This window comes from Carya illinoinensis, chromosome 3, assembly GCF_018687715.1.
Source record: "Carya illinoinensis cultivar Pawnee chromosome 3, C.illinoinensisPawnee_v1, whole genome shotgun sequence".
In the NCBI taxonomy this organism is placed as follows: domain Eukaryota; kingdom Viridiplantae; phylum Streptophyta; class Magnoliopsida; order Fagales; family Juglandaceae; genus Carya; species Carya illinoinensis.
In genome coordinates, this window is record NC_056754.1 from 22,602,525 (window position 1) to 22,674,613 (window position 72,089).

At 38.7% G+C, this 72,089-nt stretch overlaps 2 protein-coding genes and 1 non-coding gene across 4 annotated transcripts; 1 reads left to right on the top strand and 2 right to left on the bottom strand.

Annotated features, from left to right (window-relative positions):
* Positions 1-238: 238 nt before the first annotated feature.
* On the bottom strand, positions 239-9,748 carry LOC122303831 (traB domain-containing protein-like). Of its 2 annotated transcripts, none has more exons than XM_043115804.1 (9): positions 9,131-9,748; positions 6,829-6,876; positions 6,613-6,672; positions 5,772-5,855; positions 5,472-5,576; positions 4,310-4,426; positions 4,036-4,136; positions 1,043-1,154; positions 239-826 (listed from the first exon to the last, which is right to left on the bottom strand). In XM_043115804.1, exons 1-9 carry the CDS (start codon positions 9,632-9,634, stop codon positions 698-700), a joined length of 1,260 nt encoding a protein of 419 aa, XP_042971738.1. In that variant the 5' UTR covers positions 9,635-9,748; the 3' UTR covers positions 239-697. The 2 variants fall into 2 exon arrangements, with proteins under 2 accessions (XP_042971738.1, XP_042971739.1); XM_043115805.1 differs by having other exon boundaries at positions 4,310-4,423; positions 9,131-9,745.
* A 33,005-nt stretch (positions 9,749-42,753) lies between these two features.
* Positions 42,754-55,801, bottom strand: LOC122304624. Its single transcript, XM_043116884.1, has 7 exons — positions 55,699-55,801; positions 54,028-55,590; positions 52,981-53,777; positions 51,841-52,111; positions 51,229-51,307; positions 50,566-50,686; positions 42,754-42,891 (listed from the first exon to the last, which is right to left on the bottom strand). Exons 1-7 carry the CDS (start codon positions 55,799-55,801, stop codon positions 42,754-42,756), a joined length of 3,072 nt encoding a protein of 1,023 aa, XP_042972818.1.
* Positions 55,802-64,362: 8,561 nt separating this feature from the next.
* On the top strand, positions 64,363-64,469 carry LOC122305994. Its single transcript, XR_006241417.1, has one exon. It is a non-coding gene; the product is annotated as a small nucleolar RNA R71 (small nucleolar RNA).
* The last annotated feature ends 7,620 nt before the right edge of the window (positions 64,470-72,089 follow it).

The window sequence follows — 72,089 nt, forward strand, 5'->3', positions numbered from 1 at the left end:
ATTATAAACACTTTCAACTAGAATTATTCTTCGAGAGAATGATTTAATTGATTGGATTAGAAAATAATCAAGAGTAGGGCTTTGGAGAATTCACTGGCTGAGCCTGAGATTACCTTTGGTCCTGAAACGAAACCGAGTTGACTGCCTTACAAAAAGTTCTCGGAAATGGATTCCAACTTACTTACCTTGGATTAATTGATTTAGGTCGATAGAATACAACTGTAACAAAGAATACGACTGTAACAATCGAAGGCCATAACTCTTCTATGTTTGCATAACAAGCGAAGCAACAAGAATATCAATGTTCTAATATTGACCAGAGACCAAAATGGAATCAATGAACTAAAACCATTTGGGTATGTAAAAGCAACCAAAACTGAGCACCTTGAATCAATTACGTGTACAGAGACCCCTCGTTGAGGCATATGCATATTATGTTTCTTATTCGTCACGTTGCAATAGAATGAATTTCAGAGATTTTAAGAATTTCCTCGCTTTCCCGTCGACATGATTTTCCTTCCAAAGTTTCACATGAAGAAAGTGAGATCAGCTCAACGAAGTACAGGGGACTTTGATCATGTAGTTGTGTTTCATTATGATTTCTCAGCAATTAAGAATCGTTAGCTTCAAACTAGCCTTCCACACCTCGCCCCGGTAATTTCCCACTTCCAACCACGTCTCGTCAAGAAACAAACTCCTATTTCTTGTTAGCAAGATAGATGCCAGATAATATGGCCACACCAGCAACTGCAACACTAAGTGATGTGAGGATATTCACAGCTGAAATAGCTGGTTTTTCTGGTGGCATTGACAAAAGTTCTTTCACCTGCCAAAAATAAAAAAAGTGGATACTCTCAAAGCCTTGAGGTTAGATAATGGAAAAGCTACTCCAATGCAACGAAGCACTATTTCCCATTTAAAATAAGACACGGCATGCCAAAATGACTGGTCTCTCTAAAAAATACCCGATATGAAACGCTAATGGACTGGTTTTAAAGGCATATCATAAGAAAGAAATTCATGGGGGGAAAAAAAGACCAACCCCAACAGGCTGCTTCCAATTCTTTTTGATTCCTTGCAGATGTCCCTTCCCAACAACTGCTACGACTAAGCTGCTCTCACTAGCAATTTTTAGTAGTCTGGACGACATGTACCTAGAAACACAACGAAAGAAAAGAAAAAAAAAAAGTTGCCCTTAGAGAAATGGTTAAATATTAATTACCATAAAAAAAACAAATGCAGAACCATGAATTTCTTCAAGCAAGCATGATTTTTGCTACTTTTGAGTGGAAACTCTCTCAACTGCCAATATAAATGTTCACAACCTAGAGTTTTTTATGATCGGTTAAACTGAAACCACAAATCACAGTTTCATTAGTGTATGAAATAAATTGAGAATATGTCCAAGGTAGCAACTAGCAAGACTCTGGTTTGGTTTCACAAACCTTTGAAACCATCTCATCCCATCTTAACATCAAAACACCATTCAAATACAAATATTTTTCAATTTCAAATTTCTAACTAATCATTACAACTTTTTCAAACTTTCAAATAAAAATAAAGCAATTCAACTTTTTCAAATTCCAAAACAAAAATAATATTAAAAATCATATTCTAACCCTCTTTTAATTTTAGAATTTTTTTATTCAATTTTTTCTATCTCATTTCCCAAAATCTCATAAAAATCTTAACTCAAACCATTTCACTACTACTCACAAATTATCTCCCTATCATTCACAGATTGTTTATCTCAATTTATCTTATCTCATCTGTGGAACCAAACGAGGCCGTTTCTTTGTTAAAAAGAATCTCCCAAAACAAAAAGTTGGGAGACTACAACCTTTTCTTTATTATGAAAGAATTAAAGTACCGGGCTACAAGCACAAGTGTGCGGTTTCAATCTTGAGAGCAGCCACTTCATGAAGAAAATTATAGCATAAAAAATAAAAAGTCTGAAGTATCAGGCATATCGAAGCCACCCATTCACAATGCCTTAAATGGACCATCACTGGAAGGAAAAAAAAAAAGTAATTAAGAGTATTAATAGGAGGAGAATTTTGACATTGAGATTTGAACATTTTATTAGAAATGCAATCCTAGAACGTGTTTTTTTTTCCTTAGTAAGGTTCCTGCCACCCAATCCCCCTATAACTCTTGCCACTTGATCCAAGACCAACAAGCGACTTTCAACTACTGAACATAATAATGGTTGTCTAGGATAAATCCTTCCTATTATCTTTTATTCTATTTTTGTAATTTCATATCTCTTTCCAGTATATGTAACAATAACAAAGACTGAATGAATGATAAAACGATGGCCCCCTAAAGAAAAGGGAAAAAGAAAAGAAAGATATAATCCTATAGATTCTGAGTCAGTGCAAACTGTAAATTTGCCAAGTAATAGTTGTGTACAACAAAATTTAGGATAGGGTTTGATACTAAAATAGTCCCTGTGATTTGCTTTTGAAAAGTCCCCAGGGCTGTAAATAAACAATACTACTCAACAAGCCACTTGAGATCGGCTCGTCGAACACAAACTCAGCTCAATTTGTTTATTAAATAAGTTATTCATGAACACAAAGTTATGATCAATTATTAAATGACACAACTAATATAAAACTCAACTCGACTCGACTTGTATAAGCTCGTGTAAACTTGAATAACTTTGTATCTATTATTTTTCATAGTCTTATCTCTACATTTATAATGAGAATATTTTAAATATTGAAAAAGGTCAGAGGAAATCATGTTCATAATACTAAACGCATTACTTGAACTTTATGAATATAATTATTTATATACATATATATAAACATCATAAAGATATTAGCAAAAAGTTAAAGTTTGTTCATCAAAATTTGTAGATAAAGTTACTTGTACAAATAAAAAAATTGTAGATAAAGTTGCAAGATACAATATAAATAATCTATTTATCTAAATGAAGCAGCTCGTGAACAAGCTCGAGCTCACTCGAATTTTAAATGATTTGATCACAAACATAAAATCCAACTCGATGAAAATGAAACAAATGAGGCTTGACCACCCACTACTCGCTCAAACTCGACTTATTTACACCCTTATCAGTCCCTATACTTTGAACTTTTTACTCTTGTACTTTGAACTTTAATCAAACCAGTCTTTCCATTAGTAATCCATTAATAATCTGTTAAAATGCCGTATTAGCACCAATCACTGACTGCCGCGTGTCATTTAAAAAATAGATATGAAAAATAAAAACCTAGACAGACCCAAGAACGCTTGGGTTGTCTAGTGCGACGCTGGTTGACGCCTAGATTGGCACCCAAGTGTCCTAGGCAGTGCCTAGATGCATCCAAGCAGTCACACCTAGATCAAGCCAGGCTATCTAGGTTTTTTTCTCATATATTTTTTAAATTTTCTTAAATGGTACATGACATCTAGCGATTGGTGCTGACGTGGCATTTCAACAAAGTATTAACGTATTACTAATGAAAGAACTTATTTGATCAAAGTTTAAAGCACAATGAGTAAAGATTTCAAAAATAGAGCATATAGGAACTAATGTCTAGAAAGCAGATGGAAGAGACTATTTTTTTTTTTTATAAATGTACGTCTTATCATAATTTAATGATTTAGACTGAAATAGGACATGATTGCAACAGACTATTTTAAAAGTTCCCTTTACGATATCTCAAAATTATTTCACCATAGATTTAAGTTAGGTTTGGCTATCAAGACAAAACACAAAATTCTCACATCATCTCATCTCATCATTACAACTTTTTAAAATTTCCACACAAAATATAATAAACAATTCAACTTTTTCAAATCCCAATTTAATTTTTTCAAACCCAAAATAATAATAATATTAAAAATTAATATTTTAAACTTTCATCTAAAATTAAAATTCTCATCTCACTTACCGAACCTAACCTAAATTCTTTATTCCATCTCACTTATAATGTTTAACTAGGACAAAGCAATTTTTATAATGATATCATCTTTTAACATAAACAACTATTTTTTATAGCATATATGAAGGTAAAAGATACTAACTTATCTCGCTCATGTACAAGGGTCTCCATTAAAGTGGGGAAGTCCTTGCTCATTTCTTGAATAACAAGAGTCAGCATGTCAACATCATCCATTTCCTTTAGCTGAAGATAAGAAAAAACAAATTACAATTAACTAAACTTAAAAACATAAAATGAATGCCCCTTTTCTAGATGCATATGGGTAGATATCATTTGCAACTTCTGTGAATTACGATAAATATGAATATATGAAAACTACTAATGTCAATAAAAAATGAAGATAGGGGAGATCTCACCATTCTATTTAGATCTTCAGAGCTTGGTAAAAATACTGCTTGAAAAAACAAGCAGTAGAGTAGTTTTATCTTATGCCACAATGGCATTTTTGCCCAAGTCCTTCGCATTGTAATCTGCTTCAGCCAGATTCACAGTAATACAAAATTAGTCCTTAACTTAAGAGAAAAAAAAAGAGGGCGGGGGTTCCCCATCAAGCTTTGACATGAAAGTGCATTAGATTAAAAATAGACAAGTCTTATACTGCTGAATATTCAAATACCTGTGGCAAAAGAATCAATAAAATAGATAATCAATTCAAATTTTGATTTCAAAACAGCCAGCATATATGCAAAGAAACTAATCCCCAACCCCGCCCCCCCCCCCCCCCCCCCCCCCCAAAAAAAAAAGAACACTCAATGCACAACCAAACTCATCCACACAATAAGGTTGATTCTAAAGAGGATGAATAAAAGATTTAGGTAGCTAACGGCAGAACATTGAAGAACTAACAAAAAAACTGGGGAGTGTACAAGTTGTAAATAACTTCAATATTCATTCGAAAATAAAATTATAGAAGTGCCATAAATTTTGCAAAAGCAAGAATAGAAGTAATCCACCAACAATTTTTGACTTCTTAATAAATTTCTTGACTAGACATTTATGGACGAGACATTTCTGGAGACAGAGATACTTGATATGGCCCTTGGTCAGGCCTGCAACAAGCTACTCAAACAGAAAGCAAAGCATGTAGTAACCAGAAAGCGCACCAGATTCTTTTAAAAAGGATTAAATCTCATGCCCTAGCTTTCAGGGATTTTATCCCGTATTTCTTTTTCACAAAGAATTGTTACATTCTTGGAAATAAAAAATGACTAGCAAGGTACTCAGAAACAAAATCAGGTATTCATCCATGGAAACAGTTGTAAGGAATATATAAATATTCGCCTTAAGGGTGAAATGTACAACGGTAGAACTCGACAGTAGTGAGGGGTAGAATGGGTTGGGGTTGGGTGGGTTTTGGACCCTAGGGTTGATATGATAAACACCAAAACAAAAGAGAGAGAAAGAGGAAGAAGAAAACAAAAGGAATAGCGGCAGGTGTGGTAATAGGGTGGGCTGAAGCAGAATGATGATCCATGGACCAATTCCATCTAACAAACAGTCCAAGCAAAAATACCTTACCTGAACTGGAAGGTCCCCCAGAAACACCCTGCCCCCATATTTCATTGCTTCTTCATACGCCACACGAAACTCTGAACCAGGAAAAACCTCAAGCTTACTAGCAACCTAGGAAAAAAATGAAAACAGGTTAGAGCATAGAATGTAAAACATCCTATTTAAGAAATTATGAAATGTTTAATGAGGAAGTGAGCAGAACACAGTGTGACTGAGATGCAAGCGAGCAGAACACTGTGACTGAGATGCATTCTCTTTTATTATTATTGTGATGATCGAGATGCAAATTAAGAAATAGAAGCATGCCTTGGCAAGAAACCAGCTGTAAAGTATTCCAAAGATGTTATGCTTTTTCTTCAACATGTCTAACATTTCTCCCATGGTCGGTACCTGTAGAACTAACAATGAGCATACAAACATGTAGAATCTTGGATGCTAAAACTGAAGCCAAAAATTAAAACCTGGATAGCCAGAAAAGCATGTACAACAAATTATAACCAGCCATCAGAGAAATACGGGGTTGTCTCTTTGAGTTTTTTTTTAATAAGCAAGTTGCCTCAAGCCAAACAAAAATAGTCTAAAAATTTAATGGTTTAATAATTACACAAGCCAAAGAGATGTAACAAAGGCAAAGAGCCCAAATACAATAATTTCCTAGCAAGCACACGTGAGAATGTGTACACGTGTGTCCATATAAAAAAGACAAACACACCCCACTAGAGTGTGCTGAAAAAAGAACTACAAAAGCAATATAAAGACTGTTACAGAGATACTTTTATGTTACAAAGTTATTTTTAGTAACTTTCTATACCTAGATAGTATAGCAGATAAATAGGTTGGATGTAAATAGACTTAACATGTAAATATGTCTGTGTACAGTAACCAGCAGCAATTAGGCGCTGGAATCACGCTGAACATTGAGCGCCCTCTGTAACTCTCTTTATATAAATGAAGGAAACAAAAGGAAAGAGGTAGTCAGACCAAAAACTGACAAAGACCATTACTCAGAGCTCAGCGGTGGATTGGCGCATGAAAAAAAGGAGAGAGGGGGAGGGGGGGGGGAGCAGTGAGTGCAGAGCAAGTCTATAATTAGGAAAAAAATTTAAAAAACCAAGCCAGAAATCTACAGAGAATCCATTACACTGACCTTTATATTCTGAGAGGAAAGCAATGCAACACGGCTTGAGCATAGTTCTAAGAAAACAACCTGTAGTCAAGAAACACATATTTGTTAATGTACACAAGCTTCAAACCAAATATGCAAGATGTTTACGTCTAAAAAACAATACTAATGCAGAAAGTCGACCTGCAAAATGAACCATCCATCAATCAAATGATTTTAATGAGTTCTGATAGAGAGAACCTGTGGTTTCAAAAAACTGATTACAGCTTGTACTTCTCTGCATGATTCCTGCAACGCACATGGAAAACTCAGCATAGCTATTGATTCTTTATATTCATAGACTATTCTTTATTTCAGTCTTCTGGTAGTGTGGGTATCAATTCACCATAGACTATTCATAGATACCCACACTACCAGAAGACTGAAATAAAGAATATTGTCCAAGATTTGTTAAAATTTGTAGTGAGGTCCAGTCAAAGCCCTTTCTCTTCACCAGTGCTTCTTGTAAAAAAATCAAATGGTTCGTGGAAAATATGCATAGACTATTGTGCATTAAATCAACCATCAAGGACAAGTTTCTCATACCTAGCATTGGTGAATTGCTTGATTAATTATTTGGGGCCAAGGTTTATTCCAAGCTGGATTTGAGGTCTGGTTATCACCAGATTCGAGTCAATAAAGGGGACAATGAGAAAACAGTTTTTAGAACTCATGAGGGCCACTATGAGTTCCTAGTAATGCCTTTTAGCCTTACTAATGCCCCTGCTACTTTCCAGGGGTTGATGAACATTGTGTTCAGAACTTTTTTGAGAAGCTTTGTGTTGATTTTTTTATGACATTCTGATTTATAGATGAAATTTGGTGGAGCATTTGGGACATTTCAGATCAGTTTTGGGGGTATTAAAGCAGTACAACATGTATGCAAAGATGTCAAAATGTAAATTTGCAATGGAAGAAGTTGATTATTTGGGTCATGTCATTTTTGGTTGTGGTGTCTCAAGGCTGACCCTTAAGATTGTTTCCATGAAAGAGTGACCCATTCCCACTTCCTTGAAAGCACTGAGAGGTTTCTTAGGCCTCACAGGCTATTACAGGAAGTTCATAAGAATTTATGGAACAATTGCTGCTCCATTGACAGTGTTGCTAAAGAAAAATTCTTTCAATTGGACTGCAGAAGCATCTCGGGCCTCCCAACAACTTAAGAATGCTATTACTGCACCTCCTGTTCTCAAATTACCTGACTTCTCCAAGAGCTTCACAATTGAGTGTGATGCTTCTAGAGTGGGATTGCGAGTTCTTCTCATACAAGAGGGCCAGCCTATTGCCTTCTACAGCAAGGCTTTGAAGGGGAACACATTGTTGTTATCTAGTTATGAGAAAGAGTTACTAGCTCTTGTTTCTGCAGTGAGCAAATGGAGACCTTATTAGCTAGGAGGAGTTTTTAAAGTGAAGACTAATCAACAGGCCCTTAAGTATTTGTTAGAGTAGAGGGTTGGCACAGAAACTCAACAAAAGTGGCTGTCCAAATTAATGGGGTATTATTTCACTATTGATTATAAAAGAGGGAAGTAAAATAAAGAGGTAGAAGCAGCTACTTTGGCCTTAATCACTTTTCCAACTCCTGTTTGGATTGAAGAGTTGAAGCAAAGTTATCAACTTTCTCCTACAATCAGTAACATTTATTCTAAGCTTTAAGAGGGCCTGGAAGGTCCAAAACATTATGCATTACAGCAGGGTTTGTCATTGAGAAAGAGAAAGCTTGTAGTGGTTCAGAATTCACCATTCAAGACTAGGGTGTTGCATCATGTACATGATAGTCCACAAGCTGGGCATGTGGGTTATCACAAAACACTGCCCAGAGCCAAGATGGACTTTTATTGAGAAGGGATGCACAAAGACAAAAAGAAGGCAGAGAGTGTGACGTGTGTCAGACATGTAAGCATGACACTGTCCATCCAGCTGGACTTTTGCAGCCACTGCCTATTCCAACCTCTCCATGGTTAGATATTCATGGATTTTATTGAAGGTCTTACTCCTTCTAGTGGTTTTACTGTGGTCCTTACAGAAGTGGATAGACTCACCAAGTTTCGCCATTTCTTTCCTCTTGCACATCCCTATACAGCAAGTAAGGTAGCCCAAATGAAGCGGTGCGTTTCGAGCTTAGTAGGAGCTGTGAGGAAGAGGTTTATGCGATGCGTTTGTATGCGTTTTTTGTAATAAAACGACTGTGTTTTACTTTGAAGCCTAGAAAGCATAGAAGCTGAAACAATTGTAGAGGACTAGAGGTCCTAGAGGACTCTTGTTCAGACTTGTTGATAATCGAAGTTTTCTTTTCTGGAGGTTTGAAGGTTCCTCCAAAGCCTCTTCCAAGAATCAAGATTTGGATTCTTGGGTTTTTTTCTCAATTCTTGCTCTGTGTTTCTGAGTTTCTGCGTGTTGTTCTTGTTACTTGTGTTCTGTGGCTCTCTGTTGTGAATTGAAGGACCCGTAACAAAGTGACAGAGGCAAAATCCAGCTCAGTAAGAAGCAAGAAAAGAATTACCTGAGACACGTGTGCAGTGCCAACCAAGTACACGTCGCAGACACCACCCTTGGCGACGGAATCGCACGTGAGGGCCACCACGCTTCTCGAGAGCTCCTCGGGAAGCACCGCCTTCGTCTGCTCCCAGGACTCATCCTCGTAACTCGTCGAATCGTCGTCGTCTCCCGGTGGCGGCTCCTCCTCGATATTAACGATGATTTCACTCAAGCTCTCATCGGCGCCAGGGTTCTCGATGTGGACAAAGTCCTCGCCTTCGGCGTTGGCGGACGCGGCGTGGGGGTCCATCGCTGGATGGGACGAGTCGGGTTTCCGGCGGTCGAGGGATGAGGCAGAGAAGGTAATTTTGGATTGTCGCGTGGCTGAGAAGTGTACGAGGCTTGCAAGAGTGAGGGCGTTTTGGGCACGACGGACAGAGAGTCTAGCACGGCCAGAGGCGAAGCCGAAGAATAAGCGGAGTGACCCGACCGAGTTGGGTAGAGTGACCAGGTGAGTCGGACGAATCATAAAATCGGGAGCAAATTTGTTTAAACGTGCCTTTTGCTAGGGGAAGAGTGGAGGCTCGAATAAGTACTATTGAGAGAGAGATCCGACGAAGGGTAAAGCCTACGCCTATGTGATATTATTACGGAAAATGATAGAAATATAATTTTTTATATAATTATTTATGTACAATAAATATATTAATAAAATGCATAAAATATGTAAAATTAATTATACGGATATAATTCTTCTTTTTATTGAATGATACTTTTGTTAATGCCTAAATTCGTGCAATAGGTCGAAATAGAAGCAAGAATTATCATCGATGTGTGATGATGATTTGAGTGTTGATATGGTGCTCTTTGTATTTATTCATAAAATAAATAGTAAATAAGTAAATAAAAATAAATAAAGAGACATAAAAATTTACGTAGCTCGACATAGAAGCTTACGTCTACAGATTGTTTGGAAGCAAAATTTACTATTATTGATGATTTTATAATTTCTTATGGCCTCACATATCGCTCAATACAATGAAAAAGTTTTGAGTTTCAAGAGGTTGAAAGAAGATCTCTCTTAGTGGAGTCACTGTACATGGTGGATTATATGCGTCAAGAAATCATAGAGAGCCCCCTTCATTTGTACATATATCCTCCTTTTATAGAGATATATTTTATTTATTGTAATGATCAAATTCAACTTGCTTTGTAAAGTTTTTTCCTTTTAGGAGTCTGGGGAATGTTTGAAACCTCAGATGAGTTATAAAATTTTTATTTTATCTCATTTTATATTATTCTCAAATATAATTCAAATACAAAATTTTCAAATTAATTATTACAACTTTTTCAAACTTTTAAATAAAAAATAAAAAATAATTCCAACTTTTTCAAATCTCTAAATAAAAATTATATTATAAAATTATATTCTAACAATATTTTAACTTTATAATATTTTTTATTCAACTTTTTTCTCTCTCTTTTTTCAAAATTTTAAAAAATACTAAACTCAAACTATTTCACTATTATTCACAAACTATTTTATAATTATTCACAAAATTTACATTTCATCTTACTCCCCAAACCAGCCCTATCAACTTCTTTTTATTTATTTCTTTATTATCTTGTCTCTTTTCTTATTATTAGTGATAAATTTTCAATGAATTGAAATAAATTAATTTTATACCTGACAACTTTGATTTATTATTATATTTTTTTATGAGCAGTACTTCATTAAATTGAATAAAGAAATACAAAATAAGAGGATCGGGACCTAACAATAGGTAGTGGTGCATTGTAATTTGCTGATTAGGTTGTATTTGGTTATTGAATTCAACTCATTTCAAATTAATTAATTATAGGATTCACTATTTTTTAATTTTTCATAAAAAAAAATTAAATTCATCTAAACCTACTTAATATATTTCAATCTAAAAAGTTAAAGTCATCTCAATTTAAAAAAAATAAACATATTTTAATGAGACATTCAAAATATTACTATTCACAATTCAAATCATTTTTTTTAAATGTAGTCTTAGAGAGTTCAATACAGTTTTTGGAGCCTTGACCCTCTATATCCTAAAAAAAAAAAACAATGATAGACTAGATGACCACAGGCTGGTACCCCCTACTAGTTTTAACCTCTCCACTCATAGGCTTCTTTGACTCTAGTCTTACTTCCTCTGGTTTTTTCTCAACTTCATTTGTCTCTGTTAGATCTTCAGGTTTAGAACCAGCTACCTGTCTGTCCATGGTCATCTCAGGTTGAGGAACTTCCTTCCCACTTCTCAAAGTAAGAATGGCTTTCGTTGTCTCAATAACGTCCCCTGAGATATCATGCACTTGCTGTTACTGTTGCCTGTATACTTGAGGATTAGGCTGAGACTGTGCTAGAAATTTCCCTTTCTCTCGAGTGCTCAATGTCGTGCTTATCTAATTAATAGTGCCATGCAACTCATTTTATGGCCTGAGTGTTTTAATTGTTTGTGGTGGCCTGAATCTGCATAAATTGCTGAAGTGTATTGGCCATTTGTGTCATACTGTCATTTAGAGATTTCTTCGCAGATGATTGAGGTTGAGAACTATGTGCAGCTACATGAGACTGAAATCTAGGAGGTGCTACAAAAGGATAGCTCTAAGAACTCTGATATGACTGATACTGGTGCTAAGGAGCAGCCTAATGAAATGGCTGATGTTGAGATGGTGGAAACTGGCCAGGCTAAGCATTTCTCCATGAGAAATTTGGGTGATTCCTTCATCCCGGATTATATGTGTTGGAAAAATGCTGATTCTGTTAACTCAGTTAGCTGATTGCATCTGCTCAAACCCACTTTCTTGAAATACTGGCATAATCAGGCAGTTTTGGGTCTTATGATTCAAATTAGCACATATAGAACATGCATATACTACTTTCATAACCTTCATTTTTTTCATTTCCATAACCTCCAGTCTTCTAGTTAAAGCAACTATTCGGGCTTGAACATCAGTGTCTTCCTTAAGCTCATATCTGCCCCTCCAGAAAAAGCCCTTAGTGGCTGTGCTGTTAACGGCACTTAATCAGTACGAGTGTTCCACTGTTGTGCGCTCTCGACAAGATAGTCAAAAAATAATAATGTTTCATCTGGTTCCTTGCTAAAGAATTCTCCATTGCACATCATTTGAACAAATTGCTTGCATTCTGGAGTGAGGCCAGTGTAAAAATAGTTCACCAACCTCCAAGATTAAAAACCATGATGTGGACAGATATTTACCAAATCTTTAAATTTTTCCCAACTAGCCTGAAAAGTCTCATCAGTTTTCTGATTGAATTGCCTAATTTGCTCTTGCAAAAATTGAATTTTCTGAAAAGGAAAATTTTTTTGTAAGAATTCACACTGCATATCAGACCAACTAGAGATAGAATTAGACCTCAAAAAATTAAACCAAATCTTCGCTTTATCCTTTAAAGAGAAAGGAAATAAACTAAATTTAATAAATTCATTAGTAATGGCCCTAATAATAAAAGTAGTGTAAGCCAATTCAAAATCTGTCAAGTGCTAGTAAGGACTCTCAGAATTCATACCGTGGAGTTGAGGTATAACTGACATCATATCATACTTAATAGAAAAATTAGGTGCATCTTTGGGTAAAACAATACATGAAGGTGTAGTGGTGTAAGTGAGTTGCAAACAAATCCTTAAGAGTGCGTGGTGCAGGTGCAACCATATTTTATTCAATTTCAATATCTTTGCCCATAGAAGAGATATAAGAGCTATCTATTTCTGAGCTATATATACTACTATCAACACTCGATATGACTCTAAGCAACCTATTTGAATTGTCACTCACCAATGACATGAAACATCAGTCTAAATAGCATAAATAAGATTCAAGTGACTGAGTGATAGATGACAAATGAAATATGTAATCAGAGATAAGATAGTGAAAAGGAAAAAAAATGAAAATAAAAAAAAACAAGTTTAAATTTAAATTAGACAACTTTCCTAGACAATGAGCCAAAAACTTGACTCACTCAAAAATGAGTAGCACAAAAGCTATCCTAAATGCAGGAGAATATCGCATAATAATTAGGAATAAATTTCTAAATTATCTCCTCAAGAAAAGTTACTTAAAATCAAACTTATTGAAAATTGTGAAAATATTTACAAAGAGAAAATAAAAATGATTATATGTACAATAGATGGAAGAGTGCAACAAAAATGAAAAAGGGCACTAATCATGGACTAGATTCATATTTTTAGATTTTTGAGTGTCGAAATGAAATGTAAAAGACTAACAAATTGAAATTAACAATCAAAAAATCAACTAAACTGAATAATCTTAATTAATCTAAAAATTAAACAATAAAACTAAAATTATTTAAGTCCTAATTAAACTTTAACCAATATAATATGCAATGGAACTAAGAGATTAATAAAACTAAGTTAAAAATTAAACTAGATTAGAAAGTAATTGATAAAATACGAACTGAAAATTGAAAAATCCCAAAATCAAGATTCTAGAGTTCATCCTTGTATTCAAATCACAAATTCTCAAAATTAATCCATAACAATTATAATCACTATTAAATGAAAGTTTAAAAAAGCGAGCAAAATAAATAATACGAAATAAATAAATAGCAAATAAATTGCCCAAACTTCTAAGTAAAAAATCTCAAAAATATTTCAAAAAATTTAAACTAAAATTAAATAAAAAGTAGGGAATGAAAAGAACAAGCCAATTGAATAGAGATGGAGATTGAAAGTAGTGGAAGAGGCTGGAGTGTAGCAGCAATTAGACCCTTCAATGAGTTCTTTAACGACGCTGAAAAATACCTAGAGAAATAAAAATGCATCCAGTGCTGGATTGCTTGATTGAAAATATAGAAGCATGAAGCATATGCCCACAGCATTGAAATGAATAAAAATGCCCCAAAGAAGAATACTTCGTGCGGCTTGAATTGAAAAAATGAAAAGAAAAATTTTTCTTCTGCGGCGTGAATTGGCTTTCTATCATAAAAGATGTTGCCCTATCTTTTTAGCCCCAGGTCAAAGATTAATATGAGTTCCGTGCACGTGAGTTGAAGTCCTAATGCAATTGACGTGCGGCCTCTAGGAAAAGAATTATTATACTTCTGTGCCTCAATTAAAGTCCATATGTGATTTGAATTCCTCCTACCATTACCAATTGATGTGTGGCACTCAATGAATCTCTTTCCAACTCTATGAAGACCAAGTCAAACTAAAAGAACTACTAGCATGTGTCTCTCACATCCAACTCCATGAAAACCAAAGTCTAATTTTCATTTATTAGCCTATTTAAAAAAATTAAAAATAAGAATTAAAAATAAGAATTAAAAATAAAATAAAAATAAAGAATAGAATATCAAAAATATGTTATGCATGTAAAGAAATATTTTTCAATTAAATTACAAGTTATAAAATTAAGTATAAATTCATGATATTAATCAATTTAAATCACAACTCGGATTTAAGCATCTTAATCATTTTTTCATCTAAAACCAATAATAATTTAATGAAAGAATTAAAATATATTGGTTCTAAATCTATAAAAATATGTAATAACTCAGTTCAATCAATGATCATTGGCCGCAAATCAGTCCACACGATGCCATGCTTTATACTATATTTTCGCTTTCCTAACCAGTGATCTCGAAGATAGGACTGCAGATCTCTCCAAAAATCACTTCGAGACAACAAATAACAATGCACACGCCACTCTCACCTCTTCTAGCAGAGCTATTTGTAACTTTTTGCGAACGTCTTATTACCATTTTTTAAGACGGCGTCCTCTTAATAGGACTTGGGTGAAAACCAGAACCATAACAATAGTACAAAGAGGTAGATTAAAAAATAAAAAATAAAAAGCTGATTTTAGTGATGGAACTATGTGGACGTTTGTGAATTAGACACATCATATTTATACATAAAAAATGAAAAAAATTTGAAAATGCATGATCTTATTCATTTGAAGCCTAGGGGTGTGCAAAATTCCGAAACTTCCAATTCCGGTCAATTTCTGCTCCGATTCCAACTCCGAGGGTTTGGAAGTCGGAGTCGGAATCAGAGCAGTTCCGACTCCGTAACGAAAGTCGGAGTCAGAATCGGTAAACCACTGGTTTCGAATTCCAACTCTGAGTTCTGACTTTTTTTTTTTTAAAAAAAAAAAAAAACTAGTTTTGCATCTGGATTTTGTCAACCTATTAACTGGAACGGCGTCGTTCCATTTAAATGGGAACGACACTGTTTGAATCATGGCTAAATGGCCTCTGCGAATGCCAGTCTTCCTCACTCAATCATCTCTCTCCTCATGGCTCACTGTCCTCAGCACTTAGCCTCTCAGACTCATCTCGCCGCACGACCCCACAGCCCCCCACCGACCATAGTCCGCCGTAGATTGGTAAAGGTTGTCGTCGCTGCAGTGCCAAATTACAACCAAAATTTCCCAATCGGTAAATTTAAATTTTTGCATTGTGTATTTACTCCAAATTTTTTATATTATTTATTTGATAATTGGAAATTAGATTGTCTATTATTAGTCATTTTTTATTGTTTTGTTTTCTACGTTGGCCGTGAATGTATTGAGGAACCATTTGTGATTTTCAACCGTTGTTTGTTTGTGATTTTGGACTTTGAAGGCTACGTATTTGTGAAAATGTCACAAAGAAAAAACAGTTTGTGTTGGCTTAATTATTGCTGTTGGCTCACCAGCTTGTGGTCTCGATAGTTAAATCCCTCATTCTGGTGGTTGGAATGTGTGAAGACTTAAGAGGATTATTGCTCCTTCCAAGCTTCATTTGGTTAATCCATAGATATATTTAGTGGAATGTTAAAAAAAAATTCTATGTTTAACAATTGTGAGTTTTTTTTTTTTAGTGTGTGTTTAAAACAGCTTTTAATTTATATATTAATTGCTTACTCTGAGTAAGACATTATGAAATAATGGGCATGAGGTGGCATGGGCATTGGCATTCATATACATTGGATGGTTCATGGTTATGATGTTTTAAAGGTCTCAAATTTTTGAGAATTGTCACTGCTCTTGGGGTAAGGCATTTTATCTCTTCTTTTTTCCCTTCTGAATTGTTTTTTCTAAGTATTTTTTCCCTTCAATAGGAGTTAGAAGCTTTACAATATCTACTTCTTCCTATGCATTATTCATAGTGGCATGAATAAGCTGCTGCTTTGATATAAACTACAACTAGGGAGATGAACTCAAACATAAAAGCATGAATCGAGTACATAGAACTTGGTCCTACATACAAATTAATAGTAGCATGAGGCTACATTCGTCTGTTAAAAAAGAAACGTTATCTACAAATAAGAGGGTGTCAGTAATAAGGTTGATTTGAATCCAAGGATGTTTATAAGTTTATAGTTGACAGTCCGACGATTCCCCTAAATTAAATTAAAGTAATTGTAAGGCCGTAATATAAGGAAATCTATCCAAAATAAATGCACCCAAAAAGAAAAAAGAGTAGAAGTTGAATAAATCTCTCTCTCTCTCTCTTTCTCTATATATACGGTAGCCAGGAGCAGTCTCAAAGCTCCATCTTGTTCCTCTGGATTTATGTCCCTCTCTATTCATTAGTATTGTTTAGAGATCTAGTTGTTGTTCCTTCTTTGTATTCAATGATAGAAGGCCAACATCTCCTTCCCAAAAAAAAAAAAACATGAATTAAAAAGTAGCATTTAGCACATAAGTGCTAGACCAAATTGCAAAACTATGCTTGAAATGTAGACTGCAGTAAATCAAAGCCAGCAAAAACTGAGTCCAAAATAACTACAAGGAAGAAAATTGGCCACAGGTAACATTTAATCCTATGCTAAAGCATGATAAGGTGCTATTCAGCCCATATAAATTTATCAACCAATCATCCAAAAGCTAGAAATTATCCATTGATGTTTGGTTAATTACCTATATCTCCAGCTTGCAATTGCATGGCCTGTATGCAAGGAGTAACCCCCTCCAAAACATACATTCTGCTATTATTGTTGGGCTAGAAACAGAACTGAAATATCTACTCCTTGCCCTTTGCATCCTGGACTTTAAGAGGTAATCTTGTCTCAAGGTGAGTAAATATGGTTATAAAAGGATCATCTGCATAAAAACGTTTACAAATATAACAAATACACCCACTTAGAATAGTTTATTTTGTATTTCTCTTATGAGAACTCCATATTTAACCATTTAGTTTGTCTTGAAATCCTTAAACCCTTCACAAATAAGGTGTCAAAAGATAACAAAAGAATAAAATAAAAGTAGAAAATAATAACTGAGTATTTGTTATGATAAGTACCCCTTGATTTTAATGAATTCATTATACATGTCTATAGTTGATTGTTTTACTCTTTCAAAGATGTAGTCTTGCATCACCTAGTATATATGTCAGATTTTTTTATTATTTTTTTAATAAACTTCTTAATTTTTTTATATATATGTGCCAGATTTCAAGCTATGGAGGAAGAACCATATGAGACCCCATAACAGGATCAGGATGCCACGATTCCATCCCCAGCACCAAGATCCAGACCCACTTCTAGAACACAAACTTTATGTGCAAGTAGTCGATTCTCACTCCCGATAAACATAGAAGATGAAGATACATTTAATGAGGAGGATGAGATGTGTATTGGGGATGAGCTGGATGTAGCACCTCCATCAGCGAAGGCCAGGCCACCACGTCCACGATCAAATAACAAAAGGTCGTGGACGTGGGAACATTTCACCAAGGTTAATGGTGATTCCGAGGAACCGCACGTGGCTTGCAACCATTGTGGCCAAGAAGTTGCATGTCATTCAAAGAAACAAGGCACCGCTTGTTTGATATCACATCTAAATGGTTGCCAGATGTATAAGTAGCGAAAGGATTGGCGGCCAAAGATCAGACAACGCTAAGTTATGAAACTTCTACTGCAACTGATGGTACGCAACTTAAGAAAATGGTCATCCCTCAATACAGTAAGAAGATGTTGAGAGATGCGCTTGCCGAGATGATCATTGAAGATGAGATGCCTTTTACTACAGTTGAGAAAAGAGGGTTCTGAAAGTTTATCAAGCTTATTAAGCCACGATTCCCATTGCCGTCATGGTATACAGTGACGCGAGATTATATGAAAATGTATTTAAAAGATAAGGCTGAGATGAGACAAATGTTTGTGACGACTGGCCAGAGAGTCTCATTTACGACTGACACATGGACGTTTATACAGAATGTTTCCTACATGTGTATTACAACACACTACATTGACAGCTCATAGACTTAAAAAAAAAATGGATTATTGGATTCAAAGAAATCAATGATCAGAAGGGTGCATCAATTGCGGCGGCGATGGATGATTGCTTGAAAGATTGGGGAATTCAGAAAGTTTTATGCATTACAGTTGACAATGTCAGTGTCAATGATACTGCAATTGAATGGTTCAAATGGAATATGAGAGTGAGAGATTATGTCATCCGGGATCATGAGTTTATCCATATTCATTGTTGTGCTCACATAATCAACTTGATTGTGACTGAGGGGTTAAAAAAGGTTGCCGATTCCATTACAAAAGTCCGCAACATTGTGCGGTATGTGAGGGCTTCCCCCCAAAGGCTGAAAAAATTCAGGGTAATAGAAGAACAACTTGAGATAAAACATTCACGGACGCTGTACTTGGACGTTCCCCCTTGATGAAACTCTACATACATGATGTTGGATGTGGCACAAAGGTACCAAAAAGTGTCACAAAGGTACCAAAAAGTATTTGAGCGGATGGAGGTAGAGGATGGAAGCCTTAAGTATGCTTTGCTGGAGCCTGCAGGAAAGGGGCTCGGTCTGCCGAACACACATGATTCTTGGTGTAGGATTCTTTGTCACATTTTTACAGATTTTTTATGATATTACAATGAAAATATTTGGATCCGCATACATGACTGCAAACTTGTGGTTCAGTCATATCTCGACACTACACCACCACTTGGAAGATGGTTGTGATGACCCTAGCGGACTGTTATCTAGTATGGCTCAGAGGATGCTGTCCAAATATAATAAATATTGGGGGTAAGTTGAAAAGATAAATAGATTACTCTTTGTGGCTGTGATCCTTCACCCCCAAATTAAGTTGGCTGTGATAGAAAATTGGGCAAATTCCGTCCTCGGGGCAATGAAGGCTGCATCGTTTATTACAGCGCTTAAAACTGATATCGATGACTTGTACAACCACTACAAAAATAGTGGACAACTTTCATCTTCAGCAGGTACCTCACACTTGACTCTGACACCTCCCTCTGATGACCTTAGCCCAGTAGGTGCATTGCCTCGACGCCATTAGAATTACGACATTATGAATGAGTATCATCAGCTCGTTGTATCGAAAAATATTATGGGATGTACTTCAGAGATTGAATGGTATTTTATGGAAGAGGTCGAGGCACCTAATCCTGCATTTGAGATATGCATTTGGTGGAAGGCTAATTCCACCAAGTATCCAATCATTTCCTGTATTGCCCGAGATGTGCTAGCCATTCTTATTACAACAGTTGCATCTGAGTTGGCGTTTAGCATTGGAGGTCGAGTGTTGGATGCTTTCTGGAGTTCTTTGTCACCGTCAACCTTGGAGGCCCTCATTTGCATACAGAACTGGATCAGTGATATACCCCTTGGACTCGATAGCATTGGCATTGATGATGAGAGCTATAGGCTTGAAGATGGTAACCTTATTTTACTTTTTTTTATTATTATTGATTATTTTAATTGTTTTTATGATTTCATAAATCTATTTAATTTATATTTTTTTTATCATTTTACATATATAATTGTGAACCCCAGTATAGTTGCCGATGACTGATGGAGTATGGATAAAAATAAGTTGATATAAGAATTAACTTAATCTTTATTGGTATTAATGGTAATTAAATTTTACTTTTACTATGTTCAATTTTCTGGATCAATATTTGGTTACATTTATTGATTGAATACCTTTTTTATCTTAATTTCAGGTACTTCAAATGATCAAGTACGATGCTGTTAATGATTTTTTTTTTTTGTTGAATCAAAATGTTTATTCTTATGGACTGTTTAATCAAATTTTGAAATAGACTGTTATTTCTATTATTAATTTTTAGGACTTTCTGAATTATGTATAATAATTAATTATGCAGTCTAATGTGTTCAAACGGATTTGATCTTTTGGGATGAAAAATTAAAAATATTGTCCCTGATACTCGTTGTATCAGGAAAATTAATTAATTAATTAATTAATTATACAATTTAACGTGTTCAAGCTTTTATATATTTCAAGAAAATTGAAAATAAGAATGAAATCTATACAAAAATATCTCAAATTAATAAATACTAAAGTTTCACCTTTCAAGTACTAAGCTAACATCACTGTCACATACAAAAACAAAAAAGAGAAATATTAATAGAGTAAAAAATACTTAATACATATTCAAACTCAATTCAATAAAATAATTCCTATTTGCTTAATTGAGAAATACTAAACAAGAATAATTTATATATAAAATGAGTTTTTATTGAGTTTTTATTAATCAAGGATAAAATAAATTTAAAAGAAAATAAAACCTATCAAAATAAAGAAAATGTATATTTTTCAGTCGGAAGTCGGAATTCCGAATTTTGATCGGAATCGAACTCCGATTTCTTTCGGAATCGGAATCGGAGCTCAATTTTGACTCCAACAAAAGTCAGAATCAAAAATCGACATTCCGATTCCGACGAAGTCGGCACACAGCCCTATTGAAGCCCGTACCAATTGTACACCATTTTGCCTAGAAATTTCCTAAGTACTTGCTAGAACGTCTGCAACTCTCGTCCTCCACCATGCTTCGTTCATCTTAGGTGAGCTTCTTTCTCCCTCCCTCTCTCTAATTTCCCAATTTTCCCCACATAGAAGTCTCTCTCTCTCTGTCTCAAATGTCTTTTCGTCCGAAAATTACTTTAGAATTTGTCCTAAACCGCATTATCTTCAGCACCAACATAGCGAAACAAAAACAAGAACTAAAATCCATTGTTTTCAGTATTTTTTTTTTTTGTTCAAGAATTGAGTGGCCTCTCTCTCCCTCAAATAGTTTCACATTTTAAAAACTTTCATGCTCACTTCTCTTTAGATCGCATCTTCCACATCCAGCAACTCTCTCTCCCTCGATATCATGCATTTCGCCAATTAAATGCCCTCATTCTCACAATCGTGTGTTGCCTCCGTGCATAGCCAATACGCCTCCAATGTCAAGTCTCTGAGTAGCATCCATTTTTTTGGTCAAATTTCAAGGAGAGAGAGAGAGAGAGAGAGAGAGAGAGGCTCTCTTAACGTAGGCGGTGCCCCTGGAGGCCCCATTTTGCACTGTAGAAGCTCTGCATACTCTATGGCAAAATTTTGGACAGGATGATATATAGTGGGCATTGGGCTTTAGATTCAAAATTTTCAATTTTTTTTAATAAATAATACGCCACATCATCAACTTCATTTTAAACAGGTTGTTAAGGAAGAATATCATGGCTAGAAACAACACCCCCACGGCTTGGTTGCAGAGTGCGTCAGTAATGGCGTGTTATGCGTAACAGCCATGCTTCAATAATTGAAGCAACTGATGGCTAGAGCCTAGAGGTGGTGAGAGACAGCCATCAATTTGATTGGACTGAATTATTATATATTTTATATATTTAAAATTATTTTATTTTATTTATTTTATTATATTATTATTAATTTTAGATAAAAAAAATAATTGATATATATAAATTTAAGTTATGATTTAAATTAGTCAATAATATAATTTATATTTAATTTTATAATTTATAATTTAATTAGATAATATTTTTTTATATACATAATATATTTTTGATATTCTATTTTTTTTTTATTATTTATATTTTTTTAAGTCAAGAAATACAAAGATTAGAAACCAGAAAAATAACAAAGACGAAATGGAATGCATGCTTTGCACGGGACCCTTTTGAAAAAACACGTGGACCCAAGAAATTTACTTTTCGGTTTTAGAAGCAAGGGCAACACGTCTCATGGGCCTTCCTAGTTTTTACCGGAAGATAGACACGCACATGGGCCAGCTTCCTCTTTAGAGTTTTCATTTTAGGCGGAAGGGATTTTGGGAGTTTTGACACACGCGGGACCTAAGGAATTTTCATTCCTTTATGGGTTGAAAGCACGCCGCACACATAATATTTTGTTTTTGGGAAAAGAAGACGACAACGGTGGTAGCTTGAAGAACTCCCCAGGGTCCAAACTGCAACCGCTTCATCCATGTCCATCTTCATATCCATATATTTGGTTTATTCTTTTCTTTTCTTAATCTCTATTTAATTTTAATCTGAATTTTATAGTGTATTTTTTAGATTTTTAGTTTAGAATCATTTGATTTTAGATATTTTATTTTCAATATGTTTAAGTCTGCTATCATTATTTTTCTTACTCTTTTAAACTTTCATTTAACAATGATTATAATTGCTATGGATTGATTTTGAGAATTTTTTATTTTTTTTTATTTTTTATTTTATTTTTATAACAAGCAGTAAAGATCATAGAGTATTTTCAAACTCTTACATTCTGGCTATCAAGCCAATATACCTGAGACAAAAAAAGTAGGAATTGATCCCATCCAACGTTCTATATCCGGAATAGACCATGCATGTTTAGCTAGAGTGTGGGAAACCTGGTTTCCACTTCTGCAAACGTGTTGCACTTTCTTTTGTTCAAAACAGTTCAGCATGCTCCTAACTTCCTTCAACATGTTACCTTGCAATGATAGTGAGTCTTGATTGGCCTTCAATGCTTCAACCATCAACAGGCTATCGCTCTCCAATATAATCTTCCTTATCCCCAGCTGTAGGATGAATTGAAGGCCTCTCAGTATCGCAACCAGCTCCACAGATTCTGGGTCATGCAATTCGTGTTCCGCCTTGCTCATTGCTAATATCATCTCACCCTTTTCATCTCTAAGTACTCCACCTACTCCAGCCTTCTTCAGATCAAAAAATAGTGCAGCATCAACATTAAGTTTATGAAAACCAGGAGGGGGTACCTGCCAGCAGCCTGTTTTGTGCATTGTGTAGCTCGATTTCACACTAGCTTGAAGGCATGGCTTGAATGTCTTGATGGCATTATTAGCAACCTGGAAAGGGTCCAGCAGTACCTTCTCAATAGCCCATTTGTTTCTTCTGTGCCATAGTGACCACGCAATTAGGAAGAACCGGCTTAGTAGACCCTTGTCCCCGCTGTGTAGCATGTGTAGAGCAGCATCCAGAATGGTACTAGCAGCATTTAGTTCATTAACATTGGGCATCAAACGCTGCCACACTTCTTTAGTATCCTGACATTTTATTAGAGCATGGGTGCAGTCCTCAATTGGGAAATAACAGAAAGGACAGTTTGCATTCTCAGTGATGTTCCTTTTCAGCAAGTTTTGCTTGGAGGGGAGGCACTCTTGAATAGCTCGCCATGCAAAAACTTTAACTTTATTAGGAGCCTTCATGTGCCAGATTGCCTTCCATAATTTATGCTTGTCACTTGTGTTGGAGCTTTCGGCACCCCCAAGATTGTGTTGGGCTGTGAGAAACCTGTATCCCCTTTTAACACTATAGACCCCATTTTTTTCATGCCTCCACACCAGTGTATCTTCATGTTCACCCGGGCTTAAGAGAATTTTCAGAACATCTGAGGCTAAGTTTGGATTGAAGAGAGCTCTAACTCTCGAGACACTCCACCAACCTGTATCAACATCAATTAGAGAGTCCACCCTTGCTGAAGTATCTCCACTTACTATACCCTGATCCTCCATAATTAAAGACCCGTGGCCCGGTACCCAAATGTCTTGCCATATGCGAATACTAGTGTGACGCCCCCAAATCCCCAATCACGAACACGGGAAAATCGAGACGTCCGGATGGTGACAACCCGGGTCACCACCCTAACAACGGGTGCCAAGTGTGTGCAAAGGCAACATATGTGCGCGAAGAAACACGCAGCGGATAACGAAAGTCATATAACTAAGTACCAAAATTTTTCTTTAACGTAATACAAGCTGTTCAAAACATACATAAATCAAATAAAACACTAACATAGTTTTAAAACCAAAAAAACAAAGCATAACATCAGCAACCCGGCGGAGCCACATCCTCGGACTCAGCCTCTTCCTCCTCATCCTCAAAACCTGCACCAAAAGCTACGGAACCAAAAATGGTACCGCAGGTAAGTAAAACCCAAACACCACCAGATAAAAACACATAGAACTCAAACAATATAAATGAAACATGCCCAATGCACAAAGCCCATAAAACATAATTTTTCCACACATGCCAAAAATCCCATTTGGCCCAAAAACACATATTTTCCAAAAAACACGCCAAAAGTCACATTTGACCTTTATCCAACTCAAACCAAAAACCATTTTATCCGTATGCACCATGACCTCCCCTAGGGGTCATCCGCATACCCTGGCTCCAGTGCCACACCGCAGAGTACCACTACGCATGTGATACCTAACGAGCGATGCCCAGTTCCACGCCCCGCGTGTTCATAGCCAAACATCCTCTAGCCCTCACCAGCGAAGGGCCACGGAGTCGATGCGTAGAGCGATGCCCGGTTCCGCGCCCGGCGCGTTCGTAGCCAAGCAACCCCTAGCCCCCACTCCCGTCGTCGCCTAACAACAACCCAGGGGACATCACTCAGTTTATTCCGCTCCCGAGTGACCAGAGGAGCTCCACCGGGATAATACCCCATCCCGGCTTGGGGTCGTGATACACACGCGCCTGAAAGACCACTTACGCCATACACAGGCTTTTCACACTTAATCACAAACACACGTGCATGCACCATGCAATGCCATATCAATGCATAAAAACAATCCAACAACATAAATCAAATAAACAAGCAACTCCGTCCTCCATCCATCCGACCCCCGAACTCCTCGGACTCAGTCCGGAATCAACCAACCAGCAGATAAAATAATTGAATGAGCAATATATTTTTAAATCTGAAAATAGCGTTTGGAAAATACTTATAGCACTATATGGAAATTTTAGAAAACACCCGGCATTGCAAACGACGGTGAAAAAGCAACGTTACAGTAAAAATTCACTGTGGCCGTGGGTTGTGAAATACCCACTTTTGAACGGGGACAAACCAGGGCTTGGGATTGATAGGGAATGGTCTATGGATGATTGTGAAGCTATTGGAAGTGGTGGTTGGCCGTGGGTGGCGGCGAAAACGCCGGAGAAGGCCAAATTTCCCAAAAAGGAAAGCTAGCTCGTGGGAGCTGTTCCGGTGGTCGTTGGAGGCCGAAAATAGGTGGGTTAGGACGGCAAGGGACCGGTGATGAAGTGATAAATAAATGGTGGTCGGAGGTGGAGCGACGGCGGCGGATCGAGCCAAAAACCGTGCAGGCTTTGAAGGGGTTTTCCGGCCAAACGGCCGACCGGATGGGGGTGAGTTTTGGTGGGGAGGTGGGCCGGAGGGAGAGGAGTCGACCGGTGTGGGCGGTGAGCCGCACGGTGGCCGGACGGCGGTGGGTCGAGGCTGAAAGGGGCTCCGGCGTGAGAGAGAGAGGAGAGAGAGAGGGACGGTCGACGCGGGGAGGAGAGGAAAAAAAAAGAAAAGAAAGAAAAAAAAGAAAAAGAAAGAAGAAAAAAGAGAAAAAGGAAAAAGAAAAAAAAAAAAGGAAAAAGGGAAAAGAGGTGTAGGAAAAGAAGATGAGGTCTAAACCTCATTCCAGGAAAACAACACTAAACCGCCGCAAAGAGATTAAAAATCACAAAACAACTAAAAGAAATAAAGCACATCATCAAACAAATTAAAAACCAATTTTAAAACGCAATAAATTAAAATAAATAAGCTAATATATTAATTAAAATAAAAACAACCATTTCAGCGAAAATACAAGCGAAAGCGGGTTATCACAACCAGCCCCATTACCGATTCTCCATTGGCAGCCCTCCTTCAATAAGGTCCTAGCTTCCCAAATGCCTCTCCATGTAAAAGAAGGGTTCAAACCTCTTTAAGCATCAAAAAATGAAGAGTTTGGGAAGTACTTAGCTTTCAATAGTTTATAGACCAGAGAATCTTCCTGTTTCAGCACCCTCCAGGCCTGTTTTGCTAAGAGGGCCATATTGAAACCTTTCAGGTCTCTAAAACCCATTCCGCCTCTCATTTTTGACACACACAGCTTGTTCCATGCAACCCAATGAATTCTTCGCCCATCATCTCTTTGTCCCCACCAGAACCTTGCCATCATCTTTTCAAGGTCTCGACACAAACTGCCCGAGAGCTTGAAACAACTCATGGCGAAAGAGGGAATAGAGCAGGCTACAGCTTTCACTAGTATTTCCCGTCCCCCTTGAGACAGGAGTTTTTCTTTCCAACTCTATAATCTTCTCCAAACTCGACTCTTTATCTCCCCAAATGCAATTGTTTTTGCCTTACCAACTATAGGGGTAATCCCAGGTATTTCTCATATTGTTGAGTTGTGCTCCCCCCCCTCCCCCCCCCAAACATTGCCATGATGGTTTGTCTCAAGTGGTTAGGCACATTAGAGCTGAAGATCATAGATGTTTTCTGCTTATTAATCATTTGGCCCGATGCTTGTTCATATTTCCTCAATAGTTGCTGTATGTTAGCTGAAGTAGTGGTGCTGGCCTCACAAAACACTATAGAATCATCCGCAAAGAGCATATGGTTCAAAACTGGCGCCCCCTACAGATCCTAACTCCCTTTACAGAACTGTCCACCTCAGCTTTTTTTAGTAAACTGACTAAAGCCTCAGTACAAATGAGAAAAAGATAAGGGGACAGTGGGTCCCCTTGTCTAAGTCCACGGGTAGGGTAGATGGGTTCCGTGGGATTTCCATTCACTAAAATGGAGAAGGAGACTGAGGTGACACATTTCATAATAAGACCCACCACTCCACTGCTGAACCCCAGTTTTAAAAGGATACGCTCAAGAAAATCCCACTCTACCCTGTCGTAGGCCTTAGACATGTCCAATTTTAAGGACATAAAGCCCTTCTTTCCCTTCCTCTTTTGTTTAAGATAATGGACTAGCTCATACGCTACTAAAATATTATCAGTAATGAGGCGTCTAGGTACAAAAGTAGTTTGTGTATCCGAAATGATAGATGGCAGTATGAATTTCATTCTATTGGTAATAACTTTCGCTATTAGCTTGTATATGACATTACACAAACTAATGGGGCGAAAATCAGAAACTAAAGTAGGGGAATCATTTTTTGGTATTAAAATAAGATGAGTTTTATTGAGATCAGAGGGAAAATGACCTGTGTTGAGGACTTCCAGCACCGCTGCAGTGACTTTACCACCAACAATATGCCAATATTTCTGGAAAAAGATCGGTGGCATTCCATCCGATCCAGGCGCTTTGTTGGGATGCATTTGCCTCAAAGCTGTACGTACCTCTTCTGCTTCATAGGTTCTGTTCATGGCAGCATTCATATCAGCCGTAACTCTAGTCTCAATGCCATCTATAATATCCATGTCCCCCATCTCGGCTGAAGCAGTGAAAAGGGAGTTAAAATAGCTTCTGATTAGCATATCCCTGTGGATTCCTTCTCTCCAACAGCCCTCTTCATCTTTCAGCTTCTGTATAAAATTCCTTCTCTTACGATTGGAAGCTTTTTGGTGGAAATATTTGGTATTTTGATCTCCACAGCCCAACCATTGGATTCTTGACCTTTGTTTCCACATGAGCTCCTCTCTTTCTAGCCACAATTGCACCTCCTGTTTAGCATTATTGTGCTCTTCCATTTTCTCACAAGTTGGATCCATAGATTGTAATTCCTTCAGTTTGTCTTGAGATTCCTTAAGCCGCCTATGAACCAGGCCAAATTTTTCCTTATTCCACATGGCCAAACTGCCCCCACATTTTAATATCAATTGCATAGCATCAACCATTCTGTTTCTACTAGCCATTCCTTCCCATGTGTCCTTAATTATTTCTTCACACTCTTCGTGGCCAACCCACATGGCTTCAAACCGAAACAGCTTTTTCCTCCTATGATAGGTGGGAAAACCAGAAATGTTCAGACACACCGGGATATGGTCAGAGTACGAAACCGACCCATGTTGAACTCTAGCTTCCGGGAAGTAATCCACCCAGCTAGAAGTTGCTAAGCACCTGTCTAGTCTTTCACAAATTCTGCCCTCACCCTCTCTTCTATTACACCAGGTAAAAGCTGGCCCCGAGAAGCCCAAATCCAACAAATGGCAATCGGTGAGTACACTTCTAAATGCTTCCAGCTGGCTATGTGGTCTCATTCGGCCACCTCTCTTCTCATTATAGTCAAGAATTTCGTTAAAATCACCATACACCATCCAAGGCTTATTGACTGTTTGGGCTAGTGTTCGAATCAAATCCCAGGTCTGGTTTCGTTTAGTAGCATCCGGGTGACCGTAAAACCCTGTAAGAAACCAGCTTGTTTGACTATCTGTGCCATCCGTAATGAGGGCATGAATATGATTATCCGAATAGCTAAGCACTCTTAAATTCACATCTTTATTCCATAGCAAAACCAGTCCGCCACTCCGACCTCGGCAATCAACAACAAAACAGTTTAAGGGAGCTAACCTGGCTTTATATCTCCCCATCGTATGTGAGTTCATTTTCGTCTCCTGTAAGAAGACTATATCGGGAGCTTCCTTCTTGAGTAAGTCAAGAAGGGTTCAGAACCCCCGTGGGTTCCCAAGCCCACGAGGGTTCCAACTGATCAGCTTCATTTGGTTTGGCGGGGCTGTCTCGCAGCCTCCGCCATACCAATATCAACACCCTCGCCAATCACATCCGCCGGTAAGCTTGTAGAAATCTTTTTCGCAACCCTCAAATCGTCCTGCTCGATAGGGGAGGCCACCCTTTTCCTTGTTCCCAACCCTGTACCTTCTGCTTCTGCCACGGGGGACTTTGCCCGCTTCCTTCCTTTAAACTTCTTCTTACGCTTGGCCTTTTCCATTACTGGACATAGAGCAGGATGCCTAGTTGAGTCATGGTCCAAGATTATGACAGGTTGAAGGTTAGACACCGCATCCTCCTCCATCTCCAAGCTGCCTCCTACCTTGGGGCCAACTCTTTTGTTCAGGTTTTCCCCTTTTGCTAAGTCGGGTTTGATCCTTTGCCCACCCGACAACTCGATATGGATTGGTACATTGAAAAACTGGTTCTTCTCAACCATTTCCTTTCCTCTCCCTCCCGCTGGTTTCTCCCTTTTATCCTCCGATTGAGTCTCCCTACTATCCGGAGGGCCCGGTGACTGTCCTGGGCCGTGGGATTTGGGGTTAGGGGTTCGGGAGTTACCTGCCCTTCCTGTTGGTGCCGCTACCCTCAACCATTGTCCATAGGGTAGGGTTTCATCTACACTATCCCGATTCTTCCACACCTCACAGTCCCTCTGAGAATGCCCCATCCTCCCACATTGATAACAAAAATCCGGTAGTCTCTCATAGGTGAAACTCACCCAGCAGTCCTTCACTATACCTATAGAAACCCTCTTACGCCTCATTGGCGGTTTTGTTACATCCAGTGCTACCCTGACCCTCATAATTCTCCCCACGCTAAATCGTCATAGTCCACATCTACTTCAACAACTCTGCCCAGAGACGCCCCAATCAACTTGCCCACATATTCATTACATGCTATTAACGGCAGGTCATGAATCCGGACCCAGAAAAATGCTTCGGTTAGGGAAATTTCATGGACTTGTAAATGCCCCTCAAATTCCTTAGTCAAAACTAATTGTTTGTCAAAATTCCAAGGGCCATCGGTAAGAACACGTACCTTATCTCGTGGGTCGTCGAACTCAACTAGCAGTAGATTCGGATTGAGGTCTCAGAACCTGATGCTTTTGTTCGGGCGCCAGATTCGTCGCATAGTCTGTTTGAAAGCTTCCCGATTGTAGTGTCTCTCGGTCAGTAGCCTCACAACCAGGCACTTCTCCCCCCGAGCCCTCACATCTTCAATTCGGTCCGCTTCAACAACAACCTCTGCAGACTCAGCTGCAGTGAGAGACAGTCTCTCATATCTGGCCCGGATCTCCTCGTCCATCCCTATGGACCCCCCCGCTACCACCTCTCGCGGCTGAACGGCACTGAAAACGGCCGATTTGAACCTACACTGGGGTAGGGTGAAAACCCCTACTCTGCCTTCGAGAGAGAACAGAGAGGGGACCTAATTGATCGATCCCTGCATGAGAATTTTTTATTTGAATACAAGGATGAATCCCAGAATCTTGATTTTAGGACTTTTCAATTTTCAGCTTGTATTTTGTCAATTACTTTCTAATCTTATTTAATTCTTGACTTAGTTTTATTAATTTCTTAGTTCCATTACATATTAGATTGATTAAAGGTTAATTAGGACTTAATTAATTTTAATTTTATTATTTAATTTTTAGATTAATGAAGATTGTTTAGTTTAGTTAATTCTTTTATTATTAATTTCAATTTGTTAGTCTTCTACATTCTATTTCGATACTAAAAAATTTCAAAAATATGAATCTAGTCCATGAATAGTGCTCTTATTATTTTCATTGCACTCTTCCATTCATTGCACATATCACCACTTTGATTTTCTCTTTTTGAATATTTTTACCTTTTACATGAGTTTCATTTTAAACAACTTTTTCAAAGAATACGATTTAGAAATTTTATTTCTAATTATTATATGACATCATCCTACACTTGGAATAGCTTTTATGCTACTTATTTTTGAGTGGGTCACAATTCATATAGAATGAAGGATGATGTTTTGGCAAGTGAAGAGTTGTGCCTCCAAATGACAGAGAGATAAGATAGAAGTAAGAAAAAAATGAAAACAAAATAGGAGAGGGGCAAGAGGGTCAAATCCAGAACGTGAGTAAGGCTTGTTTGAAAAAGATAAATGTCGTCTATAGCATAATATTTTTAAAAAATTGAGTTAATATGAGATTTATATAAAGGAAATTAATTTTTAATAATAGACTTTACTCTTTTTTAAAGAACAATGATAGTATGACTATTAAATATGTCCATTCACACACACACACACACACACACACACACATATATTTTAATAATTAAGTAAGTAACTATTAGTGGATTTATATTTTTTTTTCTTAATGGTTAAGGATATTTAAAAAAATGATTAAAAAAATAAAAAACTCATTTGTACTAGTGTGCACATTTGGTGGGCAACCTAGCATTGTCATTTTTAAAACAATTTCACTGTATTTGCGCACTCTATGACTGCATGTAACATTACTCTTTAAAACAATCGTCTCATAATTTTTCATAATTTCATTTTCAAATATCCATCGAATATAAATATTTTTTAATTTCAAATTTTTAATTTTTTTTATCTAATTATTACCTAATCATAAGGGTATAAGGAGTTTGGTCAGGACCCAAAAAACCTACAAATTGTGGATCAAGAAAATTCAGTCTTGTCTCAGGGTCTACATATTTTGGACTGGACTTGTGACGCCCCCAAAATCCCCACGCCCGAACACGGGGAAATTGAGACGTCCGGATGGTGACAACCCGGGTCACCATCCCATCGTCGGGTGCCGAGTGTGTGCAAGGCAACAGATGTGTACAGAGAAACTCGCAGCGGATAAAGAAAGTCATAACTAAGTACCAGAATTTTCTTAACGTAATACAAGCTGTTTAAGACATACATAGATAAAATATTACAAAACACAAATGCAGTTTTAAACAAATAAAAAGGATAGCATCAGCAATCCGGCGGAGCCGCATCCTCGGGCTCAGCCTCTTCCTCCTCATCCTCAACTCCTGCACCAAAAGCTACGGAACCACAAATGGTTCCGCAGGTAAGTAAAACCCCAAACACTACCAGATAAAAATACATATAACTCAAACAAGATGCATGAAACATGCCCAATGCACAAACCCATAAAACACAAGTTTTCCACACACGCCAAAAGCCCATTTGACATCTCAAACCATTATCCAATTTTAACCGTATGCACCATGACCTCCCCTAGGGGTCATCCGCACACCCTGGCTCCAGTGTCACACCGCAGAGTACCACCACGCATGCGACACCTAACAAGCGATGCCCAGTTCTGCGCCCCGCGCGTGCGTAGCCAAGCATCCTCTAGCCCTCGCCAGCGAAGGGCCACGGAGTCGGTGAGTAGGCCGATGCCCGGTTCCGCGCCCGGCGCGTTCGTAGCCAAGCACCCCCTAGTCCCGCTCCCATTATCGCTTTCGATAACTCAGGGGACATCACTCAGTTTATTCCGCTCCCGAGTGACCAGAGGAGCTCCACCGAGATAATAACCCATCCCGGCTTGGGCTCGTGATACACACGCACCCGCAACACACTCACGCCAAAACACAGGCTTTTCTCATAAATCCACAACCACACGTGCATGCACCATGTAATGCCATAACAATGCATAAAAAAATAATCCAACAATATAAAACAAATAAACAGGCAACTCCGTCCTCCATCCATCCGACCCCCGAAACTCCTCGGACTCAGTCCGGAATCAACAACCAACAACAGAAAATAAATTGAATGAGCAATATATATTAAAATCTGAAAATAGGGTTTGGAAAATACTTACAGCGCTATACGGCAATTTTAGAAAACAAGCGGCGTTGCAAGCGGCGGAAAAACAGCAACGTCACAGTGAAAATTCACTGTGGCCGTGGGTCTGAAAAACCCACTTTTGAACGGGGACAAACTAGGACACGGGATTGATAGGGAATGGTCTAGAGGTGGTTGTGAAGCTATTGGAAGTGACGGACGGCCGTGGGTGGCGGCGGAATGGCCGGAAATGGCCGAAAATGGCAAATCGGAAAACAAGCTCGTGGGAGCTGCTCCGGTGGTCGTTGGAGGCCGGAAATAGGTGGGTTAGGACGGCAAGGAGTCGGTGATGAAGTGGTGAAGAAATGGTGGCCGGAGGTGGAGCGACGCCGGCGGATCGGAGCAAAATCCGTGCGCCTTTGTTGAGCTTTTTCCGGCCAAATGGCCGGCCGGTTGGGGGTGGGTTTTGGAGGGAAGGTAGACCGGAAGGAGAGGAAGAGAATGGGACCGGTGGGAGGCCGAACGGTGGCCGGACGGCGGCGGTAGGGGCTGGGGAAGGTTGACGCCGGCGTGAGGGAGAGAGAGAAGAGAGAGAGTGCACGGGGGGGGTCCGAGTCGGGGAGAGAGGAGAGAGAAAAGAAAGAGAAAAAAGAAAAAGAAGAAAAAAGAAAAGAAGGGAAAAAGAAAAAAGAAAAAGAGAAAAAGAAAAAAAGATGTGAAAAGAAATGAGGTCCAGTCCTCACTCCGGGAAAAAGAAACAAACCGCCAAAAAGATTAAAACCACAAAAACAACTAAAAGAAATAAACACAACCTCAAATAAATTAAAATAAATTAAAAACCGACTTTAAAAACGCAATTAAAATAAAATAAAATATCTGATATATTAATTAAAATAAAAACAATTATTTCAGCGAAAATACACTTAAAAGCGGGTCATCACATCCTCCCCTCCTTAATAACAATTTCGTCCTCGAAATTGCAAGTCAACCATCAACTTAAAGCAAGCCACACAAACGCACATGAACCAACTGAGACTAAGATTAAATTACATACCTTCATCATTCAAACAAATATGGATATAGCTCCCTCATGTCCGCCACTCGCTCCCAGGAGAAGTCTTGTGCTAACGGATCTCCCCAAGCCACTTTAACCAACGGTATCGTCTTGGACCTCAACTGCTGCTCCTTCCAATCCATAATCCGCGACGGAACAACTTCATAAGTGAGATCCGGCTGCAACTGAATACTTGCTGGGTCAACGAAACGTGGCTCTTGCTGCCCAAAGCTCTTCTTCAGGGATGATACGTGGAAGACGTCATGAACATCTCCAAAATAATCCGGCAAAGCAACTCTATAGGCGACGGACCCTACTCTCTCCAGAATCTGAAAAGGGCCGACGTACCTCGGATCTAGTTTCCTTTTCTTACCAAAACGCTTAACACCTCTCATGGGAGAGACTTTAAGATAAACCCAATCACCAACTTCAAATGACAATTCTCTCCTCCTGGTATCAGCGTAGCTTTTCTGGCGACTCTGAGCTGCCGCCATTATATCTCTAATGATCCGGACTTGGCTTTGCATTTCTTGAATTATTTCGGGTCCAATAATTCTACTCTCCCCAACTTCATCCCAACACAAGGGCGACCTACACTTTCTCCCATAAAGAGCTTCATAGGGAGCCATCTGAATGGTCGCATGGTAGCTGTTATTGTAGGCAAACTCAATGAGAGGCAAATGATTTTCCCAACTCCCTTGGAATTCCAGGGCACAAGCTCGCAACATGTCTTCCAAGGTCTGTATGGTGCGCTCTGACTGGCCGTCTGTCTGCGGGTGATAAGCAGTGCTGAACTTCAACTTAGTACCCAAAGCTGCCTGCAAACTCTTCCAGAACTGCGATGTGAACCTCGGGTCCCGATCCGACACTATACTCTTCGGTACACCGTGTAGTCGCACTATCTCCTTGACATACAAACGAGTCAACTTACCCAAAGAGTCAGTGTTGTTAACAGGCAGAAAATGAGCACTCTTCGTTAACCGGTCCACAACCACCCAAACAGAATTCTTCCCACTAGGCGTTCTCGGCAAACCCACTACGAAGTCCATCGTGATATCATCCCATTTCCACTCAGGAATTGGGAGGGGTTGGAGCACACCTGCAGGTCTCTGATGCTCGGCCTTTACCTGACGGCACGTATGGCATTTCTCCACATATAAGGCAACGTCCTTCTTCATTCCATCCCACCAGTAATTCTTCTTCAAGTCACGATACATCTTTGTACTGCCGGGATGAACTGAATACGGGGCCGCATGAGCTTCCGCCATGATCCGTTCTTTGAAATCTGAGTCCTTCGGGATCACTCTGCGATCTCGGAACCGAAGTACCCCATCACTATCCATGCTATAGTGCAACGGCCCTCGAGATTTTCGGACTCTTTTCCTGATGTTCAGCAGCTTCTGATCCTTTCTTTGGAGAGCTTTCAATTCTTCAAAATCTATTACCCGAATGTCCAGAACCGAAGACAAAATCTCTACTTGCTGCGAACTCTCTATAAGGAGCCTTCTCATCCCATAAAGTAACGAATCCATTTCTGACGGTTCGGCTTCATCCTCCAAATGAGACTTCCGGCTCAAAGCATCAGCAACTATGTTAGCCTTCCCCGGGTGGTACTTGATCTCACACTGATAGTCACTGATTAGCTCTAGCCAACGCCTCTGCCTCATATTCAAATTTTTCTGGGAAAACAAATGCTTCAAGCTCTTATGATCAGTAAATACCTCACAAGCTTCCCCATACAAGAAATGCCGCCAGATCTTGAGTGCAAAAACAATCGCAGCCAACTCTAGATCATGCGTCGGATAATTCTTCTCATGGTCCTTAAGCTGACGAGATGCATAGGCTACAACCCGTCCTTCCTGCATAAGGACACAACCCAAACCGAACTTGGACGCATCACTGAAGACTACAAACGGCTTATGCGGTTCTGGGAGTGCTAACACTGGTGCCGTCGTCAACCTGTTCTTCAATTCCTGGAAGCTTCTCTCACATTTCTCTGACCAAACAAATTCTGTATTCTTCCGAGTCAAAGCTGTGAGAGGTCCGGATAAGCGAGCAAAACCCTCTACAAACCTTCGGTAGTAACCGGCGAGCCCCAAGAAACTCCTGATCTCGCGTACTGTAGTTGGGCGTGGCCATGACAAAATGGCTTCTACCTTACTGGGATCAACTGCCACTCCACCCTGGGAAATTACATGCCCAAGAAATTTAACTTCTTCCAACCAGAACTCACACTTGCTGAGCTTGGCGTACAACTGGTGCTCTCTCAATTTCTCAAGTACCAGACTAAGATGATACACATGCTCTTCAATATCTCGGGAATAAATCAGTATATCATCAATAAATACTACCACGAAGGAATCCAGATAAGGTTGGAACACCCGATTCATTAAATCCATGAAAGCGGCAGGAGCATTAGCTAGCCCAAACGGCATCACCTTAAATTCATAGTGTCCATACCTCGACCTGAAGGCAGTTTTCGGCACATCCTGCTCTCTGATTCTCAGCTGGTAGTATCTCGACCTCAGATCAATCTTAGAGAACACGGCTGCTCCTTGAAGTTGGTCAAATAAATCATCTATCCGCGGGAGAGGATATTTATTTTTGATGGTCACCTTGTTCAACTCCCGATAGTCAATGCACATACGAAGGGTTCCATCTTTCTTTTTAACAAATAAAACTGGAGCACCCCACGGCGACGTACTAGGCTGAATAAACCCCTTCTCTACTAATTCTTGCAACTGAGTCTTCAACTCTTTCAATTCAGCCGGTGCCATGCGGTAAGGAGCCTTATGCACAGGAGCCGCTCCAGGTTCCAAGTCTATAACAAACTCCATCTCTCGCACGGGGGGTAGTCCGGGCAAGTCATCCACAAACACATCGGGGAACTCTTCCACAACTGGAATGTCTGCCAAGGACTTCTTCTCAGACAGCGTGGACACCATCTGAACCAAGAATGCATCCGCTCCCCATGCAATCTCTCTTCTTGCCTGTATCGCCGATATAATCATCGGCTTTTCTTTTAATCTACTCCCCGCAAATTCCAGACAATCACCATCCGGAAGCTGAAAGCTAATTGTCCGACTTCTGCAATTAATAGTCGCAGAATATCAGTATAGCCAATCCATCCCGAGGATGATATCAAAACCCAACAGCTTGAATACCACCAGATCAGCATCCAAAAACTTTCCCTCAAAGTTTAACGGGCATCCCAAAGCAACCTTGGAACACCACACCATCTCGCCGTCGGGTAGCGCCACTACCATAGCCTTCGGCAACGGTTCCGTGACCAAGTTACACACCCGAGCAAATGTGGAAGACACAAACGATCGTGAAGCACCAGAATCAAACAAGGTACAAGCATAAAACTCATACAAACGAACTCTTCCTGAACCAAACACACAACCCATAAAATCCAAAAAAAACAGCGAAGAAACCAAATGCACCAAAAATTAAATCCAACTTAAAAAAAAATTAAATTAATCCATACCTGTGATTACTCCAGCATCATGGGTCGCTGGTGCCTCAACATCCACCTCTCCGGGTGTGACTGCATAAACCCGGGCTTGTACTGCTTGTCTCGGGTTGGTTCTTCCACCGTGTCTACCTCCACGGCTTCCTTGAGCTCTGACGGGGCAATCCCGAACTATATGTCCCACTTGACCGCACCGATAACACTGGGGTCCGCTACTCGTGCGACACTCGCCCTCATGAGCTCTATTACAAACCCCACAAACAGGCATACGTCCTCCCATGCGAACACTGGAGGATGCTTGAGATCGGGTTCCAGTCCGCTGAACAAACTTCTGAGGCGAACCCGAGCTGCTTCCTTCACCAGAAAAACTCCGCCTCTTTTGCCCTGAAGGGGATCCCATACACAGATTATTTTCCCGCTCTATAAGGGTGGCCACATCCACTAACTCCTGAAAAGTGGATATCCGATGGCTGACCACCAAACGGCGTATATCAGGGCGTAGTCCCTCCTGAAAACGCTCAGCTCGCAACTCCTCTGTGGCAACAAGGTGAGGAGCAAATCGCTCAAGTTCTATGAACCTCCGGGCGTATTGTTCCACTGTTGCGCCCCCTTGGACCAGATTGGAGAACTCTCTTGCCTTTTGCTTCCTTACCGATGCGGGAAAGAAGCGGTCATTGAATTCCTTCTTGAAACGCTGCCAGGTCACCGCAGCGAAAGATCCCAGTTCAGCTTCCAACATCACCCTCCTGGTATTCCACCAATCAGAAGCGATACCTTGTAAGAGGTAGCTGGCATAGAGTACTTGTTGTGCTTCAGTACACCCACACACCTCAAAAGTCTTCTCCAGATCTTTGATCCATTTCCCAGCCTGAAGTGGATCCTCATTCCCATTGAAGTGTGGAGTCCTATGCGCCAAGAAGCGCTCATAGGTGCATCCGGCTTGCACCATGCTACTGGACCCTCCTTGATACATCCAAGGCCCTCCCTGATATGGCCAGGGACCTCCTGGTTGTGGCCAATACACTCCCTGTGGCGGACAAGGCTCTCCTGACGGTGGATAGGGCCCTCCTGATGGTGGCCAAGGACCCCCTTGTGGTGACCAAGGTCCTTGTGGTGGCCAAGGCCCTGCCTGTTGTGGCCTAATATTCTGTTGCATGAACTCCGTCATCTGCCGAATTGCTTCGGCTATGGAGTCATCCCTGGATGTATTGTCTTGCGGTTCCTGAGTATTTTTCCTTGGTCTACCTGGTCTCCCCATATTCCTGTCACAACACCACTCTTGACCCTCCTTTAAGAAAACAAATAAAACCATCATAAAACCAACAAAACAAAACAGCACCACGCAGCAAGAAACAAAAGAAACCCGCATGCCAAAACATAACTAAATAAAACAAGCAAACAAACATAAACAAATAAAACAAATAAAACAACTATACTTAACATAATTTTAAAACACAACTTTAAAAACATTTTGATACTACCTACGGGACTTGTGGTTTTACCCAGAGCCAAACCGCTCTGATACCACCTGTGACGCCCCCAAAATCCCCACGCCCGAACACGGGGAAATTGAGACGTCCGGATGGTGACAACCCGGGTCACCATCCCATCGTCGGGTGCCGAGTGTGTGCAAGGCAACAGATGTGTACAGAGAAACTCGCAGCGGATAAAGAAAGTCATAACTAAGTACCAGAATTTTCTTAACGTAATACAAGCTGTTTAAGACATACATAGATAAAATATTACAAAACACAAATGCAGTTTTAAACAAATAAAAAGGATAGCATCAGCAATCCGGCGGAGCCGCATCCTCGGGCTCAGCCTCTTCCTCCTCATCCTCAACTCCTGCACCAAAAGCTACGGAACCACAAATGGTTCCGCAGGTAAGTAAAACCCCAAACACTACCAGATAAAAATACATATAACTCAAACAAGATGCATGAAACATGCCCAATGCACAAACCCATAAAACACAAGTTTTCCACACACGCCAAAAGCCCATTTGACATCTCAAACCATTATCCAATTTTAACCGTATGCACCATGACCTCCCCTAGGGGTCATCCGCACACCCTGGCTCCAGTGTCACACCGCAGAGTACCACCACGCATGCGACACCTAACAAGCGATGCCCAGTTCTGCGCCCCGCGCGTGCGTAGCCAAGCATCCTCTAGCCCTCGCCAGCGAAGGGCCACGGAGTCGGTGAGTAGGCCGATGCCCGGTTCCGCGCCCGGCGCGTTCGTAGCCAAGCACCCCCTAGTCCCGCTCCCATTATCGCTTTCGATAACTCAGGGGACATCACTCAGTTTATTCCGCTCCCGAGTGACCAGAGGAGCTCCACCGAGATAATAACCCATCCCGGCTTGGGCTCGTGATACACACGCACCCGCAACACACTCACGCCAAAACACAGGCTTTTCTCATAAATCCACAACCACACGTGCATGCACCATGTAATGCCATAACAATGCATAAAAAAATAATCCAACAATATAAAACAAATAAACAGGCAACTCCGTCCTCCATCCATCCGACCCCCGAAACTCCTCGGACTCAGTCCGGAATCAACAACCAACAACAGAAAATAAATTGAATGAGCAATATATATTAAAATCTGAAAATAGGGTTTGGAAAATACTTACAGCGCTATACGGCAATTTTAGAAAACAAGCGGCGTTGCAAGCGGCGGAAAAACAGCAACGTCACAGTGAAAATTCACTGTGGCCGTGGGTCTGAAAAACCCACTTTTGAACGGGGACAAACTAGGACACGGGATTGATAGGGAATGGTCTAGAGGTGGTTGTGAAGCTATTGGAAGTGACGGACGGCCGTGAATGGCCAGAAATGGCAAATCGGAAAACAAGCTCGTGGGAGCTGCTCCGGTGGTCGTTGGAGGCCGGAAATAGGTGGGTTAGGACGGCAAGGAGTCGGTGATGAAGTGGTGAAGAAATGGTGGCCGGAGGTGGAGCGACGCCGGCGGATCGGAGCAAAATCCGTGCGCCTTTGTTGAGCTTTTTCCGGCCAAATGGCCGGCCGGTTGGGGGTGGGTTTTGGAGGGAAGGTAGACCGGAAGGAGAGGAAGAGAATGGGACCGGTGGGAGGCCGAACGGTGGCCGGACGGCGGCGGTAGGGGCTGGGGAAGGTTGACGCCGGCGTGAGGGAGAGAGAGAAGAGAGAGAGTGCACGGGGGGGGTCCGAGTCGGGGAGAGAGGAGAGAGAAAAGAAAGTGTGACGCCCCCAAAATCCCCACGCCCGAACACGGGGAATTCGAGACGTCCGGATGGTGACAACCCGGATCACCATCCTATCGACGGGTGCCAAGTGTGTGCAAAGGCAACAAATGTGCACAAGAAAAACGCAGCGGATAACGAAAGTCATATAACTAAGTACCAGAATTTTTCTTAACATAATACAAGCTATTTAAAACGTACATAGATAAAATATTACAAAACACAAATACAGTTTTAAACAAATAAAAAGATAACATCTGCAACCCAGCGGAGCCGCATCCTCGGGCTCAGCCTCCTCCTCTTCATCCTCTAACTCTGCACCAAAAGCTACGGAACCACGAATGGTACCGCAGGTAAGTAAAATCCAAACACTACCAGATAAAAACACATATAACTCAAACAAGATGCATGAATCATGCCCAATGCACAAAGCCCATAAAACACAGTTTTCCACACACTCAAAAAAAAAACCCATTTGGCCCAAAAACACATCCTTTCCGAAAAACACGCCAAAGGTCACATTTGGCCCAATATCTCGCCGGAAGTCCATCCGGCCCAATATCTCGCCAGAAGTCCATCTGGCCCACGCCAAAAGTCCCATTTGGCCTCACAAACCATTATCCAATTTTTAACCGTATGCACCATGACCTCCCCTAGGGGTCATCCGCACACCCTGGCTCCAGTGTCACACCGCAGAGTACCACCACGCATGTGACACCTAACAAGCGATGCCCAGTTCCGCGCCCCGCGCGTGCGTAGCCAAGCATCCTCTAGCCCTCGCCAGCAAAGGGCCACGGAGTCGGTGAGTAGGGCGATGCCCGGTTCCGCGCCCGGCGTGTTCGTAGCCAAGCATCCCCTAGCCCCGCTCCCGTCATCTCTCTCGACAACTCAGGGGACATCACTCAGTTTATTCCGCTCCCGAGTGACCAGAGGAGCTCCACCGAGATAATAACCCATCCCGGCTTGGGCTCGTGATACACACGCACCCGTAAAACCACTCACGCCAATACACAGGCTTTTCACACAAATCCCACAAACACATGTGCATGCACCATGAAATGCCATATCAATGCATAATAAAATAATCCAACAACATAAATCAATAAAACAGACAACTCCGTCCTCCATCCATCCGACCCCCGAAACTCCTCGGACTCAGTCCGGAATCAACAACCAACAACAAATATTTATTGAATGAGCAATATATATTTAAATCTGTAAATAGGGTTTGGAAAATACTTACAGCGCTATACGGTATTTTTAGAAAGCTCGCGGCGTTGCAAACGGCGGAGGAAAAGCAACGTAACAGTGTAATTTACACTGTGTCCGTGGGTAATAAATTACCCATTTTTGAACGGGGACAAACCAGGGCTTAGGATTGATAGGGAATGGTTTAGGGATGATTGTGAAGCTATTGGAAGTGGTGGTTGGCCGTGGGTGGCGGCGAAAACGCCGGAAATAGGCCGGAAAACTCAAATCGGAAAGCAAGCTCGTAGGAGCTGTTCCGGTGGTCGTTGGAGGCCGGAAATAGGTGGGTTAGGACGGCAAGGAGTCGGTGATGAAGTGGTGAAGAAATGGTGGCCGGAGGTGGAGAGACGGCGGCGGATCGGAGTAAAATCCGTGGGGAAAGAAATGGCTCTTCCGGCCAAACGGCCGGCCGGATGGGGGAGATATTTGGTGGGAAGGTGCGCCGGAGGGAGGGGGTTCGAACGAGACCGGCGGCGAGCCAAACGGTGGCCGGACGGCGGCGGTCTGGGCAGAAAATAGTTCCGGCGACAGGGGCAAAAACAGAGCAGGTGCAGCCACTTCCGGCGGCTCTCGAAAGCAAACGGCTGGTCCGATAGCTCTGAAAATTGGTGGGGATGATCTATGGTGGAAGGGGAAGAGAATGGTGGTGACGGTGCATCAAACGGTGGCCGGACGGCGGAGAACCGGCCGGTCAAAGGGGCAGCGACGGGATGGAGAGAAAAAGGGGCTGCTGCGTACGCGGGAGAGGAGGAAGAAGAAAGAAGAAGAAAAAAAAAGAAAAAGAAAGAAAAAGAAGGAAAAGGAAAAAGAAAAAGGAAAAAGAGAAAAGAAAAAGAAAAGATGAGGGAAAAGAAATGAGGTCCAGTCCTCACTCCGGAAACCAAAACTGATCCGCCGAAAACGATTTTAAAAACCGTAAAACGACTAAATAAAATAAACACATCAAATAAATAAAAAACCAATTTAAAACACATTAATTCAAAATAAATAAACTAATATATTAATTAAATTAAAAACAACCCTTCAGTGAAAATACACGTAAAAGCGGGTCATCACATCCTCCCCCCCTTAAAACAAATTTCGTCCTCGAAATTTGCGAGATCAAACCTCAGCACCAAGCAGGATACCATAAACAACTCCGATTATACTTGAGAAAATCATACCATCATCCATTTCCACACAAGAATGAAGAACGCGCTTCCCAAAAATACTCCTATAAGCAACTCCATCATATTCGCACTAATCTCCCAGAAATGCATCACGTCTAGAACTCTTAAAGCGGCCACGTAAACCGAAATCACCATATCCACAAGAACTTCAAAACCGCACCCAAGCAAATTTCAACAATTAGTACTTCTTATTAGAATGAACTGTATTAATCTCAATCAACTCTTATGCTATATTATCGAAACTTTCATTGTATACCATATCTTGGTAATCTAATAGTCACTTCCAAAATAAACCATCAATAATCATCATATGCACAACTAAAATATTACTCTCCAATTACAAGTACCTGCTTGAAATTTCGAGTCGTCACTAATTACCCAAATTCAGCACAAAATTTAAATACCTAATTATCTCCAAAATATCACGCTTCCGTGCACACTCTGATAACTCGCCAAAATGTAAAAAGACTATATCCTCATAAAATAACACCCTTGAGTACAAGCTAACTCTAACACCTGGAAGCAAGAAAATCCTTTACCACACTTTGATAGAAAATAAAATCTCCCAAAATCGTGAATCATCACTCCTATCCCTCAATTATCTCTAGCTACCTTAATCAAATCAAAATCATCCCCTAAATTCTGAATATCGTCTAAATTTAGAGATGACTAAACACACTACGAACCACGATTGAATTCACCATAACCTTAATAAACCCTTCTTATAAACTCACTTACCTACTTCTATTCTCATAACCCTAATATTAGCACGACTATTTCCTTCAATTGCATACAAAATTAAATCTCAAGATAGGCCATGCTATTCAAACCTCCAATCCATCAAAACTATGGCACTACTCTCCTGACTTCTACTGCTTATTACCTTACGTACCTGTTTAGGTTAATCACCGCTGATTCCCAAACTTCCACTTTCAAGATTTTATTATCCACTACACCTGGCGACTCAACAATCTCTCTTCTAGTTAAATAAAATGTATATAATTCTCCCAATTGGACACTCAAAACTCCAAAAGAAAGTATAGTCTCAAAATTTAAATTCCTGTGTGACCTCAAGTCACAATTAATTCTCTAAGATAGTCTCCACAATAAATGCCAACTATCACTCCAATTGGTAACCCACTTCAACTGTACACTCCGATCAACTCACTAAGAACTCGAAGTTAAAATCTATTGAATTTAATACTATCACATCTAATCCATTTTCAGTACTCACCAAAGCCATTTCTCTCAAGCCCAAAAAGAGACTAGGATTTGTACTCTCCGAAATCCATACACCCTCACCACCACTATAAATGGATCTCATGTATCCTTAGCTAAGATCAATAATCATTCTAACGTATAAGTGATCCATCACTTCCATTTCCAACATCCGTACCTTATCCTCAAAATAAACAAAATTTCATTTCCCAAAACTGCATCATCTATTATCCTCAACTCGGTATGAATTAATCCTAAAACTTGTCACTATAACCTCGAGCTATAACAATTATTGCCAACCCACATTCCATTGAGTAACACGCTTCGACTGAACGCCCCAATCGATTTACCACTATCACGTGTCAATCTTATACGTCCTTAGCCGAAACCAATAGTCATTCCAACACACAAATAGTCTACTACCACTATTTCCACCATCTCGACTTATATCCGCAAATCAACATGACTCATTCCTATATCTGCTTAACTTATACCCTTAATATCAGTAAATAGTTATCGCTTAAAGCTTTGTACTGAAAATGACCTTAAACCTGCTAATAATCCGTTCCCAAAAGTTTATAGAACATAAGGTCTCAACTTCAATCGAATTCAATACCAACAATTAAACTATTGCTTCCAAAACCTCAATGGATCTATTTCTTCCGAACCGACAAAAATCATTTCCTAAAATCGATTACTACAACCTCGAGTTAACAATAGTCATTTTCTGAACTAAGTCAATATCTACAATCCTCAAAGAAGTATATGAGCTAAATCATTACCTTCCATTCTCAAAGAAATGTACCCCAGAAAAATTTCATATTATTAACTAAACTCTGATCAACCCCATTTTAATGGTTGCAAACTAATCACTCTCCAGAGTGGAACAAGCTAGCACCCCAAGTCTGTAAAATTAAGAACTCAACTCTTATTATAAATTGGTCCTTCAACTCTGCAATTCTAAAACCTTAAATCAAATAAGAATAATTTCTAAAATTTCTAAGATCAATGAGCTTACACCCCATAATAGAACAATCGGCTCCCAAAACCTTTAAAATCTAATACATTAACGGATAATAAGTCATTTTCTGAAATCCTCGAGATTGATAGCTTTAATCCAAAACATTCACCTTAAAACTTGTAAATTTTTAAAACCCCAATTGCCACCAAATTGTTCATCCGAATAAGCAAAATTTAAAACTTGAAATTTAATTATTTCCCCCAAAGCTTGTCGAACCTAAAACCTTAATTACCAAAATCTTATTTCCTAAAATCTATAAGGCCTCAAACCTTAGATAAAATTTTCTTAAACCAATCCTTAAAGTTCGTTGAACCTACACTCTCCTATTCTATAGCTTCATTACATAATTTCTACAAAACCTAAGACCTCAACCGTCTTAAGCGACTTAAAGCTAACTCCCCTCCTTAGTTGCAACTTACATTCCTACTCCCAAGAAATTGCCTAATCCATGTCGTTCCCTTCTAGCCACAATATTATGAAAGTAACCCACCTTTATAAAAATTCAACCCTACTTCACTAAGTTTTTTTTTTTTTTCAACAACATTCTCAATAGTACCGTCCTCCTGTCATAGCACAATCCTCAATCCCACTTTAACACCGGACAAAACAAAACAAAACAACTTAAAACAAAATAAACAAAACAAATAAACAACATACTTGCAATTTAAATAAAATCAAATCAAGTTAAAGAAAAACAAATAAAACCATCGTAAAACCAAAAACCAAAACCAACATCACACAGCAAGAAACAAAAGAAACCAGCATGCAAAAACATAACCAAATAAATAAAAACAAGCAAACAAGTTCAAACAAATAAAACAAATCAAATAACAACTTTACTTAACATAATTTTTGAAACACAACCTTTAAAAACATTCTGGTACTACCTACGGGACATGTGGTTTTACCCAGAGCCAAACGGCTCTGATACCACCTGTGACGCCCCCAAAATCCCCACGCCCGAACACGGGGAATTCGAGACGTCCGGATGGTGACAACCCGGATCACCATCCTATCGACGGGTGCCAAGTGTGTGCAAAGGCAACAAATGTGCACAAGAAAAACACAGCGGATAACGAAAGTCATATAACTAAGTACCAGAATTTTTCTTAACATAATACAAGCTATTTAAAACGTACATAGATAAAATATTACAAAACACAAATACAGTTTTAAACAAATAAAAAGATAACATCTGCAACCCGGCGGAGCCGCATCCTCGGGCTCAGCCTCCTCCTCTTCATCCTCTAACTCTGCACCAAAAGCTACGGAACCACGAATGGTACCGCAGGTAAGTAAAATCCAAACACTACCAGATAAAAACACATATAACTCAAACAAGATGCATGAATCATGCCCAATGCACAAAGCCCATAAAACACAGTTTTCCACACACTCCAAAAAAAAAACCATTTGGCCCAAAAACACATCCTTTCCGAAAAACACGCCAAAGGTCACATTTGGCCCAATATCTCGCCGGAAGTCCATCCGGCCCAATATCTCGCCAGAAGTCCATCTGGCCCACGCCAAAAGTCCCATTTGGCCTCACAAACCATTATCCAATTTTTAACCGTATGCACCATGACCTCCCCTAGGGGTCATCCGCACACCCTGGCTCCAGTGTCACACCGCAGAGTACCACCACGCATGTGACACCTAACAAGCGATGCCCAGTTCCGCGCCCCGCGCGTGCGTAGCCAAGCATCCTCTAGCCCTCGCCAGCAAAGGGCCACGGAGTCGGTGAGTAGGGCGATGCCCGGTTCCGCGCCCGGCGCGTTCGTAGCCAAGCATCCCCTAGCCCCGCTCCCGTCATCTCTCTCGACAACTCAGGGGACATCACTCAGTTTATTCCGCTCCCGAGTGACCAGAGGAGCTCCACCGAGATAATAACCCATCCCGGCTTGGGCTCGTGATACACACGCACCCGTAAAACCACTCACGCCAATACACAGGCTTTTCACACAAATCCCACAAACACATGTGCATGCACCATGAAATGCCATATCAATGCATAATAAAATAATCCAACAACATAAATCAATAAAACAGACAACTCCGTCCTCCATCCATCCGACCCCCGAAACTCCTCGGACTCAGTCCGGAATCAACAACCAACAACAAATATTTATTGAATGAGCAATATATATTTAAATCTGTAAATAGGGTTTGGAAAATACTTACAGCGCTATACGGTATTTTTAGAAAGCTCGCGGCGTTGCAAACGGCGGAGGAAAAGCAACGTAACAGTGTAATTTACACTGTGTCCGTGGGTAATAAATTACCCATTTTTGAACGGGGACAAACCAGGGCTTAGGATTGATAGGGAATGGTTTAGGGATGATTGTGAAGCTATTGGAAGTGGTGGTTGGCCGTGGGTGGCGGCGAAAACGCCGGAAATAGGCCGGAAAACTCAAATCGGAAAGCAAGCTCGTAGGAGCTGTTCCGGCGGTCGTTGGAGGCCGGAAATAGGTGGGTTAGGACGGCAAGGAGTCGGTGATGAAGTGGTGAAGAAATGGTGGCCGGAGGTGGAGAGACGGCGGCGGATCGGAGTAAAATCCGTGGGGAAAGAAATGGCTCTTCCGGCCAAACGGCCAGCCGGATGGGGGAGATATTTGGTGGGAAGGTGCGCCGGAGGGAGGGGGTTCGAACGAGACCGGCGGCGAGCCAAACGGTGGCCGGACGGCGGCGGTCTGGGCAGAAAACAGTTCCGGCGACAGGGGCAAAAACAGAGCAGGTGCAGCCACTTCCGGCGGCTCTCGAAAGCAAACGGCTGGTCCGATGGCTCTGAAAATTGGTGGGGATGATCTATGGTGGAAGGGGAAGAGAATGGTGGTGACGGTGCATCAAACGGTGGCCGGAAGGCGGAGAACCGGCCGGTCAAAGGGGCAGCGACGGGATGGAGAGAAAAAGGGGCTGCTGCGTACGCGGGAGAGGAGGAAGAAGAAAGAAGAAGAAAAAAAAAGAAAAAGAAAGAAAAAGAAGGAAAAGGAAAAAGAAAAAGGAAAAAGAGAAAAGAAAAATAAAAGATGAGGGAAAAGAAATGAGGTCCAGTCCTCACTCTGGAAACCAAAACTGATCCGCCGAAAACGATTTTAAAAACCGTAAAACGACTAAATAAAATAAACACATCAAATAAATAAAAAACCAATTTAAAACACATTAATTCAAAATAAATAAACTAATATATTAATTAAATTAAAAACAACCCTTCAGTGAAAATACACGTAAAAGCGGGTCATCACAGAAAGAGAAAAAAGAAAAAGAAGAAAAAAGAAAAGAAGGGAAAAAGAAAAAAGAAAAAGAGAAAAAGAAAAAAAGATGTGAAAAGAAATGAGGTCCAGTCCTCACTCCGGGAAAAAGAAACAAACCGCCAAAAAGATTAAAACCACAAAAACAACTAAAAGAAATAAACACAACCTCAAATAAATTAAAATAAATTAAAAACCGACTTTAAAAACGCAATTAAAATAAAATAAAATATCTGATATATTAATTAAAATAAAAACAATTATTTCAGCGAAAATACACTTAAAAGCGGGTCATCACAGGACTAGACCAAACTCCTATATATTTTTAAAAATATTTTTAATAACTTAATATATTATTTTTATATAGTAAATATATAAGTTAATAATGTAATTTTTATCTAATCTATTATCATTGACCATATAAAATATAAAATAATATATGCTATTAATTAATAATAAATCATAAATCATGTGATTATTTATGCCATTATATGTAAATAATTAATAAATCATACATTTATACATACTCTACTATTTACACTTAATTAAAATAATTAGGTAACTTGTTTGAAATACCTAAGTTGTAAACAAGTATGAATAATCTATGTAGAATGAAATTATTTGATATTTATTAACCACATATAAAATGTATGACATTATTAATAATTATGTATACTATAGAGTAAAATCTAAATTAGTAAGTAGTAACTATCAACATCGTAAATATAATTATAATAAAATATTTTTTAATGAGTTAATTACATAATCCACATTAATAGTTCATTTAATTTTAATTTAGTAATTCGATTTTTTTAATTTATATGAAAAGAAAAGAAAAAGATAAAAAATAAAATTGGGCTGGACTGATCGGATGGATAACTATTGGTCCGGTCCAATTCGGCCCCTATGGATGTTCAATCTGGAGAAAATGATGGACCACTAGACAAATCGATCTACACCCCTACCTAATCATTATAATTTTTCAAACTTTTAAACAAAACACAAAAAATAATATAACTTTTTTAAATTTTAAAATAAAAAAGTATTTATAAGATTTTTATGTAAATTTTTTCCCTCACTTTTTAAAATAAAATAAAATATCTTAACTCAAATAATTTTACTACCATCTACAAAATTATTATTTCATCTCATTTTCCAAGCATCTTCTAAAACTTTTTCCTTCATCTAACACAAAATTTTTTTGAGGGATGAAGGAAGAAGGAGAAGGATTTGGTGGAGATGAGTTTGAAAGACATAGGACTTGCAGAGAAGAGTGTGTTAAGTATTTTAATTAGGGGGAGTTCGGTCTGGTCTGGTTCGGTTCGGTTTCGGGAAGTTTTGTGGATCGGACTGGACTTATTCGGTCCAGATTTTTCCTACCCTAGACCCAACCAAACTCCCTAAGTACCGGACCAGTCCAATCCCATTCAGGACGGTCCTGTCCAGTCGGTCCATTCGGTCCACCCCATACTTTTTTTTAAGGGTATTTTGTTTAACACTTATATAATTGTATTGTGATATATTTAATATATATATATATATATAGTATACTATTATATATATTAGTAATACGCTAATACTATTAGTTTATTAGTATATCGTAAATTAGTAATAGTTATTAACTTATTTACTATAACTAATAATACACTAGCACTAATATTATAACTATATATAATAATAGTAATATTATATGTAATATACTAGTTTTACTATATCTCTTCAAACTCCATATATTGATTAATACTCTATGTAATACAATATTAAATAATAATAATACTTTTATTACTTATACTCTATGTAGTTATAATGATTTAATACTAACACTAGTCAAGGTGCAATGTGCGATGAACATTTGCTTCGTTGCATTGTTTGGTTAATTTACCGGAATTTGTCAGCAAAAATATTACACAGATATACACAACAAAATAAGTTATAAATTTGTTTTTTCCTTTTGCTGTCATTCTAACTTAGGACCATATTGGACATGACTGATTGAAATAACATTGAAGTTTTTGTGTCTTTGTTGGTTGAATATTTCTGAGTCTACAGCAAGTTGAATCACCCATTGGTTTTCTGAAGCTTCTGATGCCATTTTTTTCTATAAATAGTAAATGTTCCTGCATATTAAAACAATATTATTTGTTATTGTTATATATAGTTGAATTATTTTAGGTATAATAAAGCATATATTTTAAAGGAGAATTAATTTTTTTTTTTTTGTTCAAAATGAAAATATAGTAAAAATAAAAAAAGTTACCTCTTCAATAGGATTCATGAAATCGATGGCTGAATGACCTAATGCTTCTTCTGCAAGTTCACTAAACACAACAGCTGCTAATTTTTCTGTCCCATCGTCAACTTCAACATATGCTCGACAACTATAAATAATCAGAGTATTGTTTTTTGTAAGTATTGATAAAATTAATATATGAGAAAATTTTGAAATGAATTGTAAATTGTTGAAATGTAAAGAATGTGTACCGTAGTTCAGCAATACTTTGATGTTTACAATGATAACAAAGGAAGCTTTCATTTTGGTTATGGTCAGCTCCTTTGTTACAATTGGTGCATGACATATAGAAGAAGATTTGGCGCAAATTTATGATATTTATCTTTCCTTTGATCCAGAATTTTGCTTTCTATATGATACTAAAACCAATATTCTATATGATAAAAAAGAATATAAATTTAAAGATAATGTTAGGAAAAGTTATTTACCTCTATTGGTTGTAAACTTTTTAGTAATGTCGCAATTTTTCAACCGAGGATAAAGGTACAGGTGGATATTTTAATGATTTTGCAATTATACTTTCAAGTCTTGAATCATTAATTGCAACCCTTAAGAAAGGAAAAAAATTATGGTTGGAATGTTTAGAATAGAGATGTATGAATGAAAAATTTTGTAATTAATATGAATTACCATCTTTGTAGCGGTTTTGCCTCAGGAATAATAGGATTGATTGTAAATGCACTTGTTGGTCGAGATGAAAGAGATATTCCTGTTTCATCAACATAGATAATTATTAATTAAAAAATATAAGATTTAAAACAATAAATAAAAATTTGAATTATTAAAATTACCATTGTTATTAATTAAAAAATATAAGATTTAAAACAATAAATAAGAATTTGAATTATTAAAATTACCATTGTAAGAACGAACTCTTAGCTTTGTTGCAAGTATAATTGGTTTTGTTTTGATTATATCTTAAATTTTTAGGCATTCATCTTGAACTAAACGACCTCATATAGTCAATGAGATAGAATTAAAGTTATGACATAAAAAGGAAGAAAATCAGTAAAAAAATTTATAAAATAAAGATTATAAAGTAATTATAAAAGATTAAATATGAAAATGATTTTTTACCTTTGATCTATGACATAGATTTCTTCAAGAGTAGCTGGTCCATTTGTTAATATTATCTCTTTAGGGGGTTTGATATGAAGGGTAATTGCTAAGAGGTCTGATTAAGAACATTTAAATTATTAGTTATTGATGAAAAAAAGATTTTAAAATAAAATAATAAATTACTTATTTCTGCAATTGAATCTTTATAAGCATCTAACTCATCAATGGGAATCAGATTGTACTTTGGCATTTCAACCTGTTTTTCAGTTTCTGGTATTTCTTCAATGATTGTTTTTGTGTTTATAACCCATTGATATTGATGTGAGTCCATTCTATATTTAAGATCCAATGGCTTGACATATGCATTAATAATATAGTAAGATTGAAAGATATGTAAAGTGTCTTCTCTTGAATCAATATCATTTCCAAATATTGTTGCTGGCAGACGATTTCTCTGTGCCATATAAAAAAGTGTAAGTTGTTAGTATTTATAATAAGCAAGAAATTTGTTTTTAAAAAAGAGTAAGAAAAAAATTTATAATGAAATATAATAATATAGAAAGTGTAAGAAATGGTATATAGAATATATATATATATATATATGTATATTTTTTACAACAAATGGTAAATAGATAAAAAAGTATTGTACCTGTTCATCAACCAACATTAAATTTTAGTATTTTACTGATGAGTGTTGGCCAATTCGTTTGGGAGATTTTTCAAGTACAAGCATTTTAATTTTCCAGTCCTCTGTCTTTGAAGTAATATCTTTGATCGATGTATAAGTGGTTCGCATTTTGAAAGCTGATAAATTAGAAATAAATGAAGTCTATAAGTATAAAAAAAAAAGAAATGTAATTAAGTAAAGCATGGAATAAAAAGTAAAAAAAAAAAAATTTGATATGTATTAATTACTTAATAACAATAGATTAGAAAAATATTGAAAATATAAAATTGAAATTGTAAGAATTATCTAATTTATTTATAGCAGTTAAAATTAAATTTTAAAATTTTATTTTGTTGCCTGTGTAATATCAAACAGAGGAGGCCAATGTTAATACTTCTGTGTAGACAATATTTTTTGTGCAGTTTTTTTTTTGGTTCATCAGTTGAGATTGGTCGTATTAAAATCTTGACCGCAGAAATAATCTTAACTCTTGATAAAGCTACATATAATTATCCATGTGAAAAGACTGGATGAGGCAAGTATATTCCAACAAAATCCAATGTTTGTCCTTATTTTTTTTTTTTTTGGAAAAATACCTCTGTATTTCATTCTAATTGTCAAGTAATACAACTTTGATCACTTTCCAGACTTCTTACAACAAAATCTGGTACATCTTCTATCCAAACTGTCCTTTCTAACAAATCTAAAGCTGACTTTGCTAAGGTATGGGCAACTGTGTTTTTTTCTCTATATGCAAATTGAATTTTCCAGTGTGGTCTATTTTGAAAGAAAAACTTTACATCATGAATTAAAGAACTAAAACCTGAATGTTCCTCTTCAATATTCTGCACAGCTTCTATGACAACTCTTGCATCTCCTTCGAAAATAGCCTTGTGTATGTTCAGTTCACTGCACAGCTCTACTGCCATCCTCAAAACAAAACATTCTGCAACCACTGGGCTATCAACATTGGCCTTTTGATCACAAACAGCAACTAAAGCTTCACCCTGCTCATCTCTAATTATAATCCCTGCCCCCATCCTTCTCTCTTTCAAGTTTAGTGAAGCATCCCAGTTCACCTTTACCCACCCATCCTCTGGTTTCTCCCATCTCATGCCTCTTCTCACACTGCTGCTCTGCCCTTTAGCCACTGGTTTTGTAAGCGACTGAGCTGTGTTGTAGTCAAGTAAGCTTTCTATAGTTGTCTTCACCAATGTCTTGGGACATCCTAGCTTTTTTTCAAAAACAAAATCATTCCTGCGAAGCCAAACCCTTCTGAGCAACACAGCCATTTCTTCTATCTTCTTCATGCTCAGCTTATCCATTATCTTTTCCCAAAACACCATGAATTCCTCCTCTATTTGTCCCCATTTCTGCACATATCCTTCTGCCACAGCCCATATGTCATTGGCTGCTGGACAAACCCATAATGCATGCATAATGGTTTCAGTTTCTGCATTACAGATTGGACAGCTTGTAGTCTCAACTACTTTCCTTTTAAATAAGTTCTCCTTTGTAGGTAGTAGATTGTTTCCAACTTTCCACAAGAACAATTTAGTTACACTTGGAACTTCAAGATTCCAAATATATCTCCATCTCTCATCCATAGCAGCCCCCCCCCCCCCCCCCCCCGGAGCAATCTCCTCTTATATTTTTAAGCCTTTCTAGTTGCAGAAAATAGGCACTGCTTACTGAGAAGGTACCCTTCTTGGATGGCCGCCAAAACAGCTTATCTTGGGCCTGGTTTCTACTTAGAGGAATACTTAGGATCTTAATCACCTCATCTTCTGAGAAAATAGCTCGGATCCTTTCTTCAATCCACTCCCCCTTCTGCTTATCAATGAGCTGTTCCACTTTGGCATCTTCTTGCAGAATAGAGACAGGTGATTGTACTGAAAAAGAAGAAGGAGAAGACAGCCATTTTGAACCCCATATTTTGATCTTGCTTCCATCTCCTACTCTCCATCTTAACCCATCCTTTACTAGCTCCCTTGCAGATAAAATACTCTCCCATATCAGAGAGGGCAAAGAACTCAATTTTGCTTCTAAGAAGTCTGAATGCCTATAATACTTCTCTTTAAAAATAATGGCAGCCACGGACTTAGAACCTTTGAGCAATCTCCAACCCTGTTTTGCTAAGAGAGCCATGTTAAAGCTTTCCAAGTCCCTAAAGCCTAAACCCCCCTGCCCTTTATGTGTACCCATTTTCTCCCATTTTTTCCATATAATGCCCTTTCCTTCCTGCTGTTTACCCCACCAAAATCTCGAATAAAGCCCATTTATCTCTTGACACAGCCTCTTGGGAAGCTTAAAAACAGACATTGTGTAGGTTGGTATGGCTTGTAGCACGACCTTGATCATAATCTCTTTACCAGCTTGTGATAAGAAGGTGTTTTTCCAGCTTGTGATTTTCTGCCATATTCTCCCCTTCAGACTTCTAAAAGAATTGAACTTGGATCTTCCAACAAAGGCAGGAAGACTTAGGTACCTCTCGTAATTGCCACAGGCTATTGAGTTACTAGCCTCCATAATCAATCCCCTATCACCTTCCCTTGTATTACTGCTGAAAAAGACTGAGGTCTTCTCCTTGTTCAGAAACTGCCCTGAAGCCTTCTCATAGGTACTAAGCACCTCTTGAATCCTATTCCATTCTTCTATTTTGGCCTTACCAAAGAGGATACAGTCATCTGCAAAAAGCAGATGATTAATGCTAGTTCCTCCCTTTGCCACTTGTACTCCTCTTGTAAACTTTTGAGCTTCATAGAAATTCAACAAAGAACTCAAACCTTCAGCACACATTATGAATAGGTAAGGCGACAAGGGGTCACCCTGTCTCAAACCCCTCTTAGGCCAGAACTTCTTCCCTGGGATCCCATTAACCAGGACAGAATATGAGACAGACTTCACACATTTCATGATTAGCTTCACCCATTTCTCATTGAACCCCAGTTTTTTCATCACTACTTCCAAAAAATCCCACTCCACACGATCGTAGGCCTTGGACATATCTAGTTTTATAGCCATGCTTCCCACCTTTCCCCTTTTCCTAGTTTTCATGGAATGGAGCAATTCAAAAGCCACCATTATATTGTCAGAGATCAGTCTACTAGGCAAAAAGGCACTTTGTGTTGGGGATATGATGCTGGCCAGGATCTTTTTGAGTCTGTTTGAGATGGCTTTGGACACTATTTTGTACAAAACGTTGCATAGACTTATAGGTCTATACTCATTAACTTTCTTTGGTTCTTTACCCTTGGGGATTAAGGCTATGAAAGTGTAATTCAGTGCAGGTTCCAAAGGACAACCATTTAAAACTGAGAGTGCAGCTTTACAAACCTCATCTGCTACCACCCCTCAATGGTTTTGGAAAAAACATGGTCCAAACCCATCTGGTCCCGGGGCTTTAAGGGGAGCCATTTGTTTCAAAGCTTCCTCCACCTCCACCGTAGAGAAGGCCCTGCTCAGAAACTCATTCATCTCTACACTGACTTTTCTCTCCATTCCAACCAAACACTGCTCGAAATCCTCATTTTTTGGGTTTGTAGACTAAAAAAGATTCTCAAAGTAAGCTGTAAAAGACTCTTCAACCTCCTTCTGACCCTCAGCCCTTTTACCATTCATATCTTCAACTTCTCTAATAAAATTTTTCCTTCTTCTTTGATTAGTACAAGCATGGAAATATTTTGAATTCCTATCTCCATGCTTATACCAATTACATTTGGCTCTTTGTTTCCATTTAATATTATCCATTTCAAGTAAAAGGTTCAGTTCTTCTTTCAATCTCCTTATTTCTTGAATGTTACCACTATTTTCTTCTGCTTGTAACTTTTGTAACTTCTCAGTCTTTTCTTTTATTTCTTTTTCACCTCCCACTCTCCTTTTCTGACTCCATCTTTGTAAAGCAGCCCCACTCCTCTGAAGTAACACAGAAACTGAGCTGGTCTGTTTGTCCTTCCAAGCCCCCTTCAAGACCTCTTCACATTCCTCCTCCAATGCCCAACTCGCCTCATATTTAAAACCCTTTTGCCTATGCCAATATCTATCTTTCTTTTTTAAGGCATGTACTAGTATAGGTTTGTGATCTGAAGTGCTTGTCACCATAACTTCCACCCATGTTTCTTTGTGTAACTGCATCCACTCATGAGAGGCCACAGCTCTATCTAACCTTTCTTTAGTAAAAGTGTCATCCCCATGTGAATTACTCCAAGTATATTTGTCCCCTTTCCATCCAAGATCAAAGAGGTTGCGTTTATTCATGACCTCCCTAAACAGCTCCATTTGGCCTTCTGGTCTTGCTTTGTGACTGGTGCAAAACTGCAAGTGCACAGTATCGTAGTTTTATAGTAAAGTAATAAGAAGAGTATTGTCCTTAGGGATTGGTACCTTACTCTTGCCAAATACCAAAATTATACTAATCTCAATTTTATCTAGAGGAATCGCTAAGGTTTTTGTAGTTGCAATTAAAACTAGATCAACTCAAAGAGAAATAAGCAAAGAAAATAAAACTGACTTTCAAAGATCAAATTCAATAGGGAAGAAAACTTCTAGGAAATCGATTTCACCTAATTCTTCACTATGCTTTTCTCATCCAGCTAATTTAACTTAAACCTCTTTTGTCTATTAGCAATTTTCTAATTCATCCAAAAGCCTCTTTCGATAGTCAATTGGAATTTACTCTTGGTTATCAATTCACACAAGAATATGCAAATTCAATAATCAATAATGCAATGAGATCAATGATTTAATGCCTACATAGGTTCATACAAGTCTTTCGATCTCTATACTTACCTATGCTGAAATATCCAAGATCTACCCTATGATTCCCTCTTTCGATAGCAAATCACAAGATTACTTATCATCTAATCAATGGCCAGTTAATTAGAAGCAATAAATTCAGGATAAATCAGATAAACAAAGAGAGAATTGCATTAAATTAGCATAGACAATCAAGCATAGTTCGGAAATAGGTTACATCGGTTTCCTAGAATGAAGAAAATTTAGCTCATGCTAGAAATGGAATTCAACATAAACGAATTCACCATAATTGTTCTGAGAAGACGGGAAGAAGAAAATAAACACTGAAACAATCCTCCTTGCAGCCTCAACTCGTCGTCAAAAGCTCAGGGGAACGATTCAACGCTTTTCTCTCTTCCGTGCTCGTGTATGATTCCAACATACGTGCAATAATTGGAATCTCGTCTCCAAAACAAATGAATTGAATCCTTCTAGCTGTGTTTTTCTGTCCCAAAGAGTGTTCTCCAGTCCAAAACTCGCGGCTCTAGAGTGAAAAGTGGCTTTTATATGGTCCCACGGCGGAAAACATAAAATCTGTCAAAATACGATGTTCGCTCGAGCGGGGTGTCGAGCGTTCGACTCTGCCTGATTTCGCTCGAGCGTCCTATCGAGCGCACATCGAGCGTTCGACTCTGCCTGATTTCGCTCGAGCGGCCAATGTCTCTGCTCGAGCGATCTTCATTTTTCAGCAACCCGCTCGAGCTCCCTGTCAAGCGGCAGTCGAGCGTTTGAATCTGCTTGAATTCCCTCGAGCGGCCAAAAGCCTCCGCTCGAGCGAACTTGTAAAATCTGCAATATGAAATTTTGCAAGTCATCAAATACCCCCAAACTTACAACTTTGTTTGTCCTCAAACAAAAAGAAAAACAAATGATAGTTTAGGCAATATCAACTCGACCCCAAAGAGAAGTATCATCACTCACCAAGTTTTTATGAATTTAGATTTCATCTTTAGTATCTTACTCTTTTAACATCAAAGATAGCAAGAAAATCAATCAAAAATTTTGCAATTTGTCAAGCAAGAGTTAGGCATTTACTTCAACCTAAAGCTAAGACCTTGAGTGTGTGTGTGATATAGTCAATTTAACCTCAAACCACCTGCAAACTCAGATAAAAGTAGAACAACCAAAATCAGAAGAATTCTCTTAAAACTTAACCCCATAAGTCCAATTTTCAGAAATCCTCTCCACTAATGTAGTCAACACCAAAATCAAAGATCAAAAGGTCTTTATTAAGGTTGTAATGATAGGCCACAGGGTGAGGGTTAAGAAAGAACTGGATATGGGAAATTAAATCAAACTGGAAAAATACTTAGTGAAAAGAACATTAAAAGAGAAATTCACATGATTCAAATCATAGCTCTTTCTTGGCAATATGCTCATACTTGTAGCATTATTATTGCTGTAATCACTGATGTAATACCAACACTTCCCTTAACAAAATTTGAGGTAATTCACTTTCCGCTTGACGACTTCCTTTTCTTTTTCTTTTTTCTTTTTTTTTCTTTTTTTTTTTTCTTTTAATCACTTCCTTTCTTCTTCTTCTTTTTCTTTGATCAAACAGAGCAAACATAATACGTTTCATCATGAAACCAATTTTCTCTTTTAAATGTAACTCTCCACCAAAGTATTTTCTCAAACTATCAACGGTAGATTCATTGTTTTTCAGGCTTAGAGCGGGCATGGTTTATGTAGTTTAAAGAATCAATAAAGGCTCATGAAGGCTCAAGGGGGTTGACTATGAAAACACACCATGTAATGATGGCATGACATTTAGGGCGGCTGGGAAACCTTTTTGGTTATGCCAAAGAAATGCCTAGATCATTTCTCTAATATTTGGTCTCAACTAGGATTTCGCCTCAAGGACCCATCAACGGATTCTAGAGCAAAGCAAAATCGAACCTCCTTCTTTCAATTAATTCAACTTCTTCTCTTCATAAGTAAAATCGAATAAGAGAAAAACGACTATGTGTTCAATTGTGTTCAAGGTCAAAGATTTAAACCAAAGTACCCACAAAACTTCACTTGAGATAAAAGAAATTTTTGAAAATTTTTCTCAAAACCATCTTCAATCACAAATTTCAGAGTCATAGAGAATTCAATCTTACTCCAATGCATGCTTGGCAAGAGACTCAAACAACCCATCAACAACCCAAGACTTAGAAAACAAGAGGATCAAATGATTATAGTAGTTTACACCCCCAAACTTAAACTAAACAATGTCCTCATTGTGATGCAAAAGTAAAAATGATTGAAGAAATAAAGGAACTTCCCTGGTTTCATGGTGAACCTTCCGAGGTTTTAAAATTTTCCAGCTCTTTATTCTTGCTAAATAAACCTGCATAAAAAACCAATTTATTAAAACTTAAATAAATAAAGATAATAAAATAAATGAAAGAAATAAAGATAGATCTATGGGTTGCCTCCCATAAGCGCTTGTTTTAAAGTCTACAGCCAGACTTTTCAATGATCATCAATTAGGATCTCCAAGAGGAATAAATGCATAGTTCCTCTCCATTTGCTCTCCATAGTAGTGCTTCAATCTTTGACCATTAACTCTGAAAATATTCCCAGTCTTGTCCTTCAAATCTACTGCTTCAAAAGAGGAAACTTCATGAATTGTATAAGGACCCGTCCATCTTGATTTCAACTTTCCCGGAAAGAGTTTGAGTCGTGAATTGAAGAGTAAAACTTGTTGTCCTGGAGCAAACTCTCGCCTAAGAATCTGTTTGTCATGCCACTTCTTCGTCCTTTCTTTATAGATCTTTGCATTTTCATATGCATCATTCCGGAACTCTTCCATCTCATTCAATTGAAGAAGTCGCTTTTCACCTGCTGCCTTCAAATCAAAGTTAAACTTTTTCACAGCCGAATAAGCTCTATGCTCCAACTCTACAGGAAGATGACATACCTTTCCAAACACTAATCGGTATGGAGACATCCCGATAGGTGTTTTAAAGGCTGTACGGTATGCCCACAAAGCATCATCAAGCTTCTTCGCCCAATCCTTTCTATTGATTTTGACCGTCTTCTGAAGGATGTTCTTGATCTCTCTATTTGAAATTTCAGCTTGACCATTAGTTTGAGGATGGTAAGCAAGTGCTATCTTGTGCTTCACACCATATTTAGAAAGAAGATTCTCAAATAACTTGTTGCAAAAGTGAGTCCCTTCATCACTAATAATAGCTCGTGGAGTGCCAAATCTTGTGAATATGTTCTTGTGCAGAAATTTGAGCACTACCTTTGCATCATTTGTTGTTGTAGCAATTGCTTCCACCCATTTTGACACATAGTCAACTGCTAGCAAGATATAAGCAAAACCAAAAGAAGGAGGAAAAGGCCCCATAAAATCTATTCCCCAAACATCAAACAACTCAACTTCTAAGATACCTTTCAATGGTAACTCATGACGCCTTGAAATATTTCCCATACGTTGGCACCGGTCACAAGTTTTCACCAAAGTGTAACTATCACGAAAAATGGAAGGCCAAAAGAACCCACTTTGAAGTACCTTAGCTGCTGTACGGGTGGCTCCAAAGTGTCCTCCATATGATGAGAAATGACAATGATGGAGGATGTCTTGTATCTCTTCTTCCGGCACACATCTTCTAATGATTTGGTCAGGACATCTTTTGAACAACAAAGCCTCATCCCAAAGATAGTGATTCACATCATGCAAAAATTTCTTACGTTGATGGTAAGTAAGATCAGGTGGTAAAACTTTACAAGCTAGATAATTAACAATATCAGCATACCACGGAAGCTTGATCTCACATGCAAACAACTGCTCATCAGGGAATGCCTCTTGGACCACTGAATCTAGTCTTTCTTCCTCTTGCTCTAACCGAGAGAGATGGTCAGCCACTAAATTTTCACTTCCCTTCTTGTCTCAAATCTCCAAATCAAATTCTTGAAGAAGGAGGATCCAACGAATTAGCCTAGGCTTAGCATCCTTCTTGCCAAATAAATAGCGAAGTGCTGCATGATCAATGAACACTATTACCTTTGTACCAATGAGGTAGGACCGAAATTTGTCACAAGCAAACACCACAGCAAGCATCTCCTTCTCAGTTGTTGTATAATTTAACTGAGCTTCATTCAATGTCCGGCTTGCATAATAGATGGCTCTAAACAACTTGTCTTGCCTTTGCCCCAACACTGCTCCAATTGCAAAGTCACTTGCATCGCACATAACTTCAAAAGGTTGACTCCAATCAGGCACAATCACAATTGGTGCTGAAATTAGCTTCTCCTTGAGTGCATTAAAGGCCTGCAAACAAACAACATCAAAGTCAAATGCAGAATTTTTCTCAAGAAGATTACATAAAGGTTTAGAGAGTTTAGAAAAATCCTTGATAAATCTTCTATAAAATCCCGCATGTCCCAGAAAACTTCTGATTCCCTTCACATTCTTTGGAGGTGGTAGTTTCTCTATGGTTGCAATTTTGGCTCGATCCACCTCAATTCCTTTGGATGACACTCTATGGCCCAGCACGATCCCTTCTTGAACCATGAAATGACACTTCTCCTAGTTTAGGACTAGATTTTTATCTTCACATCTCTGCAAAACAAGAGCTAAGTTATGCAAACAATGATCAAAAGATGTACCAAAAACTGAAAAGTCATCCATGAATACTTCCATTATATCTTCCACCATGTCAGAAAAGATAGCCACCATGCAACGTTGAAATGTTGCAGGGGCGTTGCACAATCCAAAGGGCATCCTCCTAAAAGCAAACGTCCCATAGGGGCATGTGAATGTAGTCTTCTCTTGATCTTCAGGGGCTATAGCAATCTGATTATACCCCGAATAACCATCCAAAAAACAATAGTAGGAGTACCCAGCCAAACGATCCAACATCTGATCAATGAATGGAAGTGGAAAATGATCATTCCTTGTTGCTTTATTCAACTTACGGTAATCCATGCATACACGCCATCCCGTGACCGTTCTTGTAGGAATGAACTCATTATTTTCATTTTTTACTACCGTCATTCCACCCTTCTTTGGTATAACTTGCACTGGACTTACCCATGAATTGTCTGAAATAGCATATATAATTCCAGCATTAAGGAGTTTCAAAATTTCAGCTCTCACTACTTCCTTCATTGCTGGATTTAATCTTCTTTGGTGCTCAATTGTTGGCTTGTAAAGCTCCTCCATTAAAATCTTGTGCATGCAAATGGAGGGACTTATTCCTTTTATGTCAGAAATAGTCCATCCCAAAGCTGTTCTATGATCCCTTAATACACGCAGCAACTTTTCCTCTTCTTCGGGTGTGAGTGATGTAGCAACAATCACTAGAAAGGTATCACTATCACCCAAGAATGCATAGCGAAGATGCTCAGGTAATTGCTTTAACTCCAGAGTATTTTTCTGCATCTTTTCTTTATCATTTTCAGATTCACTCTTTGGTACCACCGGCTCTAGCTTCCCCATTTCATTACTAAGTGATGTAACCTGCTGCAATGCTCCCAAAGCAAAAACATAGTGGAGAAATTCTTCACTAACAAAAGGCAAGTCAGATTCACAAACAGCAGAATTATTAAAATCAAAAGCATGAGATGAAGAGGTGATACAGCGTTCTAGGTGGTCGGATGGCATATCTTCTTGAAAGGCCTCTTCTACACATTGCTTAATGACATCTACCCGAAAGCAAGTACTTGGATCTTCTGGAAATTTCATGGCTTGGTAGATGTTGAACATAACCTCTTCCTTGTTTACTCTCAATGTCAATTCACCCTTTTGAACATCAATCAAAGCTCTACCCGTGGCCAAGAATGGTCGGCCAAGAATTAGTGGGACATCTTCATCTTCCTCCATATCTAACACCACAAAATCAGCAGGAAAAATGAATTTATCCACCTTTACCAATACATCTTCTATGATCCCACGTGGATACTTGATGGACCGATCCGCTAGTTGCAAGGAAATTGTTGTATGCTTCATCTCTCCAAGTCCTAATTTCCTGCAAACAGAAAATGGCATAAGATTAATGCTAGCACCAAGATCACATAAGACTCTATCAAAAAATGAATCTCCAATAGTGCAAGGCAAAGTGAAACTCCCCGGATCTTTCAATTTTTGAGGCAATTTCTTTTGAAGAATGGCACTGCATTCTTCAGAAAGTTTCACTGTTTCAAACTCCTCCAACCTTCTCTTCTTGGAAATGATGTCTTTCAGGAATTTGACATAGTTTGGCATTTGTTCCAAGGCATCTGCAAAAGGAATATTAATGTGAATTTTCTTAAAAATATCTAAAAATTTAGAAAATTGCTTATCTAGTTTTTGCTTTTGAAAACGCTGAGGGTAAGGAAGTGGAGGAGCAAGAATAGAAGGATTGTCAGGAAATGAAATTGTGGGAGGCAAGTCGGTCTCCTCTAGTGTATCATTGACAATCTCCTCTTCTTCTACTTGATCTTTGCTTTGGCCATTGTTTGCAGCGGTAGGAGTGGACTTGCTCTCCTTTAATGGTGCCCTCTCAATTTCTTTTCCACTCCTAAGTGTGATGGCCTTGCATTGTTCCTTTGGATTCACTTCAGTGTTGCTTGGAAAAGCTCCTCTTTGTTGGGCATTGATGGTAGTGGCTAGTTGCCCAATTTGCACTTCAAGATTCTTCATAGTGGCTCCCATATTACTACAATGAGTCTCAATGTTGTCCAACCTTGAATCAGTCTTCTTGAACCTTGCATTGGTCTCCTGAACAAAGGAAACCATGGCATCCTCAAGTGACATCTTCTTCTTGCTTGGTTGGCTATCAAATCCTGGAGGATGTTGAGGTTGCAACACATTCTTTGTATTTCCATATGAAAGATTCTCATGATTTCTATGCCCTGGATGATAGTAATTTGGCATAGGATTACCACGATAATTGTAGTTCCGATTGCTGACATATTGAACTTGTTCTTGACTCGCCTCATTGCTTGGAACTATCATACTTGTAGATGCTACATATTCTGTACTTTGTGGTATCCTTTGTGTTGTCAAGGCTGAAATCTGATGAGATAGAGTAGCTACTTGAGCGGAAAGAGCTGCTATCGGCTCCAAGTCATGAATTCCAGCAACCTTCTTAGCCAAAGTCCTCTCAGTTGGCCATTGATAGTTGTTTGAGGCCATTTCTTCCAAAAGTGCAGTAGCACCTTCAGCTGTCTTCGACATCAAAGTTCCACCAGAAGCAGCATCAACTATAGTTCGAGTTTGCCCATTTAACCCATTATAGAACATCTGAACTTGCAACCAATCTGGCAATCCATGTTGTGGGCAACGTCTAACCAAGTCTTTATACCTCTCCCATGCTTCATAGAGTGACTCAAAATCATTTTGCTTGAACTGGCCAATCTCACTCTTGAGTTGGGCTGTTTTTGCAGGAGGAAAGAATTTAGCAAGAAACCTCTCAGCCATGTCCTGCCAACTAACAATGCTTCCCGGTTGTAGAGATTGTAGCCAACCTCTAGCCTTGTCCCTCAAAGAGAAAGGAAACAATCTCAGTCTAATGGTGTCTTCAGTAACACCATTGATCTTCACAGTGTCACAAATCTCCAAGAACATAGGCAAATGAATATTGGGATCATCCAGTGGCGATCCGCTGAATTGAGCCTGCTGCACCATGCTAATCAAAGCTGGTTTTGAGCTCAAAGTTGTTGGCATTGATTGGCTGGCGCATTATGCTCGAGTAATTTCCATTCACAACTGGCCGTACATAGTCCTTCAAGGTGTGTGGTAGTACCTCACGATCTTCTTCAGCCATGGCTAGTATCTTATTTTCTTCTTAGTGATCTAAGAGTTCTTTCAATCTCTGGATTAACAGGAATAATATCACGAGATCTAGCACGGCGCATTCAATGTCAAAAACACACCTGTAGAACAAATTAAAACAAAATTCTAAATTAAAACCAAGATTACTTTGTATCGATATTGACGAAAAGAATAAGAATAAACCAATCCTCGGCAACGGCGCCAAAAACTTGACCGGTGCAAAACTGCAAGTGCACAGTATCGTAGTTTTATAGTAAAGTAATAAGAAGAGTATCGTCCTTAGGGATTGGTACCTTACTCTTGCCAAATACCAAAAATTATACTAATCTCAATTTTATCTAGAGGAATCGCTAAGGTTTTTGTAGTTGCAATTAAAACTAGATCAACTCAAAGAGAAATAAGCAAAGAAAATAAAACTGACTTTCAAAGATCAAATTCAATAGGGAAGAAAACTTCTAGGAAATCGATTTCACCTAATTCTTCACTATGCTTTTCTCATCCAGCTAATTTAACTTAAACCTCTTTTGTCTATTAGCAATTCTCTAATTCATCCAAAAGCCTCTTTCGATAGTCAATTGGAATTTACTCTTGGTTATCAATTCACACAAGAATATGCAAATTCAATAATCAATAATGCAATGAGATCAATGATTTAATGCCTACATAGGTTCATACAAGTCTTTCGATCTCTATACTTACCTATGCTGAAATATCCAAGATCTACCCTATGATTCCCTCTTTCGATAGCAAATCACAAGATTACTTATCATCTAATCAATGGCCAGTTAAATTAGAAGCAATAAATTCAGGATAAATCAGATAAACAAAGAGAGAATTGCATTACATTAGCATAGACAATCAAGCATAGTTCGGAAATAGGTTACATCGGTTTCCTAGAATGAAGAAAATTTAGCTCATGCTAGAAATGGAATTCAACATAAACGAATTCACCATAATTGTTCTGAGAAGATGGGAAGAAGAAAATAAACACTGAAACAATCCTCCTTGCAGCCTCAACTCGTCGTCAAAAGCTCAGGGGAACGATTCAACGCTTTTCTCTCTTCCTGTGCTCGTGTATGATTCCAACGTACGTGCAATAATTGGAATCCCGTCTCCAAAACAAATGAATTGAATCCTTCTAGCTGTGTTTTTCTGTCCCAAAGAGTGTTCTCCAGTCCAAAACTCGCGGCTCTAGAGTGAAAAATGACTTTTATATGGTCCCACGGCGGAAAATCTAAAATCTGTCAAAATACGATGTTCGCTCGAGCGGGGTGTCGAGCGCGCGTCGAGCGTTCGACTCTGCCTGATTTCGCTCGAGCGTCCTATCGAGCGCACATCGAGCGTTCGACTCTGCCTGATTTCGCTCGAGCGGCCAATGTCTCTACTCGAGCGATCTTCATTTTTCAGCAACCCGCTCGAGCTCCTTGTCGAGCGGCAGTCGAGCGTTTGAATCTGCCTGAATTCGCTCGAGTGGCAAAAAGCCTCTGCTCGAGCGAACTTGTAAAATCTGCAATATGAAATTTTGCAAGTCATCACTTTGCCACCCCATTTCTCATCATTTGTGAGGATTTCATTGAAATCTCCCACTATGCACCATCCCACATCAGCTGCAGGTTTAAGAGAACTCAACAAAGACCAGGATTCCTTTCTTTTGTTGGTATCTGGCTGTCCATAGAAGTAGGTAAGCAACCATCTTTTCTCCCCTGCATGTTCTACCCACACATTGATATGGTATTGGGAGTAATTAGCAATTTCAGCCTTCACACTTGAGTTCCATAACAGAATTAAACCTCCCCTTTTGCCAACTGCTTCAACAACAAAACAACTTTTACATTGTAGCCTTCTCCTCAAACTGTCAAAATTCTTCTTTAAAGACTTAGTTTCCATCACAAAAACTAAGCTGGGTTTATTCTTCTCTACCATCCTGTAGAGATCTTGAACTGTCCGAGGGTTCCCCAACCCTCGACAGTTCCAACTAAGGATTTTCATAATGTTTGGCGGGGCTGAAACTCAGCCACCGCCACTAAATCAGTGCATCTAACCTCCAATTCCTCCATATCCCCCTTCCCTTTTTTCTTCATATTTCCTAGCTCACCTTCCTCATGAACAACACAACCCCTTTTCCTTGTTTTTGCATTAAGGAAGTTGGAAACCACTTGTGTTCCCTTTGCTCTGGCTCTCCTCTTCCATTCTCCTTTCTTTTTTGGATAATTCTCCTCCCCACATCCTCTTCTAACTTTAATAGGCACCTCCACCATGTTTTCAGAAACCTCTTCTAAGGCCTTTCCCATCCCATTTTCTGAACTCTCCCCTATTGCCTCCTTGTCTTTCTTATCTTCTCCCCTATTCTTCATTTCTTCATTCTCTCTACCCCCATTTTCTCCCTCTGTTTCTTTTTCTCCCTCTTTCCCATCCCTTTCATGCCCTTCCTTACACGTTTGTCCCTCATTCCTATCATTTCCCATGCCATTTTTCCTTTCTTTTGCTCCAACAGTACTCTCATTTTTTTCCATTATTTCACTCTCACGCCTCCATTTACTCCCCTCCTCCTTCCACCAGTTGGCACCATAAAAGTTCTTAGCTCTAGGGATTTGTTTTGCCCTTAACCAAGAACCGTATTGCTCTTCCTTCTCCACATTGTTCCCTTGACCACCACAACATCCATCCACTTCATGGGCTATGCAGCCACAAGAGAAGCAGATTTTTGGGAGCTTCTCATAATTGAAGGGGGCCCAGAAACTGTTCCCTTTCAGTGTGAGAGTTCTCCCCCTAGCAATTGGTTTGGTCAGATTCAAATGCACTTGAACTCGCAGAAAATTACCCCAGCCACTCCCATCTTCTTGAACATCCACTCTCTCTACCTGGCCCACCGTACCCCCAATCTATTCACCTCTAACTTTTGTCATACAAGAGATAGGCAAGTTATGGATTCTCATCCAAAAACTTTCGGTATCAAATGACACCTTGTGCAATGGTTTATACCCTTCAAATGCCTTCAGCACTAGAACCTGGTTGTCGAACAACCAAGGTCTCCCTTCCCAAACTCTCTCTTTATCAGCAACTGTTTCAAAAACAATGGCAAAAGTATTCGGGCTTACCTCTATGAACTTTGCAGCTTTGCTAATTCTCCAGATTTTTGCCATAGTCGATCCCAGCACCTCCTTACTTATTGTCCTCGATGTACAGACTCTTCCCAGCACTGTTCTCTTCTCTTTGTAGACCAACTCAGTCGAGGAATCCTCATCGAGCTCAATGCTAGTGCTCTCATCTTCCATAAGTCTGAGTCCCTTCCATTTCTCCTCAAGGGAATCCATCAGCATTCTTTTGGCTCTACTCTGCTTTCCAGAGATATCAACCACCACGTACCGTCGTAGCCTTCTTAGAATCACCACCACTAAGCTGCTGTTCCACTCAGAAAAAGCCACTCCTGCTCTGGGCCTCCACCAAAATTCTGTTATAACCGCTTCCTTGCTCCACTTCACCCCTTTTCCTAGAGAGACAAGGGAGAAGACTGTAGCACTCTCCTGTCGTGTTTCCTTTCTCTCTTTATCATGTGGTTCAATGTTTGTCCTTATGATTTGTTTATACTCATTGCAAAGCTTAGTTTAACAGGGAATTGAGTTCGCTTGAATGGAAAACCACTGTTTTCATCAGGACTTGGTAAAAATGGGATTCTTGGAATAAAAACCTTTTTGCCACTGTGATGACTAGCTGCAATTTCTGCGTGAATAACATTACGATCAAAATTGTGATAGATTAGTCGTTTTTCGTTGCATAGCCCTTCTGAAGGATTGATGTTTCTTAATAACATGATTGGACAATTTTTTTTCAACAGTAACTCATGTGGAGGAAGTCCATTTGGCGTTAAAGTATGTAAGAAATCTTCCATGACTGCCTGCTCAAATGCGTCAATTGATTTATCAAAACTGTAATATTATTTTAACTCCACAGGAAATCTCTGAATCAGTAAAGTGTTTATTTCTTCAACATAACTATTTTTTTGTGTTAATATAGCTCGATTCATTATATTTGAAATATTTGTTGAATAATTAGAAATATCATGAAACACAGCATCTACCAAATGGTCCAAAGAAGCAGCATCATTTTCATATGGAATTAACATGGTTGCAGGAATCTTGACATGTTCATTAATTGTGATTGGTGGTAGCCCATTCCTTAAATCCAATATGTATCTTGAAAATTCTAGATCTAATCTTGCTCGCATATTTTCAGTCAAATGAATTTTTGTCAATTTAGGTCATATGTAGGAAGAAACCAAGCTAGTATTAATTTGTTGTTGTCTTGTTCCTTTTGGAACCACAGGTAGAATTTAGCGAAAATCTCCACCAAACACAATAATTTTTCCACCAAAAGATAATTCTGAATCATTAATGTTTTTTAACATTTTATCTAATACTTCTATGGATTCTTTTCTAGACATAGGAGTTTCATCCCATATGATCAACTTTACTGTTTGTAGTAATCTTGCAAGTCCACTTTGTTTACTGACACTGCACGTCGAATTTTTGTTGGCATCTAATGGAATTTTAAACCATGAATGTGCAGTTCGACCGTCAGGTAAGATTGATGCTGCAACACCAGATAAAGTAGTTGCAAGAGTAATTAATTGTTTTTTTCTTATTGTAGCAAAGAGTGCCTTGTATAAAAACGTTTTCCCTGTTCCACCAGGACCATCCATAAAGAATGTAGCAGCTTGATTTGATAAAACTTTTTGCAAGATAGAATTATAAGCATTTTGTTGTTCACTGTTAAGTAGTGTTGATGCATGAAGATCTTCTTCTGGGATTGGAACAGCCAATTCATCATCAATTTCTCTAGACAAAAATCCATCTTCATCAAAATCAATGTTTTGGTCAATAAGATGGAATGAATTAATGTCTTTACCCATTGATTCGAGGATTGCGGAGATAGAGTATAAAGTTTCAGTTCTAACATTTAATGAAGAATGTCCAACTAATTGGAAATCAGCAGACATATCTTGTTCAAAGCGTTCCCAAAGATCTCTTGGATTTGTTGGATTACAATAAACCAAAATTATTGCAAATAGCCTCCTTAAATTGAAATGCATTTGATAAAAAGAGGTTTCATATAAGCATTCTTCCAAACTGTTATCACTTTGTAATAAACTATGCATGGTTGCTGCTTCTCGAAATGTGGGAGCCAAGATACCATTTACAGTTTTCAGATGTTGAAATAATAGAGGACCTCTTATATGATTCAATAATATCCGCAGATAATACCTTTCTCATTCAAAAGGATTTGTTGTAACAACTCGACCTATCACAATTTGTTCCTTTCAAATAGTCCACATTTTATATTGTTGGCTCCAAACATAGAATTCAGGGAATTCTCTATACAACAATTTTCTTGCATTCTGATCAACTTGATTTGTTACGAAGAATTCTGTTAACATTGATTTCGCTGAAAGATTAGAGTTCATCACATTTGTTAAGTTTTCATGAGCACGAAAAGTCACTTGATGTTGATTTTCAAGATGTAAATGTAAACTATAAACTGCAGGATGAACTTCATTGACAATAAATCCAAATATTCTCCACATAGCCTCTGGTGGTGCAATACATCGAGCTGATTGAAATTGTTCAATTTCGTCAATTTGATGAATGCTTTGTTCAGGAACTAAATTAAATGCAACACGATCATGGCCTTTATAAATGTATTTGTAGAGATACTTGACAGCTTTTATTGTAGAACATATCTCAACATTAATATGGCAATAAAACATTGTAAGTAAATAAGGGTTATATGGAACAACCCAACGATTATCCAAATCATGGCCTCTAATTCTGGCTATTCTTCCATTGTTGAAGCGTCTATATATTGGAAAGCAATCATTTCCAATAACAGTATTTGAAACAAAATGTTTTGGGTAATTATTTTTGCAACAACCATTTTTTTCATGCATATATTTGTTGAATTTAGATCTCCACATGGTCTATGCATCATATGCTTGATAACAGCTGTATAGAGATGTAAGTTGTTGTCTTTGTCAGGTAATTCAACAGATATGATCTCATCAAAGGATTCTGGTGCATATAATTTCCAATCTTGACGCAATATAATTAGAAAATGAGCATGTGGAAGTCCTCTTTTTTGGTGCTCAATAACATAGACATATACTGAGATTTTTTCAAATATTTCTTGCTTGAATAGTTGATACTACAAGTCTTCTAATTTTACTCTAAAGACTCGAGCAATTAAGTCAGGCCGATTTTGAGTTTTTTCAGGTGGTTGCAATTCATTTGAAATCTTTTTCTAGTTTAGATTGCATGTCATTGTCAAAAAAATATCTGATTTGCCATATCGTTGAACTAAAGTCATTGCTTCCATATATCTTTTTTTCATATCTCTTGGGCCTCCGATAAAAGATGAAGGCAGAATTATACACTTGCCAATTTTGGAAGCATTTGTTTCTCCAAGATCAATGTTATCAACAATACCTTGATATAATTCAGATCGAATGTGTTGTTGATTGCAACGAAAATAATCTAATCTTGAAGTTTCTATCTTCACGTACATATCAACAACAAATTGTTGAAGAAGTTGACCAAAGATTAGAAGAATAGATTTCAGATTTTCTCTCATTTGTAACTTGTAACAATAATATTCACGGCAAGAAACAGTTGGATATTTTCTTTTTCGCTTTAAAACTACAGGAGTGATAAGAAATTATTCAAAAAATCACATAGTAAATATGTCAATAATAAGTTTTCACACAAGAAAGATAGTATAAAAAATTTAACCTTATTGTTCTCTTCTGAGTAATTGTTCTGCTGATGTTGATTGGTGAGAATTGAGTAATTCAGTTGTGCAATTATTGGTAGATACAGATGCACCTCTTTTGTTAATTTTTTGTATGCCTTGGTGCCATCCAATATCTCCAAAAGGAAACAGTAAAGGATATTGAAGTGGATTATAGTATCCAAAATAATATTGAACTAAATGATTCCCACCAATATGGTTAAATAAAAAGATGTCACGAGATGTTAAATGTTCCGAATCAACATTCTCAACCCAAATTGCTGCAACTTCTAATGATGTTGGGGCGTTAAACACCCGTTGATCCAAACCAGGATTTGATTTTATACAGATTTTTTGATGCTCTAAATTTGGTAAATCACCAATAGATCGGAAAAATGTAGAATATGGATTTATACGAATGATATCCATAAGTTGAGC

Bases quoted from the DNA above. Each gene is read 5' to 3' on its own strand.
- LOC122303831 (XM_043115804.1), bottom strand. From the start codon at position 9,634: ATGATTCGTCCGACTCACCTGGTCACTCTACCCAACTCGGTCGGGTCA. The intron at 4,427-5,471 runs GTAAGGTATTTT...ATCTGGCTGAAG, and splicing joins TGGGGGACCTTCCAGTTCAG to CAGATTACAATGCGAAGGAC. The intron at 1,155-4,035 runs GTTAGTATCTTT...TTGTGTTTCTAG, and splicing joins CTTGTACATGAGCGAGATAA to GTACATGTCGTCCAGACTAC.
- LOC122304624 (XM_043116884.1), bottom strand. From the start codon at position 55,801: ATGAATGAGTTTCTGAGCAGGGCCTTCTCTACGGTGGAGGTGGAGGAA. The intron at 52,112-52,980 runs GTAAGAAGTCTG...TATATGGCACAG, and splicing joins AAGATGTACCAGATTTTGTT to AGAAATCGTCTGCCAGCAAC. The intron at 42,892-50,565 runs GTAACTTTTTTT...CTGGGAGATTAG, and splicing joins TCATGAATCCTATTGAAGAG to TGCGAATATGATGGAGTTGC.